This window comes from Canis aureus, chromosome X (assembly GCF_053574225.1).
Source record: "Canis aureus isolate CA01 chromosome X, VMU_Caureus_v.1.0, whole genome shotgun sequence".
Lineage (NCBI taxonomy): Eukaryota > Metazoa > Chordata > Mammalia > Carnivora > Canidae > Canis > Canis aureus.
The window spans coordinates 67,013,474-67,085,562 of NC_135649.1; the positions used below are offsets into that span (position 1 = coordinate 67,013,474).

General features: G+C 40.4%; 1 protein-coding gene and 2 pseudogenes across 1 annotated transcript; all 3 read right to left on the minus strand.

Annotated features, from left to right (window-relative positions):
* Positions 1-321: 321 nt before the first annotated feature.
* Positions 322-28,342, minus strand: LOC144308881 (mucosa-associated lymphoid tissue lymphoma translocation protein 1 pseudogene; annotated as a pseudogene).
* LOC144307579 (mucosa-associated lymphoid tissue lymphoma translocation protein 1 homolog pseudogene) lies at positions 28,325-29,545 on the minus strand (annotated as a pseudogene).
* A 3,139-nt stretch (positions 29,546-32,684) lies between these two features.
* Positions 32,685-44,560, minus strand: CDX4 (caudal type homeobox 4). Its single transcript, XM_077889880.1, is given in 5 exon segments — positions 32,685-32,757; positions 32,969-33,102; positions 34,236-34,381; positions 43,809-44,315; positions 44,440-44,560. Coding segments are annotated over 5 exon segments (981 nt in total).
* Between the last annotated feature and the right edge of the window lie 27,529 nt (positions 44,561-72,089).

Genomic DNA, 72,089 nt, shown 5'->3' on the forward strand with positions numbered 1-72,089 from the left:
GAAGGGTTAGTTGCTAGGGGTTATACCTGGGCTAAGAGTTATCAGTACCTTATAAGATGTGATATGGAAGAAGGTGAGGACTGCTTAGGCTCTTGCAGGCAAACCCAAATACCTTTTCCAAATAGACAACCCCACAAGGGATTATTCATGATTATCCACACCTCAGCTTCGCATTATCCAAGAAATTGGTTTAATCCTTTTTGATCGGCCCAACTGTCAGTCAGGGTTAATGGCCAGGGCTCATGAGCAATCACTAGCCAAACTGCTCTGAGTTCAGCCCACTGGCTACTGCGGTTTTTTCCTGTTTCCATCCAGATGGTGTCAGTGTTGGGTTGAATAGTGACTCCAGCTCCTGTGGAAGATGCCCTGACTAGACCTATCTGTATGCCAGGCATCAGCAGAAATATCCCCAACTCCTCTATACAGGATGCAGGGGCCCCCACAGGAATGTGTGAGGTTATTTGGAGAATCTATATAGTCTACAGGGCCTAGTACCTCCTGCATTTCTAGAGACAGTGGGCTGGTGAACATGGTGCTCTTTTGCTGCAGAAAAGCACACCACTTAGTCAAAGTGAGAGTTTGAGCCATGGCAGAGGTGGGTTGATGGTACATTCTCAACCCACCCCATGATAGGAAGTGAAGTTCTTACTATGATATACTGTTCCTCTATGAGAGGTTCTACCTGAAGGTGTTCTAGATACACTGATGTTGCTCTATGGGGGTGCCTGGGTGGTGTAGTTAGTTAAGCATTTGACTCTTGTTTCAGCTCAGGCTGTGATCTCTGGGTTGGAATCTCAGGGATCGTGAGATTGAGCCCCGGGTCAGGCTCTGTGTTCAGTCCAGAGTTTGCTTGGGATTCTCACTCCCTCTCTGTCTGCCCCTCCCTGCCTCAAATAAATAAATAAATCTTCTGGTTTTTTGTTTTTGTTTTGATTTTAAAAACAAAACTTTTATAAAGAGAAATAATTTTAATTTCTCTTCTTATTTATTTTTTAAAATTCAATTCAATTTGCCAACATATAACATAACACCCAGTACTCATCACATCACATGCCTTCTTTAATGTCCATCATTCAGTTACCCCATCCCCCCACCCGCCTCCCTTTCAGCAACCCTGTTTATTTCCTAGAGTCAAGAGATTGTCATGGTTTGTTTTCCTCTCTAATTTTTCCCCTTTCTGTTTCCCCTCCTTCCCTTATGGTCCCTTTCACTATTTCCTATATTCCACGTATGAGTGAAACCATATGATGATTGTCCTTCTTAGATTGACTTACTTCACTCAACATAATACCTTCCAGGTCCATCCATGTTGAAGCAAACGGTGGGTATTTGTCTCTTCTCTGGCTGAGTAATACTCCATTGTATGTACATAACATCTCTTCTTTGTCCATTCATTTGTCAAAGGACATCAGGACTCCTCCCACAGTTTGGCTATTGTGGACATTGCTGCTATGAACATTGAGGTGCAGGTATCCCAGTGTTTCACTACATCAGTATCTTTGGGGTAGATACCCAGTAGTGCAATTGCTGGATCATAATTTAGCTCTATTTTTAGAGCTTGAGCAACCTCCACACTGCTTTCCAGAGTGGCTGTACTAGTTTGCATTCCCACCAACAGTGCAAGAGGATTCCCCTTTCTCCACATCCTCTCCAACATTTGTAGTTTCCTGCCTTGTTAATTTTCCCCATTCTCACTGGTGTGAGGTGGTATCTCATTGTAGTTTTGATTTCTATTTCCCTGATGGCCAGTGATGCAGAGCGTTTTCTCATGTGCTTGTTGTCAATGTGTATGTCTTCCTCTGTGAGATTTCTGTTCATGTCTTTTGCCCATTTCATGATTGGATTGTTTCTTTGGTGTTGAGTTTAATAAGTTCTTTATAGATCTTGGATACTAACCCTTTATCTGATAGGTCATTTGCAAATATCTTCTCCCATTCTGTAGGTTGTCTTTCAGTTTTGTTGACTGTTTCTTTTGCTGTGTAGAAGCTTCTTATCTTGATGAAGTCCCAATAGTTTATTTTTGCTTTTGTTTCCCTTGCCTTCATAGATGTATCTTGCAAGAAGTTACTGTGGCAAAGTTCAAGAAGGTTGTTGCCTGTGCTCTCCTCTAGGATTTTGATGGATTCTTGTCTCACATTTAGATCTTTCATCCATTTTGAGTTTATCTTTGTGTATGGTGTAAGAGAATGGTCTAGTTTCATTCTTCTGCATGTAGCTGTCCAATTTTCCCAGCACCATTTATTGAAGAGGCTGTCTGTTTTCCAGTGGATATTCTTCCCTGCTTTGTCGCATATTAGTTGCCCATAGAGTTGAGGGCCCATTTATGGGCTCTGTATTCTGTTCCATTGATCTATGTGTCTGTTTTTGTGCCAGTACCACACTGTCTTGATGATCACAGCTTTGTAATACAGTTTGAAATCGGCCATTGTGATGCCCCTGGCTCTGATTTTCTTTTTCAATCTTCCCCTGGCTATTTGGGGTCTTTTCTGATTCCACACAAACCTTAAGATGACTTGTTCCAACTCTCTGAAGAAAGTCCATGGTATTTTGATAGGGACTCCAATAAATGTGTACATTGCCCTAGGTAGCATTGACATTTTCACAATATTAATTCTTCTAATCCATGAGCATGGAATATTTTTCCATCTCTTTGTGTCTTCCTCAATTTCTTTCAGAAGTGTTCTATAGTTTTTAGGGTATTGATCCTTTACCTCTTTGGTTAGCTTTGTTCCAAGGTACCTTATGCTTTTGGGTGAAATTGTAAATGGATTAACTCCTTCATTTCTCTTTCTTTAGTCTCATTGTTAGTGTATAGAAATGCCACTGATTTCTGGGCATGGATTTTGTATCCTGCCACACTGCCAAATAGCTGTTTGAGTTCTAGCAATTTTGGGATAGAGTCTTTTGGTTTTCTACATACAGTATCATGTTATCTGCAAAGAGGGAGAGTTTGACTTCTTCTTTGCCAATTTGAATGCCTTTTATTTGTTTTGGTTGCCTGGTTGCTGAGGCTAGGACCCTATACTATGTTGAATAGCAGTGGTGAGAGTGGACATTCCTGTCGTGTTCTTGATCTTAGGGAAAAGGCTCCCAGTGTTTCCCTACTGAGAATGATATGGCTGTGGGCTTTTTGTAGATGGCTTTTAAGATGCTGAGGAATGTTCCCTCTATCCCTACACTCCAAAGAGTTTTGATCAGGAATGGATGCTGTATTTTGTCAAATGGTTCCTCTGCATGTATTGAGAGGATCATATGGTTCTTGGTTTTTCTCTTGCTGATCTGATCTATCACGTTGATTGCTTTATGAGAGTTGAATCAGTCTTGCATCCCGGGGAAACATCCAACTTGGTCATGGTGTATAATCTTCTGAATGTACTGATGAATCCTATTGGCTAGTATCTTGTTGAGAATTTTTGCATCTGTGTTCATCAGTGATATTGGTCTATAATTCTTTTTGGTGGTGTCTTTGGTTTTGGAATTAAGGTGATTCTGGCCTCATAGAACTAGTTTGGAAGTATTCCATCTCTTTCTATCTTTCTGAACAGCTTTAGTAGAATAGGAATTGTTTCTTCTTTAAATGTTTGATAGAATCTCCCTGGGAAGCCATCTGGCCCTGGACTATTGTGTCTTGGGAGGTTTTGGATGACTGCTTCAATTTCCTCCCTGGTTATTGGCCTGTTCATGTGTTTTATTTCTTCCTGTTCCAGTTTTGGTGTATGTGGTTTTCCAGAAATGCATCCATTTCTACTAGATTGCCTAATATATTGGCATATAGGTGCCCATAATATGTTTTTAAAATCATTTGTAGTTCCTTGGTATTGATTGTGATCTCTCCTTGTTCATATGTGATTTTATTAATTAGAGTCTTTTTTCTTTGTTTTTAATAAGGCTGGCTAATGGTTTATCTATCTTATTAATTCTTTCATAGAAGCAACTCCTAGTTTTGTTTATCTGTTCTACCATTCTTCTGGTCTGTATTTCATTGAGTTCTGCTCAAATCTTTTTTAACTCTCTTCTTCTGCTTGGTGTAGGCTTTATTTTCTGTTCTTTCTCCCATTCCTTTAGGTGCCAGGTTAGTTTGTGTATTTGATTTTTTTTTCCAATTTTTTGAGGTATGCTTGTATTGCGATATATTTCCCTCCAGGACTGCTTTTGCTGTATCCCAAAGATTTTGAATGGTTATATCTTCATTCTCATTAGTTTCCATGAATCTTTTAAATTCTTCTCTAATATCCTGGTTGACCCTTTCATCTTTCAACAGGAAGGTCTTTAACTTCCACTTGTTTGAATTTTTTCCAAATTTCTTCTTGTGATTGAGTTCAAGTGTCAAATCATTATGGTCTGAAAATATGCAGGGGACAATCCCAATCTTTTGGTATCCTTTAAGACCTGATTTGTGACCCAGTATGTGGTCTATTCTGGAGAAAGTTCCAATCACACTTGAGAAGAATGTGTATTCAGTTGCGTTCGGATGTAAAGTTCTGTGAATATCTGTGAAATCCATCTGGCCCAGTGTATCCTTTAAAGCTCTTGTTTCTTTGGAGATGTTGTGCTTAAAAAATCATTATTTGCCGATCGTGCCATGTTAAAGTCTCCTCCTATTAGTGTATTATTATCTAACTATATCTTTACTTTGGTTATTAATTGATTGATATACTTGGCAGCTCCCACATTCGGGGCATAAATATTCATGATTGTTAGGTCCTCTTGTCAGATAGACCCTTTAAAGTGTGATATAGTGTCCCTCTTCATCTCTTACTACAGTCTTTGGGATAAACTTTGATTTATCTGATATGAGGGTTGCTACCCCTGTTTTCTTTTGAGGACCATTTGAATGATAAATTGTTCTCTAACCTTCATTTTTCAGGCTGTAGGTGTTCTTAGGTCTGAAATGAGTCTCTTCTAGACAGCAAAGAGATGGGTCTTGCTTTTTTATCCAGTCTGAAATCCTGTGTCTTGTGATAGGATCATTAAGCCCATTCATGTTCAGAGTTACTATTGTAAGATACGAATTTAGTGTCATCATGATACCTATTCAGTCCCTGTTTTTATGGATTATTTCTTTGGGCTTTCTCTCTCTCTCTCTTTTTTTTTTAAGATTTTATATATTTATCCCTCAGAGACAGAGGGAGAGAGGGAGGCAGAGACACAGGCAGAGGGAGAAGCAGGCTCCATGCAGGGAGCCCGATGTGGGACTCGATCCCAGGACTCCAGGATCAGGCCCTGGGCCGAAGGCAGCACTAAACCACTGAGCCACCCGGTGGCTTCAATTTCTTTCATAAGTGTTCTATAATTTGCAGTATGTAGAATTTTTACTGTTTGGTTATGTTCATTCCTAGGTATCTTATGGTTTTTAGTGCAATTGTAAATGGGATCTATTCCTTGATTTCTCTTTTTGCTGCCTCATTATTGGTGTATAGAAATGCAACAGATTTATTTATTTATTTATTTATTTATTTATTTATTTATTTATTCTTTAACAGATTTCTGTACATTGATTTTGTATTCTGTAATTTTACCGAGTTTGTGTATCAGTTATAGCAATTTTTTGGTGGAGTCTTTTCGGATTTCTACATAGGGTATCACATCATCTGCAAATAGTGAACATCCTCATATATTTTGACGATGTACTGTTTTGTATGTATAATTATTGTATCTTCTTGATGAACTGACCCTTTTTTCAAGATATAATGTCCTTTGTCTCATAATAATTTCTGACTTGTAATCTATTCTGCCTGATACGGAAAAACCACCCAGCAGTTTATTTATCAGTTGCATGGAATATATTTTTCCATTTTTTTTCACTTTTAACTTGTATGTGATTTTAGATTTAAGGAGAGACACTTGTAGATAGCACATAGTTTGATAATGTTATTTGATCTCTTCTTCCAATTCTACCTTTGATTGGAAATGGATGCGTTTATATTTAAAACAATCACTGATAAGGAAAAACTTACTTCTGACATTTTGATGTTTATTTTCCATGTGTGTTGTTATGTATGATATATATTATATATGATATCTATCTACAATGATGTTTTATCATTCTAACCTTCCTGGATGGAGAGACACTGTCAATCCCTGGGCTACCTAATTCAAAGAGATAGGAAAGGACCCAGCAGGGAACATGCCTTTAATATGCAATCTAGAGCCATACCTCCTCTATTTGGCCCACGCACTTCAGGAGGTATTTTACCTCTGCCTAAATCATCCCAGGACTAAGTACCAGGCAACAAATAATACTCCTACAGCTCAAAGTTCAACAAAATTCGAATTAGCGAATCCCAAATTGTTTATACTGCCATATCTTGATTTTCTCATTGAAACTCCAGTAAAGACCATAGCTTAGGTACTCCCCTGTTCCTATCTTTTGTCCCCAACCACCCTGATGTTTCCACATGTAGATGTGCATGGTGTGTTGTGACTCCAGTCTATTACCTGTGAGTATAATGAACTTTTTTCTGTAAGGCTTTCCTGTGTCTCTTGTTGTAGCAGAATCTGATTATCTAATAAAAAATATAAAGCATTTAACTTTTGTTCTTCGTTTCCCCTATTAGTGCCTTCTTTTGTGTTTAATTGGATATCTGTAGTCTACCATTTTGATTCTCTTCTCATTGTTTTAGTAAATATTTTAAATATATTTTCTTAGTGGTTACCATGAGGATTACAATTAATATCCTAAATTTCTAACTATAAAAATTTAATTATTACCAACCTAGTTTTAGTAGCGTACAAAAACTGCTCCTATACAATTGTGCCTTCCCTTTATATTGTTATTGTCACAAGTTACATCTTTATACATTGTGTAACCATTAACACAGATTTATAATTGCTTTTATGCTTTTTTATATCATTCAGGGAATTTAAAAGAATTATAAATGAAAAATACAATGTTGCCTTTTATATTTGCCTATGATATTACCTATATTAGAATTCTTTTTTTACTTTACCTGGCTTTAAGTTACTATTCAATGTCCTTCAGTTTCAGCTTCAAAGACTCATTTTAGTATTTTTTTTTGTAGGGCAGCTCTACTGCACTCTCTCAGTTTGCTTATCTGTAAATGTCTTAATTTCACACTCATTTTTAAAGGATAGTTTTGCTGGACATATTTGCGTGTGTGTGTGTTCGTGTGTGTGTGTCTTGAAAAGTGTTATCTCACTCCTTTTAGGCCTCAGTGGTTTCTTTTTTATTCTAGGTATTTTTTTAAATTTAAATTTAATTAGTTTCAGAGATAGAGGTGATTCATCAATCTTATATAAAACCCAGTTCTCGGGCAGCCCCAGTGGCGCAGCGGTTTAGTGCCGCCTGCAGCCCAGGGCGTGATCCTGGAGACCCTGGATCGAGTCCCACGTCAGGCTCTGTATGATGCCTGCTTCTCCCTCTGCCTGTGTCTCTGCCTCTCTCTCTCTGTCTCTATGAATAAATAAATAAAATATTAAAAAAATACCCGGTTCTCATTACATCACATGTCCTCCTTAATGTCCATCACCACTCCTCTCCCCTCTAGCAACCCTCAGTTTGTTTCCTATGATTAAGAGTCTCTTGGTTTGTCTGATTTCATCTTGTTTTATTTTTTCCTCTCTTCCCCTATGATCTTCTGTTTTGTTTCTTAAATTCCACATATGAGTGAGATCGTATGATAATTGTCTTACTCTGGTTGACTTATTTCACTTAGCATAATACCCTCTACTTCCAACAGACAGATGGATAAAGAAGATGTGGTATATATATATATATACCATGTGGTATATATATACCATATATAGATATAAATAATACTCAGCCATCAAAAACTGAAATCTTGCCATTTGAAATGATGTGAATGGAACTAGAAGGCCTCAATTTTTTCTAATGAGAAACCTATTATTAATCTTATTGAGAACACTGTGTATATGAAAATCATTTTTCTCTTACTGCTTTCAAGATTCTCTTTGTCACCATCTTTCAGTAGTTTCATAATAATGTTTCAATGTACCTCTTTGATTTTATCCTCCTTAAAGTTCATTTAAATAAAAACTTGTAAAAAACCTTAAAAGTTCATTGAACCTCATGGATGTGTATATTCATGTATTTAATCAAAATTGAAAAGTTTTCTGGTGTTATTTCTTCAAGTATTTTTTTATTTCTCTTTCTCTTACTCTATTTTGGGGAGTCTCATAATATGTATGTTGGTAAATTTAATGATGTTTTACAGGACTCCTGGACTCTGTTAATTTTTTTTCTTTCTTTTATTTTTCTGCTCTTCAGATTGGATAATTTTGATTGACTGCTATTCAAGTTTACTGATTGTTGCTTTTGCTTGCTCAAATGTCCTATCAAAACTCTCTAGTGGATTTTTCATTTTAGTTATTTTATTTCTCAGTTCGTAGAATGTCTGGTTGGTTCCTTTAAAATTCTCTGTTCTCGGGCAGCCTGGGTGGCTCAGTGGTTTAGTGCCGCCTTCAGCCTGGGGTGTGATCCTGGAGACCTAGGATCGAGTCCCACATCGGGCTCCCTGCGTGCAGCCTGCTTTTCCCTCTGCCTCCATCTCTCTCTGTGTCTCTTGTGAATAAATAAATAAAATTAAAAAAATTTCTCTGTTCTCTATTAATATTCTCAATTCATTTACATATCGTTATCCTTTCTCTCCTTTGGCCACATCTCTTTGGCCACATTTACAATGGTTGATTTTAAGTTTTTGTTTAGTCTATCCAATGTCTGTGCCTTATTAAGGACAGTATTTGTTAATTTTTTTCTATGAATAAGACATAAATTTTTATTTCTCTGCATGATGTATAATTTTTTGTTGTAATCTGAAAATTTTGAATATTATACTTGGTAAATATGAAAATCAGATTCTTTTTTAAAAATATTTATTTATTTGAGAGAGTGTGCATGAGCAGGAGGAGGAGCAGAGGGTGAGGGAAAGGGAGAAGAAGATGCAGACTTCCTGTAGAACATGGAACCCAACCCTGAGATCATGACCTGAGCCAAAATCAAGAGCAGGAAACTTAACTGACTGAGCCACCCAGCCTCCCCTGAAAATCAGATTCTTACCGCTTTTCAGGATTTGTGTTGTTTACAGTACCTATAGCTGTTTGTTTGTTTAGTACTTTTCTATACTATTTTTGTAAAATCTATATTACTTGTCATATGTGGTCTTATAAGTCTCTTCCTGTAGCTTGTGTTCAGCTAGTGTTTTGCCAGAGATTTCCTTGAAGAGGAGGAGAAAAGGAGGAGGAGGAGGAGGAGGAGGAGAAAAGTACAAAATCAAAGTAAAAATGGAAAAGATGAAAAAGAAAAAGGAAGAAACCTTTCCTAGTTTTTAGAAATTAGCTCTGTGTTAGAGTACTCCGTTAATGCTAGGGGCTAAAGTTACAAAATGTAGTTCAGTGCTTGAAAACAGGAGCTGGGTGATACCTGCTTATTTGTGAAGAGAGCCTGTGACAACTCTGCTTTAGCCTTCACTTTATGTTTGCATTGAGCCTAGGGCTTGTCAGAAGTGAAAGCTTAGGTTCTTATAGGTCTTTTCTTTTCTTTTCTTTCTTTTCTTTTTGTTGTTGTCTTTCCAAATTTTTCTTGTGGTTGACTTGAAGTTTCATAACATTGTGGTTAGGAAGTATGCATGGTATTTTCTCAATCTTTTTGTACTTCTTTTAAAATAATAAATTTATTTTTTATTGGTGTTCAGTTTGCCAACATACAGAATAACATCCAGTGCTTATAGGTCTTTTCTATGTAAGAATCTTCCCCTGGGCATTTTCATCACCTTGTAAATTTCTCAGGATACCTAAGAAACTTTGAATGCCCTAATTGTCCCAATACACTCTCATCCTAGCTTTTTCTTCTAGGCTTTGGCAATCTATTGTGTGCCTCAACCATAATCTTTTCACCAGGCAGTTCTTGGTTGTTTGTTTGCCTTACAAAGTTCTTGAGAAATGAGCATCACTTTTCTGCCCTGAGTACTGAGTTAGGCAAAATAAACACAATTGTCTTGCATCAATCTTTCAGGAAAACTCCAGACAACATAGGACAAAGATGATTTCCTGGAAATTAGGTCTATTATGCTCCCTCCAGAACCAGGGACCAGGGTACCACACTGGTAAAATGGGCTTCCATTTTCAAGACTGCCACAAAATAATACAATAGTAGTAAAAGACCTCAATATCCTACTTTCAATAATGGCTAGAACAAACAGACAGAAAAACAATAATGAAATAGCAGATTTGAGTAACTCTACAGACCAAGTGGATCAAATGGACATATAGAGAATACTCCATCTAACAGGAGCAAAACATTCTTCTCAAGCACACACATTAACATTCTCCAGGAAGGATCGCATCTTAGGCCACAAAACAGGTTCAACAAATTTAAGAAGACTGAAATCATACCAAGAGTCTTTTCTGACAACAATGAAATAAAAGTAGAAGTAAATAAGAGAAAGAAAATTAGAAAATTCACAAATCTGTGGAAAATAAACAACACACTCCTGAACAATAAATGGGTCACAGAAAAAAAAGGAAAAAGAAAAGTTATAATATATTTGCATACAAAGTAAAATGAGAATGTAACATCACAAAAGTAATGGGATTCAAAGAACAAACAGAGACCAAAATTAGAAAATGGAAAAAATGAAAACTAGAAGAGTAATAAATGAGGTAGAGAATAGAAAAACAAAAAAAAAATCAAAGCAACTAAGAGTTTTTATGTTGAAAATGTAGACAATGGGATGCCTAGCTGGATCAGTCAGTAGATCATGTGATCTACATTTTGATCTCAGGGTTGTAAGTTGAAGCCCTATGTTGGGCATAGAACTCACACACACACAAAAAGTAAGAAGGGAAGGGAAGGGAAGGGAAGGGAAGGGAAGGGAAGGGAAGGGAAGGGAAGGGAAGGGAAGGGAAGGGAAGGAAGGAAGAAAGAAAGAAAGAAAGAAAGAAAGAAAGAAAGAAAGAAAGAAAGAAAGAGAAGAAGAAAGAAAGAAGAAAGAAAGAAAGAAAGAAAGAAAGAAAGAAAGAAAGAAAGAAAGAAAGAAAAAGAAAAAACAGAAGAAAAGAAAATACAGACAAAATTTATTAAAATTTAGTTACTCTACCCATGGAAAAGAGAATATTTAAATACATAAAATTAGAAGTAAAATATGATATGTCATAAGGGTTGCCACAGAAATAAAAAGGATCATAAGAGACTCACTAAGAGGCTCACTAATTTGATAACCTAGAAGAGTTGTATAAATTCCTAGAAAAGTGTAAGGTACCAAGAGTGAGTCATAAATAAATATAAAATATGAACAGACAAATAACAAATAAGTAGACTGAATCAGTAATCAAAAACTTCCAACATAGAAAAGCCTGAAATTGGATGCCTTTGCTGATAAATTCTACCAAATGCTTAAAACAATAATGCCGATCTTTCTTAAACTCTTCCAAGTTTGAGGAAGAGGAAGGAACACTTTCAAATTCATGTTACAAGGCTATCGTTATCCTGATAACCCAGTCAGAAAAGTACACTCTAAAGAAATCTACAGACTAATATCCCTGATGAACACATATACAAAAGTCCTCAACAAAATATTGAAAGACCAAATTCATCAGCACATTAAATGGTCATACACTATGACCAAATGGGATTTATCCAGGGATGCAAGGATCGTTCAACATAGCCAAATCAATCAATGTGATACACCACATTAACAAAATAAGGATAAAATCACATGATCATCTCAATAAATGCAGGAAAAGCATTTGACAAAATTTAATACCCTTTCATAAGAAAAATGCTCAACAAACTAAATATAGAAGGAATGTCCTTCAACATTAAAAAGTCCATATATGGGGATCCCTGGGTGGCGCAGCAGTTTAGAGCCTGCTTTTGGCCCAGGGCGTGATTCTGAAGACCCGGGATGGAATACCACGTCGGGCTCCGGTGCATGGAGCCTGCTTCTCCCTCTGCCGGTGTCTCTGCCTCTCTCTCTCTCTCTCTCTCTCTGTGTGTGTGTGACTATCATAAATAAATAAAAATTAAAAAATATATATATATATATAAAAGTCCATATATGAAAGCCTACAGCTAACATCACAATCAAATGGTGATAAATTGTAGGCTTTTGCCCTAAGATCAGGAAAAAGAAAAGGAGAGGAGGGGCAAGATGGTGGAAGAGTAGGGTCTCCAAATCACCTTTCCCCACCAAATTACCTAGATAACCTTCAAATCATCCTGAAAATCTACGAATTTGGCCTGAGATTTAAAGAGAGAACAGCTGGAATGCTACAGAGAGAAGAGTTCGCGCTTCTATCAAGGTAGGAAGACGGCGGAAAAAAGAAATAAAGAAACAAAAAGCACCTAAGGGGGAGGGGCCACACGAGGAGCCCGGCTAAGGCCGGGGCGAGTGCCCCCAGGACAGGAAAGCACAGTCCCAGAGAAGCAGTAGCTTCACCAATCTTCCCGGGAGGGAAAGGCGCTCACAGGGAGTTAGAGCAGGACCCCAGGAGGGCGGGGATGCCCTCAGGCTCCCTGGGACACTAACAGAGCAACTGCGCCCCGCCCCGGGGAGAGTGCGCCGAGCTCCTTAAAGGGCTGCAGCCTGCGCACCACTGGACCACGGCACAGCTCGGAGCAGCTCAGAGGCGGCTCCCGCAGAGGAAGAGGCTCCATGCGGAGGGGGGCTGCGCCGCTCCCGGAACAGCTCGGAGGGGCTCCAGTGGCGGCTACCGGGAGAGGCGGCTGCACGGCCGGGAGCGCGAATCCAACAGCGCAGGCCCAGGAATACTGGGCGCCGGGACACAGCACAGGATCCGGCCTCCCCCCGGACAGGCAGAGGCCGGGAGGGCACAGGACCGCAAGGACGCTCCTGCCCCGAGCTGAGCAGATCAGCGGCCCCGACCCCGGAGCCTCCAGGCCCCTGCAGAGGGAGAGCTCCGTAGTTACTGCGGGAGCTGAATCCAGGGCTCCAGGGCTGGCCACCGCCAGTGTGGTTGTTCCTCCTGGGGCCTCACGGGGAAAATAACCCCCACTGAGCCCTGCACCAGGCAGGGGGCAGAGCAGCTCCCCCAAGCGCTAACACCTGAAAATCAGCACAACAGACCCCTCCCCCAGAAGACAAACTAGACGGACAAGTTCCAGGGAAAGTCAAGGGACTTAAAGTATACAGAATCAGAAGATACTCCCCCGTGTTTTTTTTTTGTTTTGTTTTTCTGTTTTCTTTGCTTTTTGATTTCTGTTTGCTTACCCCACCCTTTTTTCCTTTCTTTTTCTTTCTCTTTTTCTTCTTTTTTCTTTTTTTCTTCCTTTTTTCTTTTTCTCTTTTCTTTCCTTCTTTCTCTCCTCTCTTTTTCTCCTTTCCCCAATACAACTTGTTTTTGGCCACTCTGCACCGAGCAAAATGACTAGAAGGAAAACCTCACCTCAAAAGAAAGAATCAGAAACAGTCCTCTCTCCCACAGAGTTACAAAATCTGGATTACAATTCAATGTCAGAAAGCCAATTCAGAAGCACTATTATACAGCTACTAGTGGCTCTAGAAAAAAGCATAAAGGACTCAAGAGACTTCATGACTGCAGAATTTAGAGCTAATCAGGCAGAAATTAAAAATCAATTGAATGAGATGCAATCCAAACTAGAAGTCCTAACGATGAGGGTTAACGAGGTGGAAGAAGGAGTGGGTGACATACAAGACAAGTTGATGGCAAAGAGGGAAACTGAGGAAAAAAGAGACAGACAATTAAAAGACCATGAAGAGGGGGGGGAGGAGCAAGATGGCGGAAGAGTAGGGTCTCCAAATCACCTGTCTCCACCAAATTACCTAGAAAACCTTCCAATCATCCTGAAAATCTATGAATTCGGCCTGAGAATTAAAGAGAGACCAGCTGGAATGCAACAGTGAGAAGAGTTCGCGCTTCTATCAAGGTAGGAAGACGGGGAAAAAGAAGTAAAGAAACAAAGGCCTCCAAGGGGGAGAGGCCCCGCGAGGAGCCGGGCTGAGGCCGGGGCGAGGGTCCCCAGGACAGGAGAGCCCCGTCCCGGAGGAGCAGGAGCTGCACCGACTTTCCCGGGCGGAAAGGGGCTCGCAGGGAGGTGGAGCAGGACCCAGGAGGGCGGGGATGCCCTCGGGTTCCCTGGGACACTAACAGAGCAACTGCGCGCCCAGGAGAGTGCGCCGAGCTCCCTAAGGGCTGCAGCGCGCACGGCGGGACCCGGAGCAGCTCGGAGGGGCTCGGGCGGCGGCTCCGCGGAGGGGGCTGCACGGCCCCGGGAGCAGCTCGGAGGGGCTCGGGCAGAGGAAGAGGCTCCGTGCGGAGGGGGCTGCGCGGTTCCAGGAGCAGCTCGGAGGGGCTCGGGCGGCAGCTCCGCGGAGGGGGTTGCGCGGCCCGGGAGCGCAAATCCACCAGGGCAGGCTCCGGAGCACAGGGCGCCGGGACACAGCCCAGGATCCGGCCTCCCCCGGGACAGGCAGAGGCCGGGAGGGCCCAGGACAGCAAGGAAGCTCCTGCCCCGAGCTGAGCAGATCAGCGGCCCCGCCCCGGGGCCTCCAGGCCCTGCAGAGTTCCTGCCGGAGCTCAATCCAGGTTTCCAGAGCTGCCCCGCCACTGGGGCTGTTCCTCCTGCGGCCTCACGGGGTAAACAACCCCCACTGAGCCCTGCACCAGGCAGGGGCACAGCAGCTCCCCCAACTGCTAACACCTGAAAATCAGCACAGCTGGCCCCTCCCCCAGAAGACCAGCTAGACGGACAACTTCCAGGAGAAGCCAAGGGACTTAAAGTACACAGAATCAGAAGATACTCCCCGGTGGTTCTTCTTTTTTTTTTTTGTTTTGTTTTGTTTTGTTTTGGTTTGGTTTGGTTTTGCTTTTTGATTTGTTTCCTTCCCCCACCCCCTTTTTTTCTCCTTTCTTTTTCTTTCTCTTTTTCTTCTCTCTTTTTTTTCTTTTCGTTTTTTTTCTTCCCTTTTTTTCCTCTTTCTCTTTTCTTTCCTTCTTTCTCTCCTCTCTTTTTCTCTTTTTCCCAATACAACTTGCTTTTGGTCACTCTGCACTGAGCAAAATGACTAGAAGGAAAACCTCACCTCAAAAGAAAGAATCAGAAACAGTCCTCTCTCCCACAGACTTACAAAATCTGGATTACAATTCAATGTCAGAAAGCTAATTCAGAAGCACTATTATACAGCTACTGGTGGCTCTAGAAAAAACTATAAAGGACTCAAGAGACTTCATGACTGCAGAATTTAGAGCTAATCAGGCAGAAATTAAAAATCAATTGAATGAGATGCAATCCAAACTAGAAGTCCTAACGACGAGGGTTAACGAGGTGGAAGAACGAGTGAGTGACATAGAAGACAAGTTGATAGCAAAGAGGGAAACTGAGGAAAAAAGAGACAATTAAAAGACCATGAGGATAGATTAAGGGAAATAAACGACAGCCTGAGAAAGAAAAACCTACGTTTAATTGGGGTTCCCGAGGGCGCCGAAAGGGACAGAGGGCCAGAATATGTATTTGAACAAATTCTAGCTGAAAACTTTCCTAATCTGGGAAGGGAAACAGGCATTCAGATCCAGGAAATAGAGAGATCCCCCCCTAAAATCAATAAAAACCGTTCAACACCTCGACATTTAATAGTGAAGCTTGCAAATTCCAAAGATAAAGAGATGATCCTTAAAGCAGCAAGAGACAAGAAATCCCTGACTTTTATGGGGAGGAGTATTAGGGTAACAGCAGACCTCTCCACAGAGACCTGGCAGGCCAGAAAGGGCTGGCAGGATATATTCAGGGTCCTAAATGAAAAGAACATGCAACCAAGAATACTTTATCCAGCAAGGCTCTCATTCAAAATGGAAGGAGAGATAAAGAGCTTCCAAGACAGGCAGCAACTAAAAGAATATGTGACCTCCAAACCAGCTCTGCAAGAAATTTTAAGGGGGACTCTTAAAATTCCGCTTTAACATGAAGTTCAGTGGAACAGTCCACAAAAACAAGGACTGAATAGATAACATGATGACACTAAACTCATATCTCTCAATAGTAACTCTGAATGTGAACGGGCTTAATGACCCCATCAAAAGGCGCAGGGTTTCAGACTGGATAAAAAAGCAGGACCCATCTATTTGCTGTCTACAAGAGACTCATTTTAGACAGAAGGACACCTACAGCCTGAAAATAAAAGGTTGGAGAACCATTTACCATTCGAATGGTCCTCAAAAGAAAGCAGGGGTAGCCATCCTTATATCAGATAAACTAAATTTACCCCAAAGACTGTAGTGAGAGATGAAGAGGGACACTATATCATACTTAAAGGATCTATCCAGCAAGAGGACTTAACAATCCTCAATATATATGCCCCGAATGTGGGAGCTGCCAAATATATAAATCAATTATTAACCAAAGTGAAGAAATACTTAGATAATAATACACTTATACTTGGTGACTTCAATCTAGCTCTTTCTATACTCGATAGGTCTTCTAAGCACAACATCTCCAAAGAAACGAGAGCTTTAAATGATACACTGGACCAGATGGATTTCACAGATATCTACAGAACTTTACATCCAAACTCAACTGAATACACATTCTTCTCAAGCGCACATGGAACTTTCTCCAGAATAGACCACATATTGGGTCACAAATCGGGTCTGAACCGATACCAAGAGATTGGGATTGTCCCCTGCATATTCTCATACCATAATGCCTTGAAATTAGAACTAAATCACAACAAGAAGTTTGGAAGGACCTCAAACACGTGGAGGTTAAGGACCATCCTGCTAAAAGATAAAAGGGTCAACCAGGAAATTAAGGAAGAATTAAAAAGATTCATGGAAACTAATGAGAATGAAGATACAACCGTTCAAAATCTTTGGGATGCAGCAAAAGCAGTCCTAAGGGGGAAATACATCGCAATACAAGCATCCATTCAAAAACTGGAAAGAACTCAAATACAAAAGCTAACCTTACACATAAAGGAGCTAGAGAAAAAACAGCAAATAGATCCTACACCCAAGAGAAGAAGGGAGTTAATAAAGATTCGAGCAGAACTCAACGAAATCGAGACCAGAAGAACTGTGGAACAGATCAACAAAACCAGGAGTTGGTTCTTTTAAAGAATTAACAAGATAGATAAACCATTAGCCAGCCTTATTAAAAAGAAGAGAGAGAAGACTCAAATTAATAAAATCATGAATGAGAAAGGAGAGATCCCTACCAACACCAAGGAAATACAAACGATTTTAAAAACATATTATGAACAGCTATACGCCAATAAATTAGGCAATCTAGAAGAAATGGACGCATTCCTGGAAAGCCACAAACTACCAAAACTGGAACAGGAAGAAATAGAAAACCTGAACAGGCCAATAACCAGGGAGGAAATTGAAGCAGTCATCAAAAACCTTCCAAGACACAAGAGTCCAGGGCCAGATGGCTTCCCAGGGGAATTCTATCAAACATTTAAAGAAGAAATCATACCTATTCTCCTAAAGCTGTTTGGAAAGATAGAAAGAGATGGAGTACTTCCAAATTCGTTCTATGAGGCCAGCATCACCTTAATTCCAAAACCAGATAAAGACCCCACCAAAAAGGAGAATTACAGACCAATATCCCTGATGAACATGGATGCAAAAATTCTCAACAAGATACTGGCCAATAGGATCCAACAGTACATTAAAAAAATTATTCACCATGACCAAGTAGGATTTATCCCTGGGACACAAGTCTGGTTCAACACCCGTAAAACAATCAATGTGATTCATCATATCAGCAAGAGAAAAACCAAGAACCATATGATCCTCTCATTGGATGCAGAGAAAGCATTTGACAAAATACAGCATCCATTCCTGATCAAAACTCTTCAGAGTGTAGGGATAGAGGGAACATTCCTCGACATCTTAAAAGCCATCTATGAAAAGCCCACAGCAAATATCATTCTCAATGGGGAAGCACTGGGAGCCTTTCCCCTAAGATCAGGAACAAGACAGGGATGTCCACTCTCACCACTGCTGTTCAACATAGTACTGGAAGTCCTAGCCTCAGCAATCAGACAACAAAAAGACATTAAAGGCATTCAAATTGGCAAAGAAGAAGTCAAACTCTCCCTCTTCGCCGATGACATGATACTCTACATAGAAAACCCAAAAGTCTCCACCCCAAGATTGCTAGAACTCATACAGCAATTCTGTAGCGTGGCAGGATACAAAATCAATGCCCAGAAGTCAGTGGCATTTCTATACACTAACAATGAGACTGAAGAAAGAGAAATTAAGGAGTCAATCCCATTGACAATTGCACCCAAAAGCATAAGATACCTAGGAATAAACCTAACCAAAGATGTAAAGGATCTATACCCTCAAAACTATAGAACACTTCTGAAAGAAATGGAGGAAGACACAAAGAGATGGAAAAATATTCCATGCTCATGGATTGGCAGAATTAATGTTGTGAAAATGTCAATGTTACCCAGGGCAATATACACGTTTAATGCAATCCCTATCAAAATACCATGGACTTTCTTCAGAGAGTTAGAACAAATTATTTTAAGATTTGTGTGGAATCAGAAAAGACCCCGAATAGCCAGGGGAATTTTAAAAAAGAAAACCATATCTGGGGGCATCACAATGCCAGATTTCAGGTTGTACTACAAAGCTGTGGTCATCAAGACAGTGTGGTACTGGCACAAAAACAGACACATATATCAGTGGAACAGAATAGAGAATCCAGAAGTGGACCCTGAACTTTATGGGCAACTAATATTCGATAAAGGAGGAAAGACTATCCACTGGAAGAAAGACAGTCTCTTCAATAAATGGTGGTGGGAAAATTGGACATCCACATGCAGAAGAATGAAACTAGACCACTCTCTTTCACCATACACAAAGATAAACTCAAAATGGATGAAAGATCTAAATGTGAGACAAGATTCCATCAAAATCCTAGAGAAGAACACAGGCAACACCCTTTTTGAACTCGGCCATAGTAACTTCTTGCAAGATACATCCACGAAGGCAAAAGAAACAAAAGCAAAAATGAACTATTGGGACTTCATCAAGATAAGAAGCTTTTGCACAGCAAAGGATACAGTCAACAAAACTCAAAGACAACCTACAGAATGGGAGAAGAGATTTGGAAATGACCTATCAGATAAAGGGCTAGTTTCCAAGATCTATAAAGAACTTCTTAAACTCAACACCAAAGAAACAAACAATCCAATCATGAAATGGGCAAAAGACATGAACAGAAATCTCACAGAGGAAGACATAGACATGGCCAACATGCACATGAGAAAATGCTCTGCATCACTTGCCATCAGGGAAATACAAATCAAAACCACAATGAGATACCACCTCACACCAGTGAGAATGGGGAAAATTAACAAGGCAGGAAACAACAAATGTTGGAGAGGATGTGGAGAAAAGGGAACCCTCATACACTGTTGGTGGGAATGTGAACTGGTGCAGCCACTCTGGAAAACTGTGTGGAGGTTCCTCAAACAGTTAAAAATATACCTGCCCTACGACCCAGCAATTGCACTGCTGGGGATTTACCCCAAAGATACAGATGCAGTGAAACGCCGGGACACCTGCACCCCGATGTTTATAGCAGCAATGGCCACGATAGCCAAACTGTGGAAGGAACCTCGGTGTCCAACGAAAGATGAATGGATAAAGAAGATGTGGTTTATGTATACAATGGAATATTACTCAGCTATTAGAAATGACAAATACCCACCATTTGCTTCAACGTGGATGGAACTGGAGGGTATTATGCTGAGTGAAGTAAGCCAGTCAGAGAAGGACAAACATTATATGTTCTCATTCATTTGGGGAATATAAATAATAGTGAAAGGGAATATAAGGGAAGGGGGAAGAAATGTGTGGGAAATATCAGAAAGGGAGACAGAACGTAAAGACTGCTAACTCTGGGAAACGAACTAGGGGTGTTGGAAGGGGAGGAGGGCGGGGGGTGGGAGTGAATGGGTGACGGGCACTGGGGGTTATTCTGTATGTTAGTAAATTGAACACCAATAAAAAAAATAAATAAAAAATAAAAGACCATGAAGACAGATTAAGGGAAATAAGGGACAGCCTGAGGAAGAAAAACCTACGTTTAATTGGGGTTCCCGAGGGTGCCGAAAGGGACAGAGGGCCAGAATATGTATTTGAACAAATCCTAGCTGAAAACTTTCCTAATCTGGGAAGGGAAATAGGCATTCACATCCAGGAAATAGAGAGAAGCCCCCCTAAAATCAAAAACCGTTCACCACCTCGACATTTAATAGTGAAGCTTGCAAATTCCAAAGATAAAGAGAAGATCCTTAAAGCAGCAAGAGACAAGGGATCCCTGACTATGGGGGAGGAGTATTAGGGTAATAGCAGACCTCTCCACAGACACCTGGCAGGCCAAAAAGGGCTGGCAGGATATATTCAGGGTCCTAAATGAGAAAAACATGCAACCAAGAATACTTTATGCAGCAAGGCTCTCATTCAAAATGGAAGGAGAGATAAAGAGCTTCCAAGACAGGCAGGAACTGAAAGAATATGTGACCTCCAAACCAACTCTGCAAGAAATTTTCAGGGGGACTCTTAAAATTCCCCTTCAAGAAGAAATTCAGTGCAACAATCGACAAAAACAAGGACTGAATAGACATCATGATGACACTAAACTCATATCTGTCAATAGTAACTCTGAACGTGAACGGGCTTAATGATCCCATCAAAAGGCGCAGGGTTTCAGAATGGATAAAAAAGCAGGACCCATCTATTTGCTGTCTACAAGAGACTCATTTTAGACAGAAGGACACCTACAGCCTGAAAATAAAAGGTTGGAGAACCATTTACCATTCAAATGGTCCTCAAAAGAAAGCAGAGGTAGCCATCTTCATATCAGATAAACTAAAATTTACCCCGAAAACTGTAGTGAGAGATGAAGAGGGACACTATATCATACTTAAAGGATCTATCCAACAAGAGGACTGAACAATCCTCAATATATATGCCCCGAATGTGGGAGCTGCCGAATTTTTAAACCAATTAATAACCAAAGTGAAGAAATACTTAGATAATAATACACTTATACTTGGTGACTTCAATCTAGCTCTTTCTACCCTCGATAAGTCTTCTAAGCACAACATCTCCAAAGAAACGAGAGCTTTAAATGATACACTGGACCAGATGGATTTTACAGGTATCTACAGAACTTTACATTCAAACCCAACTGAATACACATTCTTCTCAAGTGCACATGGAACTTTCTCCAGAATAGACCACATACTGCGTCACAAATCAGTTCTGAATCTATACCAAGAGATTGGGATTGTCCCCTGCATATTCTCATACCATAATGCCTTGAAATTAGAACTAAATCACAACAAGAAGTTTGGAAGGACTTCAAACACGTGGAGGTTAAGGAGCATCCTCCAAAAAGATGAAATTATGGAAGGATTAAAAAGATTCATGGAAACTAATGAGAATGAAGATAAAACCATTCAAAATCTTTGGGATACAGCAAAAGCCGTCCTAAGGGGGAAATACATCGCAATACAAGCATCCATTCAAAAACTGGAAAGAACTCAAATACAAAAGCTAACCTTACACCTAAAGGAGCTAGAGAAAAAAACAGCAAATAGATCCTACACCCAACAGAAGAAGAGAGTTAATAAAGATTCGAGCAGCACTCAAGGAAATAGAGACCAGAAGAACTATGGAACAGATCAACGAAACCATGAGTTGCTTCTTTGAAAGAATAAATAAGATAGATAAACCACTAGCCAGCCTTATTAAAAAGAAGAGAGAAAAGACTCAAATTAACAAAATCATGAATGAGAAAGGAGAGATCACTACCAACACCAAGGAAATACAAACGATTTTAAAAACATATTATGAACAGCTATACGCCAATAAGTTAGGCAATCTAGAAGAAATGGACGCATTCCTGGAAAGCCACAAACTACCAAAACTGGAACAGGAAGAAATTGAAAACCTGAACAGGCCAATAACCAGGGAGAAAATTCAAGCAGTCATCAAAAACCTCAAGACACAAAAGTCCAGGGCCAGATGGCTTCCCAGGGGAATTCTATCAAACGTTTCAAGAAGAAACCATAAGTATTCTACTAATGCTGTTCGGAAAGATGGAAAGAGATGGAGTACTTCAAAATTCACTCTATGAGGCCAGCATCACCTTAATTCCAAAACCAGACAAAGACCCCACCAAAAAGGAGAATTATAGACAAATATCCCTGTTGAACATGGATGCAAAAACACTCAACAAGATACTAGCCAGCAGGATCCAACAATACATTAAGAAATTTATTCACCATGACCAAGTAGGATTTATTCCCGGGACACAAGGCTGGTTCAACACTCGTAAAATAATCAATGTGATTCATCATATCACCAAAGAAAAACCAGGCATCATATGATCATCTCATTAGATGCAGAGAAACCATTTGACAAAATACTTCCATCTATTCCTGATCAAAACTCTTCAGAGTGTAGGGATAGAGGGAACATTCCTCAACATCTTAAAAGCCATCTACAAAAAAACCACAGCAAATATCATTCTCAAAGGGGAAGCACTGGGAGGCTTTCCCCTAAGATCAGGAACAAGACAGGGATGTCCACTCTCACCACTGCTATTCAACATAGTACTAGAAGTCCTAGCCTCAGCGTCAGACAACAAAAAGATATAAAATGCATTCAAATTGGCAAAGAAGTCAAATTCTCCCTCTAGCCGATGACATGATAATCTACATAGAAAAACAAAAAGACTCCTTCCCAAGATTGCTAGAACTCATACAGCAAGTGGGCAGTGTGGCAGGATACAAAATCAATGCCCAGAAATCAGTGGCATTTCTATACACTATCAATGAGACTGAAGAAAGAGAAATTAAGGAGTCAATCCCATTTACAATTGCACCGAAAAGCATAAGATACCTAGGAATAAATCTAACCAAAGAGGTAAAGGATCTATTCCCTAAAAGCTATAGAACACTTCTGAAAGAAATTGAGGAAGACACAAAGAGATGGAAAAATATTCCGTGGTCTCGGATTGGCAGAATTAATATTGTGAAAATATCAATGTTACCCAGGGCAATTTACACGTTTAATGCAACCCTATCAAAATACCATGGACTTTCTTCAGAGACTTGGAACAAATTATTTTAAGATTTGTGTGGAATCAGAAAAGACCCCGTATAGCCAGGGGAATTTTAAAATAGAAAACCATAACTGAGGGCATCACAGTGCCAGATTTCATGTTGTACTACAAAGCTGCGGTCATCAAGACAGTGTGGTACTGGCACAAAAACAGACACATAGATCAATGTAACAGAACAGAGAATCCAGAAGTGGACCCTCAACTTTATGGTCAACTAATATTCGACAAAGCAGGAAAGACTATCCACTGGAAAAAACCAAGTCTCATCAATAAATGGTGCCGGGAAAATTGGACATCCACATGCAGAAGAGTGATACTTGACCACCCTCTTTCACCATATAGAAAGATAAACTCAAAATGGATGAAAATTCTAAATGTGAGACAAGATTCCATCAAAATCCTAGAGGAGAACACAGGCAACACACTTTTTGAACTCGGCCATAGTAACTTCTTGCAAGATACATCCATGAAGGCAAAAGAAACAAAAGCAAAAATGAACTATTGGGACTTCGACAAGATAAGAAGCTTTTGCACAGCAAAGGATACAGTCAACAAAACTAAAAGGCAACCTACAGAATGGGAGAAGAGATTTGCAAATGACCTATCAGATAAAGGGCTAGTTTCCAAGATCTATAAAGAACTTCTTAAACTCAACACCAAAGAAACAAACAATCCAATCATGAAATGGGCAAAAGACATGAACAGAAATCTCACAGAGGAAGACATAGACATGGCCAACATGCACATGAGAAATGCTCCGCATCACTTGCCATCAGGGAAATACAAATCAAAACCACATGAGATACCACCTCACACCAGTGAGAATGGGGAAAATTAACAAGGCAGGAAACCACAAATGTTGGAGAGGATGTGTGGAAAGGGAACCCTCTTGCACTTTTGGTGCGAATGTGAAATGGTGCAGCCACTCTGGAAAACTGTGTGGGGGTTCCTCAAAGGGTTAAAAATAGATCTGTCCTACGACCCAGCAATTGCACTGCTGGGGATTTACTCCAAAGATACAGATGCAATGAAACGCCGGGACACCAGCACTCCGATGTTTCTAGCAGCAATGTCCACAATAGCCAAACTGTGGAAGGAGCCTCGGTGTCCATCAAAAGATGAATGGATAAAGAAGATGTGGTTTATATATACAATGGAATATTACTCAGGATTAGAAATGACAAATACCCGCCATTTGCTTCGACGTGGATGGAACTGGAGGGTATTATGCTGAGTGAAATAAGTCAATCGGAGAAGGACAAGCATTATATGGTCACATTCATTTGGGGAATATAAATAATATTGAAACGGAATAGAGGGGAAGGGAGAAGAAGAGGGTAGGAAATATCAGAAAGGGAGACAGAACATGAGAGACTCCGAACCCTGGGAAATGAACTAGGGGTAGTGGAAGGGGAGGAGGGCGAGGTGTGGGGCTGACTGTGTGGCGGGCACTGAGGGGGGCACTTGATGGGATGATGACTTGGTGTTATTCTTTATGTGGCAAATTGAACACCATACAAAATAAATTTATTATTAAAAAAACGATTTTAGAAACATATTATGAACAGCTATACGCCAATAAATTAGGCAATCTAGAAGAAATGGACGCATTTCAGGAAAACCACAAACTACCAAAACTGGAACTGGAAGAAATAGAAAACCTGAACAGGCCTATAACCAGGGAGGAAATTGAAGCAGTCATCAAAAACCTCCCAAGACACAAAAGTCCAGGGCCAGATGGCTTCCCAGGGTAATTCTATCAAACGTTTAAAGAAGAAATCATACCTATTCTACTAAAGCTGTTTGGAAAGATGGAAAGAGATGGAGTACTTCCAAATCGTTCTTTGAGGCCATAATCACCTTTTTTCCAAAACCAGACAAAGACCCCACCAGAAAGGAGAATTATAGACCAATATCCCTGATGAACATGGATGCAAAAACACTCAACAAGATACTAGCCAACAGGATCCAACAGTACATTAAGAAGATTATTCATCATGACCAAGTACGATTTATCCCCGGGATGCAAGGCTGGTTCAACACTCGTAAAACAATCAGTGTGATTCATCATTTCAGCAAGAGAAAAAACAAGAACCATATGATGTTTTCAATAGATGCAGAGAAAGCATTTGACAAAATACAGCATCCATTCCTGATCAAAACTCTTCAGAGTGTGGAGATAGAGGGAACATTCCTCAACATCTTAAAAGCCATCTATGAAAAGCCCACAGCAAATATCATTCTCAATGGGGAAGCACTGGGAGCCTTTCCCCTAAGATAAGGAACAAGACAGGGATGTCCACTCTCACCACTGCTATTCAACATAGTACTAGAAGTCCTAGCCTCAGCAATCAGACAACAAAAAGATATAAAATGCATTCAAATTGGCAAAGAAGTCAAATTCTCCCTCTTCGCCGATGACATGATAATCTACATAAAAAACCAAAAGACCCCCCCCCCAAGATTGCTAGAACTCATACAGCAATTTGGTAGCATGGCAGGATACAAAATCAATGCCCAGAAATCGGTGGCATTTCTATACACTATCAATGAGACTGAAGAAAGAGAAATTAAGGAGTCAATCCCATTTACAATTGCACCGAAAAGCATAAGATACCTAGGAATAAATCTAACCAAAGAGGTAAAGGATCTATACCCTAAAAGCTATAGAACACTTCTGAAAGAAATTGAGGAAGACACAAAGAGATGGAAAAATATTCCGTGGTCTCGGATTGGCAGAATTAATATTGTGAAAATGTCAATGTTACCCAGGGCAATTTATACGTTTAATGCAACCCTATCAAAATACCATGGACTTTCTTCAGAGAGTTGGAAGAAATCATCTTAAGATTTCTGTGGAATCAGAAAAGACCCCGAATAGCCAGGGGAATATTGAGAAAGAAAATCATAGCCGGGGGCATCACAATGCCAGATTTCATGTTGTACTACAAAGCTGCGGTCATCAAGACAGTGTGGTCCTGGCACAAAAATAGACACATAGATCAATGTAACAGAACAGAGAATCCAGAAGTGGACCCTCAACTTTATGGTCAACTAATATTCGACAAAGCAGGAACGACTATCCACTGGAAAAAAAGCCAGTCTCATCAATAAATGGTGCCGGGAAAATTGGACATCCACATGCAGAAGAGTGATACTTGACCACCCTCTTTCACCATATAGAAAGATAAACTCAAAATGGATGAAAGTTCTAAATGTGAGACAAGATTCCATCAAAATCCTAGAGGAGAACACAGGCAACACACTTTTTGAACTCGGCCACAGTAACTTCTTGCAAGATACATCCATGAAGGCAAAAGAAACAAAAGCAAAAATGAAGTATTGGGACTTCATCAAGATAAGAAGCTTTTGCACAGCAAAGGATACAGTCAACAAATCTAAAAGATACCCTGTAGAATGGGAGAAGATATTTGCAAATGACGTATCAGATAAAAGACTAGTATCCAAGATTTATAAAGAACTTATTAAACTGAACACCAAAGAAACAAACAATCCAATCATGAAATGGGCAAAAGACATGAAGAGAAATGTCACAGAGGAAGACATACACATTGCCAACAAGCACATGAGAAAATGCTCTGCATCACTTGCCATCAGGGAAATATAAATCAAAACCACAATGAGATACCACCTCACACCAGTGAGAATGGGGAAAGTTAACAAGGCAGGAAACTACTAATGTTGGAAAGGATGTGGAGAAAGGGAAACTCTCTTGCACTGTTGGTGGGAATGTGAACTGGTGCAGCCACTCTGGAAAACTGTGTGGAGGTTCCTCAAAGGGTTAAAAATAGATCTGTCCTACGACCCAGCTATTGCACTGCTGGGGATTTACCCCAAAGATGCAGATGCAATGAAACACGGGGACACCTGCACCTCGATGTTTATAGCAGCAATGTCCACAATAGCCAAACTGTGGAAGGAGCCTTGGTGTCCATCAAAAGATGAATGGATAAAGAAGATGTGGTTTATGTATATAATGGAATATTACTCAGCCTTTAGAAAGGACAAATACCCACCATTTGCTTCACGTGGATGGAACTAGAGGGTATTATGCAGAGTGAAATGTCAATCGGAGAAGGCCAAACATTATATGGTCTCATTCATTTGGGGAATATAAGAAATAGTGAAAGGGAATAAAAGGGAAAGGAGAAAAAAATAAGTGGGAAATATCAGAAAGGGAGACAGATCATGAATGGTCCTAACTCTGGGAAACGAACTAGGGGTTGTGGAAGGGGAGGAGGGCGTGGTGTGGGGGTGACTGTGTGGCAGGCACTGAGGTGGATACTTGACATGATGAGTACTGGGTTTTATTCTGTATGTTGACAAATTGAACACCAATAAAAATAAATTTGTTTTAAAAAGTAAATAAAAAGAAATAAAAATTTTCTGAAAATTCCATTTGCCAACCCAGAATGCTGGATTTCAAAAGCTTCTGCTCCTTTACATGTGGCATATCGAAAGGCAATGTTGGCAGTGACTTTTAGTGCATCCACGATTGGGATGGTATCATCATAGTCGTTTCTTTTCTTTTTTTTTAAATGTTTTATTTATTTATGATAGTCACGCAGAGAGAAAGAGAGAGAGGCAGAGATATAGGCAGAGGGAGAAGCAGGCTCCATGCACTGGGAGCCCGACGTGGGACTTGATCCCGGGTCTCCAGGATCGCGCCCTGGGCCATAGGCAGGCGCTAAACCGCTGCTCCACCCAGGGATCCCAGTCGTTTCTTTTCTTACACATGTCCAACAAGAACACGTTGAGTCCAGTTTCTTTCTCTTGCATCAGTTTCAGTATATTTTGTACACACAGACAGTTTTCAGACCTATATGGATTTGGGGCATCAACAAGGCCCATAAAGCTGTTAGGAAAGTTTTCATAACCATGCCCTGCATAATATAATAATCCATATACTCCTTTGTCTAAAAGTAGTTAAAATTCATCCACAGCATTTCACATCTCGTATTCAGTAAGATCCAACTGTGAAACAAGTTTGAAATCTAGTAGTCCTAACAAGTTGGTCAATTCACATACATCCACCAAAGGAGCTTTAGGCTTGGGGTGCTCCCAGTAATTCATATTTCGTATCAAAAGAACAACTTTGTCCTTTGCCAAAGGCTGATTAGCTGTTTGCTCTTTTTTGTTGGGTTGTCCAAGATTATCTAATTCATCTTCAGTGCACTCCACTGCCTCATCTGCTATTCCTTTTTTTAAATTTTTTTATTTATTTATGATAGTCACACACTCAGAGAGAGAGAGAGAGGCAGAAACACAGGCAGAGGGAGAAGCAGGCTCCATGCACCCGGAGCCCGACGTGGGATTCGATCCCGGGTCTCCAGGATCGCGCCCTGGGCCAAAGGCAGGTGCTAAACCGCTGCGCCACCCAGGGATCCCTCATCTGCTATTCCTATGATGATTTCCACCTTCTAGCTATCCTGTCTCGATCACTATATACATGACACCAATAGGTTCCCCGATGTTCCAGATCCACATAAGGCACCATGTATAGCTTTCCTGTCTCATGTATTAATGGTGACTCATTTTTGAACCACTGGTAGTGAGGAATAGGGCTTCCAACAGCAACACACTGTAAGACCAATGTACTGCCAGGCATTATTAGCCTTTGGGACCTTGGTTCAACAGAGATTTGCAACTTGGATTCAGAGATGCCATCTGAACTTCCTGGAAGCTTCCTGTTACTTCTGTGACATCACAAACATCCAGCTGTGACCAACCACTTGCTGAATTCAAAGGTGAAATTATTATTAACTCGACACACATAAAAGCCTGCATCTTTTTACATGTACTGTGTTAAAAATGAGTGCTGATGCATTTTCGTTCAGAATCTCTTTATTCATTTTAAACCACTGATACTGTACGAAGGGATGTCTAGTTGCCCGGCAACACAGTTTCACAAACTGTCTAGCCAAGACTGCCTTTGATTCTGGGTTGACAGTGATCTTTATTCCTGGGGGGCCAAGAAGCAGAACCTCCGTGTGCTCCAAAGCCTGCAGAAAGTCACTCAGTTCTGTGACTGTACAACCTTTCTCACCCATCAGCTTCAGTAAACATAAGCTTGGACTTCAGGCTCCAAGACCTTAAGAGAACACTGCTCCAAGTCCAGACAACTGAGCCAGAGGCGCCCCCGACTCCCCGCCACCTTGGCCAGCTTCCTCCAGCCCCAGCCCTCAGGCGCTCTGTCCAGGCTCACCCTGAGCCTCCGCAGCAGCGGCTCCGGAAGGCGGTTGAGGATCTCACCAGCTGGAGCGGAGAGCCGCGGCCCCGAGGGCGCGGCCGGAGGCATCTGCGAGGCCGGGGGCGGCGGGGCCTGCAGCAGCTCCCCGCACAGCGACCCCGCGAGCGCCGCGGCTCCCGCCGGCCGCATCGCGGGCCTCGTCTCCCGCGCACCTTCCGCTCGCCCCCTCGCTCTCCCAGGCGCCGCGGAGGCAGGGGTGGAAGGACAAACCCGCACTCCAAGGAGGAAGCGCTGCTGCCCGCCCCGCGGAGACAGGTTTTTTAGGAAAATAATTTCTTTATTGAAACCTACTTTAAAGATTTCATTTATTTACTTAAGAGAGAGAGGGAGAGAGAGAGAGAGAGAGAGAGAGAATGAGCGGGAGGGTTGAGGCATAAGGAGAGGGAGAAGCAGACTCCCTGTCCTGTAGGGAGCTCAATGTGGGGCTCCATGCGGATCTCAATCCCAGGACCCTGAAATCATGACCTGAGCTAAAGGCAGATGTTTAACTGACTGAACCATCCAGGTGCCCCTGTTGAAACCTACTTTAAATTCAACTTTTGAACTTTGCTGTCTAACCTTTTCTGTGCGTACCTCCCAGCACACACCACCATAATATAACCATAAAAGCAAGGGGTGTGTATTTTTCTTGGATCTCAGAGAAAGAATCAACATGTCTTCTTAGGGGAAATGGCTGCAAAATGCTATTAAGGACAAAAACTCTGTATTGTGGTTCTGTTAGCAAGTTCTAGAAAATTAGAATCTATAAAAATGGAAAACCATTCTTCTCTGTTGAACATAAGTTTATAGCAGGAAATAACAACCTATAGAGAAATCCAACTGCTATAGCCAAAGGTATTCTTATTTTTTGGTGAGGCAGTGTTAGGGTTGAGGAATCTAAGTAACTATGTATACTCAGAACTTAGCTTCCTCATCCTTAAAATCCCCACCCTTCTCCTCACTAGATTGGAAGAACTCATTTTAATCCTGATTTTCTTTGTTCAGCCCTCCAGATGGCCTGCTTGCCAATTAGCATGCTATGTATTTCACCTCATAGTTATTGGGAGCAATTAGGTGGAATAGAAAGCATGCTGTCCTGGGAGTCAAGAAATCCTAGCACAGTGTAAGCACTAAATAAATAATCATTCAATTTAGTAGATCTGTGTTCTAATCCTAGATTTTGCCATTAACTTACTGAAAATTGGTAACTTTTCGAAGAGAAAGAGAGCTTAAATTGACCTATCTTTATTACCTTTCCCCAATATCTATACCTGGGCTAAGGAAAAAAAGTGGTTAACCAAAGATATTTAAGCCCCTCTAGTCTCTACTTTCTTAAACTACAAAGTGGGAAATAACAACTTTTACCTATCTCATAAGGGATAAGGATATTAGGTCAGATAATATGAAATGTGAAAGTACATTCAAAAATATTATTACACACATGTAAGGCATTATTAAGGTTACTGGTAGAAGCCCTCAATTCACTGATGGGGAGAGTAGGTGAGCTGAAAAACAAAGGGTAAAGTTTGCATTTCTAGGTAGTAATTATCTGCTGGTGTGTACATCGAGGAGCTGTATGCAGCTTCAGTGACATAATCTGATACCAAATGAATAGGAAGGGGCTTTGAGTTTGATTCCATCACTAGAGACCGTAAAAGTCATTTTTATGTAACTCAGAGTTCTAATCAATATCCATGATTGCCTTGCTGCGTATGTTTGGAAAATGAATTGTTGCTTATATCTCCATTTCCCTACCAGCAAAATAGGGGCAATTTTACTCCTCATAAAAATTGTGAGAAGATGTATTATGGAAAGGCAGAATATAACTCCAAGAGCCTGGATCAAGATATGAGATAGAAAGATCCTTTCCTTAAATCTTTTGAAGACTGAATGATGTATCCCCAAGAACAGCCATAGAAAAGAAGCCCTCTTTATGAGATTTTCATAAGGAGAAGGCAAGATAAATTTCTTATTCCTAACCCAAACACATGTAGTTATGCTCAAGAATCTAATTTCTTAAGAATTTTGAAGCTGTATCTTGAAAGGAAAAGTAAAGTTGTGATTTGATTATTTTCCTCCTTTAGCAAAACTTTCTTTTAAACCATCTCGATTTAAAATGATTCAGAGTCCAGTCTTTGGCCACGTTGACATGCAAACAGTATACTGGACCAGCACCAAAAATGCCAGACAAATCTACTCACTGCAGCCTAAGTTGTATGTTTGGAACCTGTAAACTGTATCTCCTTGGGCCACACTGCATTGACATGACATAATGTAACTAAAATTAATCAGATTTATAGTGATGGCAAGGACAGGCTATAGACCTGCATTCTGTCCTTGTGCTTTTGTTAACTATGACTGGCAGTGAACTATAGCACTGAATAGAGTGAAAAGACAGAAAGGGGATTAGAATTTGTTCTGTGTGTTGGAGAGTTGCTTTTTTAATGACTCTACCAAGCTGTGCTGTATTGTTCTATTCTGACTTCATTGTTTTGGCAAGATTTGAAATTGACACTATAGGTTGGAAGTTCTGAGATGAGGTAATTGATGCCAGTAAATGACTGATTGATGAACAAGAATAGTCTATTTTTCATTGTATACATAAACCACATCTTCTTTATCCATTCATCTTTCGTTGGACACCGAGGCTCCTTCCACAGTTTGGCTATCGTGGCCATTGCTGCTATAAACATCGGGGTGCAGGTGTCCCGGCGTTTCATTGCATTTGTATCTTTGGGGTAAATCCCCAACAGTGCAATTGCTGGGTCGTAGGGCAGGTCTATTTTTAACTGTTTTTATTTTTATTAATCAGTGGTAATGGATTCAGATTTTTAAACATTTGTCTTGTTATGAAAATGCCGTTAGCTTTTGAATTAATTACTTGCAAAGATAGCTACAGCTGGATAAATTTCTGCTTAACTCTTCCCCCCCAGATAGCATAAAAGAATACACCCAGCATCAAATAACAAACACAAGTACATATACACAAATGTGCCTTCTGCCTGAACTGTTTTTTACAATTTGTTCATAAGTAAGTTTCCGAAATTGTGAATAGAGTTGCAAAGGCCTGTGATTGTAGCTTTCAATTGTATAGTTTACCATCAAGTTCCTAAGTGACCACCATATAGCATAGCACATGACAAGAGTTTTCTGAGGATGATTTCTAACAGTAAGTGACCTCTTCAACCATTGCACATCCATTTGTTCTGAGTACTGCCTTAGGAGAAATTACATCCTGTCCTTACTCTCCTGCTGATATCTTAGAGACCAAGAAGACAATGCTAAGGGATAGGGGGTTTTCCATTTCTCTTTGCCTTTCTTTCATTCAGAGACTATGACCGGCTGTATCTCAATAGGCTGAAATCTATGAACAGCAGATGAGGTGGTAAAAAAAAGTGTTAGGGATCCCTGGGTGGCGCAGCGGTTTGGCGCCTGCCTTTGGCCCAGGGCGTGATCCTGGAGACCCGGGATCAAATCCCACGTCGGGCTCCCGGTGCATGGAGCCTGCTTCTCCCTCTGCCTGTGTCTCTGCCTCTCTCTCTCTCTCTCTCTCTCTGTGTGTGTGTGTGACTATCATAAATAAATTTAAAAATTAAAAAAAAAAAGTGTTAGGTAATTCCCCAGGGCTGATGGAGCCAGAATCACTTTGTACTGAGCTTCCACTGTTCTCAAACTGGGAGATTTTCTTTTTGATTGTCTTTCTCTCTTTGGCTCTGCGATTCTGAAACCAGATTTTCACCTGAAACAAAAAATACTTTAGATTTAATGTGGCATCATATTGAATTCATGTTTCATAGTCATTGCTGATATTGTACAGGGATTTTAGCATTTACAAAGCCCTATCACATGTGTCACTTCATTCGAGCCTCCCAATGACCTTGTGAAGTATACCTATTTAACAGGTTAAAAAAAAAAGCTGAGATTGAGAGAAAGAGTGTCTTGCATAAGATGAAACTTTGGGATCAAATCCAGGCCTATTGATTCTAAATGCTGTGCTCTTTATATTATACCTCACCCACCACACCTCTTTTGCCCAGGTAGAAATAAATAATAGAATGGCAGATGCTGAGGTGTGGTGATAAAAAGGTGATTTAAATAACAAAGTAACTTCCTAATAGGTTTAATGAAACAGAACTGAGTGAACAGGGGTGATGAAATACTATATTTCTTGCTGTGATACCAATGTGCCTTCATACCTGTATGAAATGCAAGTTGCTTGGGATAGGCAACACACTAATGGACTTCCCAACTCTAGCATTCTAGAATTCTAGGATTACTTCTAGATTTAAGTGAAAAAACATCAGGTAGTTGTGTAATGTCAAAGTTTGGATAAATGGAAACCATTGATCTTTGTCATGCTCTAATCTTCACTGAGTACCTATAGTATGCTAAATTTGATGCAGGCATCATAGAAGTTTATGGACCATAGAAAGTTACATATCCTACCCTGAATAATAGAAAAACTTGGTTCAGGTAGTAGCATTGGTGTTCAGTTACTATTGTAGTTTGACTAATATGAACCAGATAATTGCCATGATCGTCAAATCGCCACTTCATACATTGGTATAACTATTTGGGGAATCAAACAAGGTTTTGACTTGACTAATTAATTCTATGGAAGTTTTAATTTTCCTCCTCCTATGTCCCACCCCTTTGCTTTTCCCTCTGCATATTGCACCCACATTCAACTATTAATTAACTCACTGACCAATGAGACCAAACTAGGAGGTCCAATAGGATGAATGTGGGCTTTAAGAGAGCTTGGAAAATGTCTTAGTTTTCTGTTTTGCTTCTACTCTTGCTTACAGACTTCCCTAAAACCTCAGCTTATTGAAATAACTTTAAGACATGTTGGATATACTTTCAGTGTACCTGTCTTTCAGAAAGGCCCAGGTTGACTGCCAGTTCTGATTTTCTCTGAATGGTGATGTATCTGTTGCAGTGGAATTCCTTCTCTAGCTCCAATCTTTGATGATCGGTGTAAACCACACGATACTTTTCTTTTGTCCTGGTTTTCCCTATTAGGGGAGAAAGCAATATATTTAATCATATTTTACTTCTTTGGAGATTATTTTGGTTGAAGGAATTATAACTACTGTTCCCATCCTTATTTATTACTTTCAAATATGAAACAAGTACATTTTTTGAACCAATATGTCATATGTCCACTTCTCCATTAAATTTTTTGTCATCTGTGACTATTTTACACACACACACACACACACACACACACACAAAACACACCACCATTGACCTACATACGCCAAAGCATTTTATTTTTTTAAAGCAAACACTAAATCCATGATTTTCATTCCCTTTCCTTTCATTCATTTCCATTTCAACTCACATATAGGAGTAGTATTGGCAGTAATAGCAACATATAGCATACATACACTTTCCTATATATATCTTATGCAGTTCATTCATACCATTTCCTATTGAACTTCTCACCTACACTTTTAAATTATGCAGAATATGTCTTATCCCCATTTTTCCTTTAAGAAACCTAAGGCTCAGTGTAGGTAAGTAAGTTGTTTTGTGCTAGTGAGCTGAAGTATGGGGACCCAAACACATACCTCTGACTCACAGTCCAGTATGATTTCCAGTTTAAATATGCTAGGAAACATAAGAATGGCCCAAGTGTGGCAAACTATTCTGTGATCCTGACATTATTAGTTACATACATTCTAGTTATGTATATATTCTTTTTTTTAAGATTTTATTTATTTATTCATGAGAGACACACAAAGAGAGAGAGAGAGGCAGAGACACAGGCAGAGGGAGAAGCAGGATCCGTGCAGAGAGCCTTATCTGATGTGGGACTCGATCCAGGGACTCCAGGATCACATCCTGGGCTGAAGGCAGGCACTAAACCGCTGCGCCACCCAGGGATCCCCTATGTATACATTCTATAGAGAATTTTGTTTGGATAGTAAGTGACAACTAAGTGACAATTTAGATTCTGTTTTAGGATAGCCCCTATTATCCAATAGAAAAAAATATTTTGTGAGGGTCTTAAATCAACTTTTATTCCCAAGTGGCTAATGAATGGGGGGAATGGGGACATATTGACTAGGCAGAATAAAATGAGTATTCTAGTATTCTTTGAAAGGATATATAAACATTTGCTTTGTGTTACAACATTTAACTAATTTCTCATGCCCTTCCTCAAATACAGTTTTATTCCTCTTTTAAATTTTCCAAAGGTGATTAGGAAGCTTCCCTTTCTTTTCAATTTTTCTAACTCCCTCCAGGAGGATCTTCCTCTTTTTCTCTATGGCATTTGGCAAACTGCTTCTGATCTTCCCTGATTGTTTTTGATGTGAGGTTTTGGGGAGTGATCTGTAGGACAAAGGTTTCTTTAAAGTGGTTCTCTAAACCCTATTGAGGTGTTAAGATGCAGCACAGGCCCAACAAAGGAGCTACATAGCATCAGATCCCATCCTGAACCCTCTTTACATTTAGGAACACCAACCAATTGGTTTGGAATTTACAAGCCCTAAACAAATGTGAGACACTCTTTCATCTTCAGGAAAGAAAAAAGACAAAAATGCAGAAACAAATTCTGGATGAGAGATATGTTTTAGTATTAAACTTAATACTAAGTTTAGTATGGCAGAATGACTCATGGACAAATGAACTAGACAAAACTTTACTCCTTGAAAATTGAAAATGATGAGCCCCAGTCCTTTAACTTAGCTGGAAGACCAAAACTGTAAGCTGGTTTTGAATCCAGGAAACCAAAGGTCTGACATTTGGTTAGTTACAAAGGTAGAATGTAGATTTGAGATCAGAATGAAAACTTTGAGTTTTAATTTATTTCCAGAACCTCATTATCTTAGGATCAAAAAATATTTTTGGAGAGATGCCTCCTCCAACCCTTTGTAATCCCTAAGTAGCTGAGCATTTACATTCTAACTGGAGGCAGAAGTTAAAATTCAACTTGTGTGTGTCTGTGTTTTCTGCTCTTTGATAGTAAATATAACCAGACTTCAAAAACTCTGGAAGGTTGTAGTCCTTCCCCACCCCCATTGGTCATAAATTGCCCTCTTGCAGTTTCTTCTAAGGACAATAAAGTCAAGACCAGGCCTCTTTATTTGCAATGAAAATCCTCACCCTATCCGGCAATATAACCCCTGAAGAAAGGAGGGATGAGGAAGAACCAGACTGCATATCAAAGCCATGTGAAATGGTAAAAGGAGTCTGTTGCCTCAATCTGACAGATAAGGCCTCAACCCTCAAGAAGATGTAGCTCAGGGGAAATATTAATGGCATAGTTTGCAGAGAGAAATGAATTTCTCCACTGGAACACCTGCTCCCCGATGTTTATAGCAGCAATGTCCACAATAGCCAAACTGTGGAAGGAGCCTCGGTGTCCATCGAAAGATGAATGGATAAAGAAGATGTGGTATATGTATACAATGGAATATTACTCAGTCATTAGAAATGGCAAATACCCACCATTTGCTTCCACGTGGTTAGAACTGGAGGGTATTATGCTGAGTGAAATAAGTCAATTGGAAAAGGACAAACATTATATGGTCTCATTCATTTGGGGAATATAAAAATTAGTGAAAGGGAATAAGGGAAAGGAGAGAAAAGGAGTGAAAATATCAGTGAGGGTGACAAAACATGAGAGACACCTAACTCTGGGAAACAAGGGGTAGTGGAAAGGAAGGTGGGTGGGGGGTTGGGGTGACTGGGTGATGGGCACTGGGGGGTACTTGGTGGGATGAGCACTGGGTGTTATGCTAAATGTTGGCAAATTGAACTCCAATTAAAAAATTTAAAAGGGATCCCTGGGTGGCGTAGCGGTTTGGCGCCTGCCTTTGGCCCAGGGCGCGATCCTGGAGACCTGGGATCGAATCCCACATCAGGCTCCCGGTGCATGGAGCCTGCTTCTCCCTCTGCCTGTGTCTCTGCCTCTCTCTCTCTCTCTCTCTCTCTGTGACTATCATAAATAAATAAATTAATTAAAAAAAATTTAAAAAAAAAGAAATGAATTTCTCTTGTGTCCTTTCTCCTGAACTCTCTTCTTTCTTCTGCCTCATTGCCTCTGCCCCTTAAATGATGAAACTGAATTGAATGGGATTTGGATATGTTCTAGTATAGCATAATGTCCATATTCCCGTACCAAACCAAAGCAAAGAGGTTGAAAACCAGGTTCCTTCTATAGGAAGTACAGTGCAATTGATCCCATCTTAGTTACTTTCCATCTTAAGATAATCCTGTGCTGCTTTTAGTTAAAAATTGTATCCAAATTCATTTTAAAAAATTGTCCATGAAATGGTCAAAACCAAGGAGCATAATGATAAGCTTCAAGAATTGTTAAGCAGCAACAAGAAAAGAATTATTAAGCAACGTATTTTCTGAAGTGCCTTAATTGAGTAAAAAGTAAGAAGTATAACTTCCTCAGTGTTTTGTCCAGTGGATTAATCAGAATTATTCAAGGTTTGTTTCTTCCCTTACCCTCTTTTCCACTCCTAACAAAAAAGCCTTTCTCCAACCCTGCTTAGATTATCACCTTGCGGAGGAGGGGCAAGATGGCGGAAGAGTAGGGTCCCCAAATCACCTGTCCCCACCAAATTACCTAGATAACCTTCAAATCATCCTGAAAAATCTACGAATTCAGCCTGAGATTTAAAGAGAGAACAGCTAGAATGCTACAGTGAGAAGAGTTCACGCTTCTATCAAGGTATGAAGTGGGGGGGGGGGGAGAAATAAAGAAACAAAAGGCATCCAAGGGGGAGGGGCCCCACGAGGAGCCAGGTTAAGGCCGGGGCAAGTGCCCCCAGGACAGGAAAGCACCGTCCCAGAGAAGCAGGAGCTTCACCAATCTTTCTGGGAGGAAAGGCGCTTGCAGGGAGTTAGAGCAGGACACCAGGAGGGCGGGGATGCCCTCAGGCTCCCTGGGACACTAACAGAGCACCTGCGCCCTGGGAGAGTGTGCAGAGCTCCCTAAAGGGCTGCAGCGCGTGCACGGTTGGACCCGGGAGCAGCTCGGAGGGGCTCTGGTGTCAGCTCCACGGAGAGGCGGCTGCGCGGCCGGGAGCCCGAATCCAACAGCGCAGGCCCGGGAGCACAGGGCGTCGGGACACAGCCCAGGATCCGGCCTCCCCCCAGGACAGGCAGAGACCGGGAGGGCACAGGACAGCAAGGACACTCCTGCCTGGAGCTGAGCAGATCAGCGGCCCCGTCCCCGGAGCCTCCAGGCCCCTGCAGAGGGAGAGCTCCGGAGTTCCTGCAGGGGCTGAATCCAGGTTTCCAGAGCTGCCGCAGCCACTGGGGTTGTTCCTCCAGGGGCCTCACGGGGTAAACAACCCCCACTGAGCCCTGCACCAGGCAGGAGGCAGAGCAGCTCCCTCAAGTGCTAACACCTGAAAATCAGCACAACAGGCCCCTCCCCCAGAAGACCAGCTAGACGGACAAGATCCAGGGGAAGTCAAGGGACTTAAAGTATACAGAATCAGAAGATACACCCCCGTGGTTTTTTTTCTTTTTTCTTTTTGATTTCTGATTGCTTCCCCCACCCTTTTTCCCCCTTTCTTTCATTTTCTTTTTCTTCTTCTTCTCTTTTTTCCTTTTTCTCTTCCTTTTTTCTTTTTACTTTTTCTCTTTTCTTTCCTTCTTTCTCTCTCTTTTTCTCCTTTTCCCAATACAACTTGTTTTTGGCCATTCTGCACTGAGCAAAATGACTAGAAGGAAAACCTCACCTCAAAAGAAAGAATCAGAAACAGTCCTCTCTCCCACAGAGTTACAAAATCTGGATTACAATCCAATGTCAGAAAGCCAATTCAGAAGCACTATTATACAGCTACTGGTGGCTCTAGAAAAAAGCATAAAGGATTCAAGAGACTTCATGACTGCAGAATTTAGATCCAATCAGGCAGAAATTAAAAATCAATTGAATGAGATGCAATCCAAACTAGAAGTCCTAATGACGAGGGTTAACGAGGTGGAAGAACCAGTGAGTGACATAGAAGACAAGTTGATGGCAAAGAGGGAAACTGAGGAAAAAAGAGACAATTAAAAGACCATGAGGATAGATTAAGGGAAATAAGGGACAGCCTGAGGAAGAAAAACCTACGTTTAATTGGGGTTTCCGAGGGCGCTGAAAGGGCCAGAGGGCCAGAATATGTATTTGAACAAATCCTAGCTGAAAACTTTCCTAATCTGGGAAGGGAAACAGGCATTCAGATCCAGGAAATAGAGAGATCCCCCCCTAAAATCAGTAAAAACCGTTCAACACCTCGACATTTAATAGTGAAGCTTGCAAATTCCAAAGATAAAGAGAAGATCCTTAAAGCAGCAAGAGACAAGAAATCCCTGACTTTTATGGGGAGGAATATTAGGGTAACAGCAGACCTCTCCACAGAGACCTGGCAGGCCAGAAAGGGCTGGCAGGATATATTCAGGGTCCTAAATGAGAAGAACATGCAACCAAGAATACTTTATCCAGCAAGGCTCTCATTCAAAATGGAAGGAGAGATAAAGAGCTTCCAAGACAGGCAGGAACTGAAAGAATATGTGACCTCCAAACCAGCTCTGCAAGAAATTTTAAGAGGGACTCTTAAAATTCCCCTTTCAGAAGAAGTTCAGTGGAACAATCCACAAAAATGGACTGAATAGATATCATGATGACACTAAACTCATGTTTATAGCAGCAATGTCCACAATAGCCAAACTGTGGAAGGAGCCTCGGTGTCCATCGAAAGATGAATGGATAAAGAAGATGTGGTTTATGTATACAATGGAATATTACTCAGCCATTAGAAACGACAAACACCCACCATTTGCTTCAATGTGGATGGAACTGGATGGTATTATGCTGAGTGAAATGAGTCAATCGGAGAAGGTCAAACATTATATGTTCTCATTCATTCATTCGGGGAATATAAATAATAGTGAAAGGGAATATAAGGGAAGGGAGAAGAAATGTGTGGGAAATATCAGAAAGGGAGACAGAACATAAAGACTCCTATCTCTGGGAAATGATCTAGGGGTGATGGAAGGGGAGGAGGCCGGGGGGTGGGGGTGAATGGGTGACGGGCACTGAGGGGGACACTTGATGGGATGAGCACTGGGTGTTATTCTGTATGTTGGTAAATTGAACACCAATAAAAAATTAATTTATATAAAAAAAGATTATCACCTTGCCAAAACTCATTCAAGACTACAACTCTGGGTAATAGAAAAGACGAAAAAATAATTCCTAGCTGTAATGCACTGACAATGTTTAAAATATGAAAACACTTAACTTTTCACAGAACCTTTCTATGGGTTCCTCTTCATATAATCTTTAAAATGAGTTGTGTATTGGAACAGACCACTTAGAGAACAAAGTGTAAATAAAATTATCTTTTTTTAAAGAATCAAATCACCTAGGGGACAGTCATTTATTCTGTCAGTCCCCTTTCCTTAGAAAATCAAATGTGATAGTAGTCACTATGGAGAGTTTTATTTGATTACCTTAATCAGAGAGGGGTTACTTCCATTTTGTAGTTCATCTAATTGTCTTCTCAGCCATAAGCCAAATGTTGTTCCAAAATACTACAGAGTGAAGTAGACAATTTAGCAGGATCTGATTCATTCATTCATTTAACAAATACTTGTTTAACACTATATACGAAGATAAAAATGGGTGCATTTTGGTTCAGAGTGATCCTGTGAGATGATCAGCTTAATTTTTTACATGTAATTCATAACCTGAGATCCATAGAAGGGCTTCAGTGGATCCATGCATCTCTCAAAATTAGTTTAAAAATGTGCGTGTGTCAATGTGTGGACATGTGTGTGTATACACACATGCATTTGGGTCCAAGTGTGTTTACTTTTGTGCATTTTTTCTGGGGAGAAGGTCCATACTTCGTGTTATATTCTTAAATCGCTGCTAAATCTGCACCTTGGGCTACAAGCATATAGCAAAAGGATAATTTTAATTGATAAGACATTATTAAAGTGAAACAAAGATTGACTCTAATAAAGCCTCATCTACAAGATAAATTGCCAGGAGTCAGAGGGGTTCCAAAATAATCCAATTTTAGATTACTTAATAGAATTTTGAGAGAAAATCTTGTGACGGTGACATTGTATAGCCAGGTTTAAAGGTTTGTGATAAAGGTACCGCAAATTAAGGAGTCCCTTTCTAAACTTCTCCTGGCACCAGCATTACCCGAGAAGGAGACCTGAGCTCATAAAAACAAATACAAATAGAAGACTTTTAAGCAGAGAAACTTGTCACATTTTCCCTCATAAACAAAAATTCAAGACTCGGGATCCCTGGGTGGCGCAGCGGTTTGGCGCCTGCCTTTGGCCCAGGGCGTGATCCTGGAGACCCGGGATCGAATCCCACATCGGGCTCCCGGTGCATGGAGCCTGCTTCTCCCTCTGCCTGTGTCTCTGCCTCTCTCTCTCTCTCTGTAACTATCATAAATAAATAAAAATTAAAAAAAAAAAAAAAAAAGAACCAAATGCTGATGTTAAAAAAAAAAAAAAAAAATTCAAGACTCAAGATCATTTCTTTTGTCCTCCCCTGCCCCCATTGTTCTCTCTTCCAAACACAGTAATGACTTTCCTCTTCTAATGTGTTTGAAAACATAATCTTGGACTGGGAGCAGCTACTTTTTGACTTTTGTATCTTTTGCTAATCTTAGGGTTTAGTAAATGGATGTTAATTACAACCCTAAAATTAGATGTAATAACAGCCCCAGGATTGCCCCACCTTAACCTCAGGCTTTATTCTATTTAGCCAGCTGACTCACCCATATTTTTAAAAATTCAGATTTACTTCCAAACACTTTAAAACCAAGTGTTTAAGCTCTACTCTTATATTTTTTGAAAAGATTTTGTTTATTTATTCATGAGAGACACACAGAGGCAGAGACATAGGCAGAGGGAAAAGCAGGCTCCCCGCAGCCCGGGACCTCGGGATCAGAGCCCTGAGCTGAAAGCAGATGCTCAACCACTGGGCCACCCAGGTGTCCCTTAAACTCTACTCTTAATTTCTGATTGCTACCCTGGTAATGTCCCAATCAAACAGAACTGCCTCTTCCTGGCTAAGAATCCTTCTAATGATAAAAGTTGGTCCCTTCCCACTCTCTTGCCCTTGCTTTTTGAAGGGGAGTAAAAGTGCAGAACTGTGAACGAATGTATAATCATTATGGACAAATGCTGTTTCCTTCCCAGAGGGATAAAAGTGATAGAGTCAATTTTACCAATTTTCTCTAATGACGGGGAGTCATAGGTTGGAATAACAAAAACGTGATAAAAGAACAACTACAAAAAAAAAAAAAAAAAGAACAACTACAGGGCAGCCCTGGTGACTCAGGGGTTTAGCTCTGCCTTCAGCCCGCCTGATCCTGGAGACCCGGAATGGAGTCCGGCATCGGGCTCCCTGCATGGAGCCTGCTTCTCCCTCTGCCTGTGTCTCTGCCTCTCTCCCTGTGTCTCTCATGAATAAATAAATAAAATCTTTTTTTTAAAAAAAAAAAAAGAACAACTACACCTGAAAACCTACATCTTGCTGCCTTCTCCCCATGCAAGGTTAAAGCAAAGTGCCCATTTCCCCTGCCCTGGGCTCCCAGCAGCTGCCCACTGGCTTGCTGGTACCAGCGTGGGTCAGCATTAGTCTAGAATCTCTGTGCCTTCCTAAATTCCATCATAGACCTGTCCCCACCCCTTTGTCTCCAGAAGCCTTCCTGGATAGTGATGAAGTCTTTAAGCACCTATTAGTGCTGAGGCTGCTATTCCTGTGTGCCCAGGGATGTTAGAATGGAGTTTATTATGTCCCAGCAGTGTGCTGTTGCCTTCTCACCTAACTCAATGATTCCATTGGCAGAAAGGACATTAGAAGAAGGTTTGAGTCCACCTTGCCTCTGCCAGCTTGGGTGAAGGAAGCTGCAGCTTTCTTGAGAGGCCAGGATGACAAGGCCACTTTGCCATTGGGGCTTTTGTGGCTAAGCTGGAGGGTCCATTGCCAGCCAAGCACTATGAAACCTAAGTTGAGCATCATCAGTTTTTGAGGGGAGCACACCTGCCCAGATGGGGAAGGATTTTAAAGGGAAAGGGCAAGCAGCAGTGACAGGACTGGGATCGTGGCTACCCTCTTGCTTCGTTCACCCATTGATCTTTCCTGTACATATGTTTTCCCAACTGGGCACAATGTGTCCATTTTCCCCCAGCTTGCTCCCTTGACTCATCAGAAAACAATGAAAAACACTCCTAGGGTCAGTTTGATTCCAAGCACTGCACTCTTCTGGGTTTGAGCAGAGGCTTATGCAAGGGAGGTCACTAATGGGAGGGGATTCGGGCACTTAGCCATGCAGTAATCCTCAGCTACTAAACTGTCCCTGGAGAGCCTGAGAAGTAGGAGAGCAGACAGGCCAACAGAAGTAGAAGCCAAGCAAAGGAAGGAAAAGTTTGAGGGTATTGGGACCCATTACTCACCGGTCACCTGCAAGGTCTTTCACATCCATGCAGAGGGGCTGTGGCGGCTTCTGTTGGGAGAACTGGCATCTGCAGCTTCGGCGTCTATGGGGAACAGCAACCGGCTGGATGGGGGTGGCAGGCTTCCACTGGTGCTTCCCCCGCCCGCAGGGCCCAAGTTGCTGTATTCCTGAGAGCCAAAAGCGGAAGGGTTCGAGATCATGTCGTTCATGGGCACCGTGCCCACTGTACTGGATGGTCCGGGGTACACATTCCAGTCTTCTCGAGAGGGGCTATAGGGTGAACCCCAGACCCCCAGCGATGGCCCATGAGGATCCACGCTGGGTATATGGGGATACCCCATGTCGTGCGCATAGGCAGGCACCGCTGTGAAGTTGGAGGCTGGCAGGAGACTCCCACTGCTACCAGTGCCGGCAGTCCCCGCGGTGCTGCTTCTGGCCGTGCTCCTGAGAGTACCCAGGTACATGCCTGCTTCTTTTTCCAAAAGGCAGCTTCTGTACTTGATGGCTTGGGTATGAGGAAAGAGCTCCCTAAGCCATTCTAAAGTTCTTGTAAGGCCTCAACCCGACTTTGAGAAGCAGCAGGGAATCAATAGGTAAAGCGGTAGCTGTGCTGCACGGCCCCCCTGTACGTCTCAGACTACGGCATCCGCGTTTCCTGCCGGTCAGGTTTCCAGGTGACTGGTAGCCCGGTGTAGTTGGGCCACCAATGGCTAGGCTGACGTCAAGGGGCTTCAGGCTTTTACATAGCATTTGCATTCAAATGAAGGGCCATTTCGCTTTCACTGGGACTTGATGTCTCTGTGCTCCCTCTCCCAGAGCTCCCAGGCCTTTCTATCCCATCTTTTTCACTTTTGTCCGTCTGGTCCCCATAGCATTAGTTTGTGCTTTTGGAAGCAAGAGTTCCTCCAAGGGTTTCTGACCAGTTCCCTCCAAATTGAGATGAAGACAGGCAGAAACAGGGACAAGGCCTGCTCTTTGGGATTCAGTCCTTATCCTGGGGCCTCCTCTTTCTGCTGAACTTCCCTGGCTTAGCCCAACCTACATCTGTGGTATCCCCTCTTGCCACATATCCCTGCTGGGGTATTCCACTGGAACTGGCCCAGGATACCACTGAAAAGAGCTTTCCCTTCTCTTCCTTGCTCCCTCCCCCAGGAGGAGGGCTTTGTTTCTAAGAACAGATTCATTTCACAGGTATATATCGTGTATCTACTGAATGCTAGGCACTGTTGTAGGCACTGGGGACACAACAGTGAACAAGAGTCAAACATTTTTACTCTGCCTTCCTAAGGTTACATACATTCCAGTGGATGACAGGCTGGATTAATCGGATGTTTTACAAATATTCACAAATTAAAGAAAGATGAAGAGAGTAGGTTATGAAAAAAAGAAAGGGAGGAGGACGATGTGGGTTAATGGGCTAATTTTAATGTCAGTTCACTAGTCTCAGGGGTCTTTCTATCAGGTATTATGACTTCTGCCTCAAAACCAGAGTCCCAAGGGGTCAAATTCCTGCAGTCTCAAATCTAGGGCAGCCACAGATTCCAACTTTCTTTCACACTTGAGGAAATTGCCTTTGTAAAGTTCCAATTATTGAAAAAGACATGGGCTTGCCAGTAGATGCCAATGAACACAAGATCTTGGTTCAAGAAAACAGTCAGCTTTCTGACCACAAAACCAATCTGTATCCCAGTGTTCTTCCCCCATCCCCCTCTTCCCCACCCCCTCCCAAACCTACCACAACATTTAATCTAGACTATGTGCCTACTCAGTGAATGTGCTCCTCTATAAAGTTCAATCCAAACTGGCACCCCTATTAACTGATCTCTCTTTGGCTTTGGGAATATCACTTAACCTCTGGGAATTTCAGGGATTTTTCCAATGCAAAATAGAGATCCTAACACTCTCTACATTACAAAGCAGGATTCACTGAGATAATATATGCAGATTGCTTAATTTAGTAGATGGTATACAGTAGGTAACCACTGTATCCATTAATTCACTCAACAAATGTTTATTGAATGCTAGGTGCTGTTCTATGCATGGAGGCATCAATAGTGAACAGAAAAAAATCCTGAGTTTACTAAGCTTATATTATAGTGAGGAGAGACAGTAATAAGTAATTACATTTTATGGTATATCAATACTGTGAAGCAAAATAAAGCAGGAAGGAAGGTACAGAATGCTGAGGGTGGATGGGTGTTGTCATTTTAAATGTAGTGGTCTGGGAAGACCTCATCTTGAAATGACATTTAAATAAAATATAGAATAGGTACTGGTATGAGCTATAAGGAGAAGATCCAGACAGGGAACATGTGAAAAGAGAATGAGAGAATGTCTGTCTTCTCTTGGGGTTACAGTAAACAAAACAAAACTGTGTGGCTAAAGAATAGATGGGGTCTGAAAGCCAAGGAAGAGGACGTCATTATAAAGATTCTAATTTTTGTTCTAAATGAGGTAGGGAGACATTGTAGGGTTTTGAGCAGAGGATTGGCATGATTTAAGTTTTGAAGGGATCAGTCTAGCAGTTGGATTAAGAATAGACTGTAAGTGGGCTGATTAATTAAAAGACTATTGCAATAATCCAGGTGAATGACACTGGGGATGGAGGAAAGTAGTTAGATTCTAGATATATTTTGAAGCCTGCTTTGGAGAAGAAGGAAGAGAAGTAACAGAAGTAATTGGTCAGCAAAGACTAATTATGGCCTGGCACTGAGGAAAAGGGACTTAGGGGCAGGGAAAGTAACATACCTGTAAGGCACTTTAAAAAATATTTTATTTATTTATTTGAGAGAGAGAGAGAGAGAGAGAGAGAGCACACAGAGGGAAAAGGAAAAGCAAACTCCCCACTGAGCAGAGAGCCCAATGTAGGGCTCAATTCCAGGACCCTGAGATCATGACTTGAGCCAAAGGCAGACCTTAACCAACTGAGCCACCCAGGTTCCCTCTTGTAAGGCACTTTTTACATGTGATCTCACTTAATTTTCACAACAGCTCCATGAGTTATTTATTAGTATTTCCATTTTAGAGATGAAGAAACAGGCTCAGAGATGTACCACGACTATTTAAATGAACTACTGGTGTGTAGTATAGTTAGGTTCCCATCCTAGGTCACCCTAACTGCAAAATTTATGTTTTTAAATTGGAATCAGACTAAATGTACAACCTCAGAGCTTAGGCCTAGGGTTTGGCTTCTATTTTTTTTCTCTGTTCAGGCTCCTAAGTCTGGTGTTCAATACTCTTTATATCATAGGCCCAACTACCCTTTCATTATTCTCTTTCACCTATTCTATACTGAGGCAAACTGATAGACCTGACATTTGAAAAACTGTATCAGGATGGAAGCACATGGAGGACCTTTAAAAGTTAACTAACCCAATATTATCATTTTACTTATGAGAAAACTGAGGGTTTGTGAGGGGAACATGTTCTTTAAGGAAGCGAATGACAGAATTGAGGGTCAAACTCAGGTGTATTGCCTCCCAGATCAATAATCTTTCTCTTAAAAAGTGTCTTTGCTTATGCAATTCCCTCCATGTAGACTGTTTTTCTTTATAAAAAAAATGTTCAGTTAAAAATAGAGCTACCCTATGACCCAGCAATTGCACTACTGGGTATTTACCACAAAGATACAGATGCAGTGAAACGTCGGGACACCTGCACCTCAATGTTTATAGCAGCAATGTCCATAATAGCTAAACTGTGGAAGGAGCCTCAGTGTCCATCAAAAGATGAATGGATAAAGAAGATGTGGTACAATGGAATATTACTCAGCCATTAGAAACGACAAATACCCTTCAATGTGGATGGAACTGGAGGGTATTATGTTGAGTGAAGTAAGTCAATCGGAGGACAATCATCACATAGTTTCACTCATACAGGGAATATAAGAAATAGTGAAAGGGATTATAGGGGAAAGGACGGAAAATGAATGGGAAAGATTAGAGAGGGTGACAAAACATGAGAGACTCCTAACTCTGGGAAACAAACAAGGGGTAATGGAAGGGGAGGTGGGAGGAGGGGAATGGGGTGACTGAGTGATGGGTACTGAGGAGGGCACTTGATGGAATGAGCACTGGATGTTATACTATATGTTGGCAAATAGAACTTCAATTTAAAAAATATCTTTAAAAACCCCAAAAGATCAATAAGAAAATAACAAATATTTCAATTGTGACAGGAAAAAAAAATGTTCGAATTCTCTCTATTCTTCAAGGTTCAGCTCAAAAGCCGCCCCCCCTTTACAGCTTTATGAGATGATGCTCCTCTCAGAAGGCACTCTTCCAATGAAATCTTGCCATTTGCGATTACATGTAATGAGCTAGAGAGTATTATGTTAAGTGAAATAAGTCAGAGAAAGACAAATGCCATATGATTTCACTCTTATGTGGAATTTAAGAAATGAAACAAATGAGCAGAGGAGGAAAAAGAGAGGCAAACCAACAGACTCTTAACTATAGAGAACAAACTGATGATTGTCATAAGGGAAGTGGTTGGGGATGGGTTAAATAGGTGATGAGGATTAAGGAGTGCACTTGCTGTGATGAGCACGGGGTGTTTATGGAAGTGTTGAATCATTATATTGAACACCTGAAACTAATATTACACTGTATGTTACCTAACTGGAATTTAATTAATGAAAACTTTTAAAACATTTCTTAAAAAGAAAGCACTCTTCCAGAATTCCATTATCAACTTACCTCCTTCATTAACTAATACATTCTTTTCCACCTTCGAATTATCTGGGGTTCTATCTGAATCTTTTGGAATTGGAGCACCTTGAAGGAGTATAAGGAAGCATGTTTGAGCCCAGCAGAGTGCAGCGTCATGGAGATGGTAGGGTCTTGGGAAATATTTGTATGCTGAATCAATAAATGACCTTGGAACTATAGACTGGAAATTATCATTTTGACCCAGCTCCAGGGATGTCTAGGAGACAATCCAGTAAGAACATTGTCAAGTACTTGGCAGAACTTGGCTTCAGGATTACTTCATTTTGTGATTTGTTTGTTTCCGGGATAGTGGGAGTGGATCGGGGAAGTTTGGGAGTTAATGGGGAGGCAGATAGGTAGGGATGCTCAGTCTAGTTTATTTGATTGGAGATTTTTATTTCTTTCTTTACCTGAAGATTAACTAGAGCGGCCACCTCACTGAAGAAAACAGAATGGCCAGCAGCAGGAGTCAATCCCCAGTCTGAAGATCAGGGCTCAGGCCATGCATGGGTTATTGAGTACTTTTAAGGAGTGATCTCTTAGTTTTTCTGAGACTTAGAGAGGCACTGGTTAAACAGAGCCTCTATTAGACACTCCCTTCCACTGCCTAACCCTGGAATGACCCCTGCAGACCAGGCTAATTATAAGGCTCACGGGAGATGATGAATGTGAAATTGTTTTGTGAACAGTGCAGTACACCTGGGGTGGACTATGGGGATCTGGATAAGCCTTTTCTTTTATTTTTTTTATTGGAGTTCAATTTGCCAACATATAGCATAACACCCAGGGCTCATCCCGCCAAGTGCCCCCCTCAGTGCCTGTCACCCAGTCACCCCAACCCCCCCACCTCCCTTTCCATTACCCCTTGTTCATTGCCCACAGTTAGGTGTCTCTCATGTTTTGTCACCCTCACTGATATTTTCACTCACTTTCTCTCCTTTCCCCTTTATTCCCTTTTACTAATTTTTATATTCCCCAAATGAATGAGACCATATAATGTTTGTCCTTCTCCAATTGACTTCTTTCATTCAGCATAATACCCTCCAGCTCTATCCACGTCGAAGCAAATGGTGGGTATTCGTCATTTCTAATGGCTAAGTAATATTCCATTGTATACATATACCACATCTCCTTGATCCATTCATCTTTTGATGGACACTGAGGCTCCTCCCACAGTTTGGCTATTGTGGACATTGCTGCTATAAACATTGGGGTGCAGGTGTCCTGCATTTCACTGCATCTGTATCTTTTGGGTAAATCCCCAGCAGTGCAATGGCTGGGTCGTAGGGTAGCTCTATTTTTAACTCTTTGAGGAACCTCCACACAGTTTTCCAGAGTGGCTGCACCAGTTCACATTCGCACCAACAGTGCGAGAGGGTTCCCCTTTCTCCACATCCTCTCCAACATTTGTTGTTTCCTGTCTTGTTAATTTTCCCCATTCTCACTGGTGTGAGGTGGGATCTCATTGTGGTTTTGATTTGTAATTCCCTGATGGCCAGTGATGTGGAGCATTTTCTCATGTGCTTGTTGGCATGTGTATGTCTTCTCTGGTGAAATTTCTGTTCATGTCTTTTGCCCATTTCATGACTGGATTGTTGATTTCTTTGCTGTTGAGTTTACTAAGTTCTTTATAGGTCTTGGATACTAGCCCTTTATCTGATAGATCATTTGCAAATATCTTCTCCCATTCTGTAGGTTGTCTTTGAGTTTTGTTGACTGTTTCTTTTGCTGTGCAGAAGCTTTTTATCATGATGAAGTCCCAATAATTCATTTTTGCTTTTATTTCCTTTGCCTTCATGGATGTATCTTGCAAGAAGTTGCTGTGGCCAAGTTCATAAAGGGTGTTGCCTGTGTTCTCTAGGATTTTGATGGATTCTTGTCTCACATTTAGATCTTTCATCCATTTTGATCTTTGTGTATGGTGTAAGAGAATGGTCTAGTTTCATTCTTCTGCATGTAATTCTTTTCTTTAGTAAGCCTAATGCTTGGGAGGTTCTCACAGGAAAAATAGGACTGATAATAGAAATCACTTTATACAGATGTTGGGAAAATTCATTGCTCCAATCATGTGCTTGACAAATAGCCATTATTATTATTTTTAAAGATTTTATTTATTCATGAGAGACACACAGAGAGAGGCAGAGACACAGGCAGAGGGAGAAGCAGGCTCCATGCAGGGATCCCGACGCGGGACTCAATCCCGAGTCTCAATCCCGGGTCTCCAGGACCACGCCCTGGGCTGAAGGCGGTGCTAAACCACTGAACCACCCAGGCTGCCCCGACGAATAGCCATTATTATTATTATCATCCACAGAGTGGCTAGGACTTCCACAAGACATGAACCTACTGTGCCTCTCTAGCCCACATCCACGCATGGAAGGCGCTGCGATGGGGGGAGATGATCCAGAACAGTTTAAACATTTATGCCTATTAAAATAAATAAATATTTATGCTTATTGCCTCTCTAGTCAAACTTTGCTCTCTGGGCTTTAAAAATAGCTGCCCTCCACTCACCCAACCCCATCTCCCTCGCTTAGTTCTTTGGAGCCTTAGTGATGCCAGTGCTCAAATCTTGGGCAGGGAAGAGGCCTTGTGTTCTTTCCATCCATATTTATCATTGTGATAGGCTTTTGTACTTTCAGGGCCAAACAATTTGGAGAATGAGCACCACTAGGTTTGAGGCCTGTCCCAAAGCATCACAGTGGGGGGCAGGACCAATATGTGTTTTGGCCAAAGATTAAGGTTTTTTCATGGGAACATGAGTTTAGAGGTAGGGTTAGGTCAAGGTTCTGTACCGACCCTACCCTCATGGCCAGCTGCCGGGTTCTGGGTTTGGAAAACAAGAGGAATAAGGAAGGTCCAGGGCTCTGAGATGGAAGCCAGAAGACTGAGACAGGGAGAAAAAGGCTTCATGGGCATCCAAGGGCATCCTTGATCTTGGGAAGATGGGAGAGAGAAGGAGTATGTAAAGAGGCAAGTAGGACCCAGTACTAATACCAAGATTCCAAAGTTAGGAAGTATGGGTCAGGGAGGGCTTTTATAGAAGAAAGAGGGAGGAGGAAGGCAGAGAGGCCAACCAATAATGAGGAGACTGCAAACCCAACACTGTAGAATTAAAGGGAATTCAGACTGAGTATGAGAGGATGGGGGAGGGGGGCCAATTCTCTGAAAGAAAAAAGAGAAATTAAAAAAAAAAAGAAAAAAGAGAAATAAAAGTCCTGGCTATCTACTTTGGGACAGATAACCAGAAACTCAGCTCACAGATCCAAGCTAGAACCAGTGCTGGTTCCTTTCTGGGGTGAATTCTCATTAGGCTCACTCTAATCAAAAGGGTTAGATGCCATCAGTCCTGTTTTAAAGTGGTGAGGAAATGGAGGAAGAATGGAGGCTGGGTGAGATTTAGTAACTGGCCCAAGGTTAAATATCCAGTAAGAAGCAGTCACTAAATCATTATCTAGTCTGACCACAATGTTCACGCAGGGCTTGGATATCAGGACTTGGAAAATAATGGCCCAGTTGTTATGCCAATATTTACTGAACACAGAATAAAAGGAAAAATTGGCATAAACATGATGGGAGAAATTTAAATTTTAGCTCTGAAAAATAACATGCCCACTCTGAGGGCCAGGAAGCACTGAGGTGGGTAAACAAGTTGATGAAATATGAAATGGCCTTTTTTAGAAGTCTAAGTGGAACTCTATGAGAGATTGTTTCAGAACAGTTCGGTTTTTTTTTTTTTAATTTTATTTATTTATGATAGTCACAGAGAGAGAGAGAGAGAGAGAGGCAGAGACACAGGCAGAGGGAGAAGCAGGCTCCATGCACCGGGAGCCTGACGTGGGATTCGATCCTGGGTCTCCAGGATCGCGCCCTGGGCCAAAGGCAGGCGCCAAACCGCTGCGCCACCCAGGGATCCCAACAGTTCGGTTTTGAAGTCAAAACAGAGTCATATTAATGACTGACATTTGATTTTATAATGAGCATTTTCACTCTAAAAGGTTTGCTTTTACTTTGATCTTGCTTTGGTCCAGTTTCTTTGTTCTCTCCCACTCAAAATCCCTCTTAACATGATTTCATCTTACTATTTTTGCTTGTTTCCTCATTGGAAAATTTCTTCACTGCATTTTCATTTTCTCCTAAATACCCAAACTTCGTTATCCTTCACATAACCAATTATATATATATATATATATATATATATATATATATATATATATATATAAACAATTATGTATATATATCTGATAAAATTTATGTTTTAGAGCAGTTTTAGGTTCATAGCAAAATTGAAAGTATAGACAGTTCTTGTATACACCTCTGTTCCCCCACATACCCACAACTTTCACCACTATTGATAACTATTACTTCAGTGGTACATTTATTATAATCAATAAACCTATTTTGATGCATCATTATAGTCCATAGTTTATATTAGGGTTCACTCTTAGTGGTGTCCATTTTATGGGTTTTGAATATATAATGACATGTATCTACCATTGTAGTATCATGGAATACTTTCACTGCCCTAAATATTTTCAGCTATCCCTCTCTACCCTAATCCCTGACAATTACTGGTATGTTTATTGTTTCCATAGTTTTGAGTTTTCCAAAATGTCATATAGTTGGAATCAAACAGTCTGTAGCCTTTTTGGATTTCCTTCTTTCATTTAATATGCATTTAATGTTCCTCAATGTCTTTTCATGGCTTGGTAGCTCATTTTGTTTTAGCACTGAATAATATTTCACTGTCTAGATGTACCATAGTTTATTTATCCATTTACCTAGTGGAGGACATCTTGGTTGCTTCCAGTTTTTTACAATTATGAATAAAGTTGCTATAAACATCTGTGTGCAGCTTTTGCATGGATAGAAGTTTTTGATTCATTTGGGTAAATACCTAAGAGTGTGACTGCTGGATCATATGATAAAGTATACTTAATTTCAAAAGAAACTGCCAAACTGTCCTCCAAAGTGGCTGTACAATTTTGTATTCCCACCAGCCATGAACGAGAATTCCTATTGCAAGAGGAGTTAAGATGGCAGAACAGTAGGGGGCCCTAAGTTTATCTGGTCCCTCGAGAGTGTATGAAGATAGTTTTCAAAACATTCTGAACACCTGAGAAATCAATCAGAGATCTGAGAAAAGAAATGCTGCAAGTCTACAAGTAGAAAAGCTACCGCCATTTGGAAGGTAGAAGGTTCAGAGACTTGAATGTGGGATGATACAACTAAGGTACAGTGGAGGGAAGGGAACCTGTTTAAGGAGGCTACTGCAAAGTATTATAAGCAGCAGACTGCAAAATCAGAACGTCTCCATTTATTTAGTTCTTTGATATATTTCATCAGCATTCTATAGTTGTTCTCAAAGAGATATTGTATTACATTAGATTTATACCTCAGTATTTAATTTTTTTGGATGATAATGTAAATGGTAATGCATTTTTAAATTTCAAATGCCAGTTGTTTACGGCTGACATATACAATGGTGTTTTACTTTTGTATATTAATCTTGTACCCTACAATCTTGCTATAATTGCTTGTTAGATCCAGGAGTTTTTAAAATTATAATTCTTTTAAAAAAATTATAGAATTATAATTGTTTCAACTTTTTTACATAGATTATTTCATCTGCAAAAAATCTTTTATTTCTTTGTTCCCAACTTTTATACCTTTTATTTCCTTTTCAGGTCTTACAGCATTAGCTAAGTACTATGTTGAAAACCAGTGGTGAAAAGGGAAATCCATACCTTGTTCTTGATTTAGTGGGGAAGTTTCTAGTTTCTCACCATTCAGTATGATGTCAGTTGTAGGTTTTTGTAGATTTTTTTGATCAATTTGAAGATGTTCCCTCTATTCCTAGTTTTCCAAGAGTTTTTTTTATCATGAATTTGTGCTAGATTTTATCAAATTCCTTTTCTGCATCTGTCGATATAATCATGTGATTTTCCTCTTTTAGCCTATTGATGTAATGAATTACAACAATTAGTTTTCTAATATTGAACCAGCCTTGCATACCTGGAAAAAATCCCACTTAGTCATGATTTATAATTCATTTATACATAATTATATTCAATTTGCTAATATGTAATTGAAGATCTTTGCATCTATGTTCATGAGAGATATTGGTCTGCAGTTGTTTATAATGTCTTTGGTGTTGGTTTTAGAGTAATGTTGGCCTCATAGAATGAATTAGGAAGTAATTCTCCTGATTTTATCTTCTGAAACAAATAGAAGAGAATTGGTATAATTTCTTTCTTAAAACTTTGGTAGAATTCATCAGTGAACAAACTTGGACTTCTTATTTTGGAAGATTATTAATTATTGATTTAATTAATTTAATAGAAATAGGCCTATTTGGATGGTCTATTTCTTCCTGTGTGAGTTTTGGCAGATTGTATCTTTCAAAGAATTGGTCAATTTATTCTTTTCAAATTTGAGGGCATTGAGTTGTTCTTAATATTTCTTTATTATCCCTTAATGTCCATGGGAACTTTAGTTATGTCCTTTCTTTTGTTGTTGATATGAGGAATTTATGTTCTCTCTCTTTATTCTTTAGTTACCCTAGCCTGAGCCTTATCAATATTTATTTATTTATTTATTTATTTATTTAGATTTTATCTATTTATTTTTACTTTAAAAACATTTTATTTCTCTTTCACACTTTATTTTTTTTTAAACTGGAATTCAATTTTTCTCATTGGAGTTCAATTTGCCAACATTTAGCATAACACCCCGTGCTCATCCCGCCAAGTGCCCCCTCAGTGTCCATCACCCAGTGACCCCAGCCCTACCCACCTCCCTTTCCACTACCCCTTATTCATTTCCCACATTTAGGTGTCTCTCATATTTTGTCACCCTCACTGATATTTTCACTCATATTATCTCCTTTCCCTTTATTCCCTTTCACTAATTTTTTTTTTTAAAGACAGAATACCAAATAACATGGAGAACAGATGTTGACCTTTTTTTTTTAAGATTTTATTTATTTATTCATAGAGACAGAGAGAGAGAGAGAGAGGCAGAGACACAGGCAGAGGGAGAAGCAGGCACCATAGAGAGAGCCTGATGTGGGACTCGATCCAGGGTCTCCAGGATCACGCCCCGGTCTGCAGGCAGCGCTAAACCGCTGCGCCACCAGGGCCACCCTCCTTCACTAATTTTTATATTCCCCAAATGAATGAGACCATATAATGTTTGTCCTTTTCCGATTGACTTATTTCACTCAGCATAATACCCACCAATTCCATCCAAGTCGAAGCAAAGGGTGGGTATTTGTCATTTCTAATGGCTGAGTAATATTCCATTGTATACGTATACCACTTCTTCTTGATCCATTCATCTTTTGATGGACACCGAGGCTCCTTCCACAGTTTGGTTATTGTAGACATTGCTGCTAGAAACATCGGGGTGGGGATCCCTGGGTGGCGCAGCGGTTTGGCGCCTGCCTTTGGCCCAGGGCATGATCCTGGAGACCCGGGATCGGGTCCCGCGTCGGGTTCCCGGTGCATGGAGCCTGCTTCTCCCTCTGCCTGTGTCTCTGCGCCTCTCTCTCTCTGTGACTATCATAAATAAATTAAAAAAAAAAAAAAAAAAGAAACATCGGGGTGCAGGTATCCTGCCATTTCACTGCATCTGTATCTTTGGGGTAAATACCCGGCAGTGCAATTGCTGGGTCATAGGGCAGATATATTTTTAACTCTTTGAGGAACCTCCACACAGTGTTCCAGAGTGGCTGCACCAGTTCACATTCCCACCAACAGTGCAAGAGGGTGCCCCTTTCTCCACAACCTCTCCAACATTTGTTGTTTCCTGTCTTGTTAATTTTCCCCATTCTCACTGGTGTGAGGTGGGATCTCACTGTGGTTTTGATTTCTATTTCCCTGATGGCCAGTGATGTGAAACATTTTCTCATGTGCTTCTTGGCCATGGGTATGTCTTCTTTGGTGAAATTAATATTCATGTCTTTTGCCCATTTCATGATTGGATTGTTTGTTTCTTTGCTGTTGAGTTTAATAAGTTCTTTATAGATCTTGGAAACTAGCTCTTTATCTGATATGTCATTTGCAAGTATCTTCTCCCATTCTGTAGGTTGTCTTTTAGTTTTGTTGACTGATTCTTTTGATGTACAGAAGCTTCTTATCTTGATGAAGTCCCAATAATTCATTTTTGCTTTTGTTTCTCTTGCCTTCATGGATGTATCTTGCAAGAAGTGGCTGTGGCCAAGTTCAAAAGGGTGTTGCCTGTGTTCTCCTCTAGGATTTTGATGGAATCTTGTCTCACATTTAGATCTTTCATCCATTTTGAGTTGATCTCTGTGGATGGTGTAAGAGAATGGTCTAGTTTCATTCTTCTGCATGTGGATGTCCAATTTTCCCAACACCATTTATTGATGAGACTGTCTTTTTTCCAGTGGATAGTCTTTCCTGCTTTGTCGAATATTAGTTGACCATAAAGTTGAAGGTCCACTTCTGGATTCTCTATTCTGTTCCATTGATCTATGTGTCTGTTTTTGTGTCAGTACCATACTGTCTTGATGACCACAGCTTTGTAGTACAACCTGAAATCTGGCATTGTGATGCCCCCAGATATGGTTTTCTTTCTCAATATTACCCTGGCTATTCGGGGTCCTTTCTGATTCCACACAAATCTTAAGATGATTTGTTCCAACTCTCTGAAGAAAGTCTATGGTATTTTGATAGGGATTGCATTGAATGTGTAAATTGCCCTGGGTAACATTGACATTTTCACAACATTAATTCTTCCAAGGCATGAGCATGGAATATTTTTCCATCTCTTTGTGTCTTCCTCAATTTCTTTCAGAAGTGTTCTTTAGTTTTTAGGGTATAGATCCTTTACCTCTTTGGTTAGCTTTATTCCTAGGTATCTTATGCTTTTGGGTGCAATTGTAAATGGGATTGACTCCTTAAGTTCTCTTTCTTCAATCTCATTGTTATTGTATAGGAATGCCACTGATTTCTGGGCATTGATTTTGTATCCTGCCACACTGCCCACCTGCTGTATGAGTTCTAGCAATCTTGGGGGGGGGGAGTATTTTGGGTTTTCTATGTACAGTATCATGTCATCTGTGAAGAGGGAGAGTTTGACTTCTTCCTTGCCAATTTGAATGCATTTTATGTCTTTTTGTTGTCTGATTCCTGAGTCTAGGATTCTAGAACTATGTTGAATAGCAGTGGTGAGAGTGGACATCCCTGTTGTGTTGTGTTCCCAGTGTTTCCCCATTGAGAATGATATTGGCTGTGGGCTTTTGGTAGATGATTTTTAAGATGTTGAGGAATGTTGCCTCTATCCTCACACTCTGAAGAGTTTTGATCAGGAATGGATGCTGTATTTTGTCAAATGTTTTCTCTGCATCTATTGAGAGGATCATAAGGTTCTTGTCTTTTCTCTTGTTGATATGATCAACTACATTGATTCCATTACGAGTATTGAACCAGCCATGCATCCGGGGATAAATCCCACTTGGTCATGGTGAATAATCTTCTTAATGTGCTGTTAGATCCCATTGGCTAGTATCTTTTTGAGAATTTTGCATCTGTGTTCATCAGGGATATTGGTTTATAATTCTCCTTTGCGGTGTGGTCTTTGTCTGGTTTTGGAATTAAGGTGATGGTGGCCTCATAAACGAGTTTGGAAGTACTCCATCTCTTTCTATCTTTCCGAACAGCTTTAGTAGAATAGGTATGGTTTCTTCTTTAAACGTTTGATACAATTCCCCTGGGAAGCCATCTGGCCCTGGACTTTTGTGTCTTGGGAGGTTTTTGATGACTGCTTGAATTTCCTCCCTGGTTATCGGCCTGTTCAGGTTTTCTATTTCTTCCAGTTCCAGTTTTGATAGTTTGTGGTTTTCTTGAAATGCATCCATATCTTCTAGATTGCCTAATTTATTGGCATATAGCTGCTCATATTAAGTTTTTAAAATCCTTTGTATTTCATTGGTATTGGTATTGCTGGTGATCTCTCCTTTCTCATTCATGATTTTATTAATTTGGGTCTTTTCTCTCTTCTTTTTAATAAGGCTGGCTAATGGTTTATCTATCTTATTAATTCTTTCAAAGAACCAACTCCTGGTTTTGTTGATCTGTTCCACACTTCTTCTGGTCTCTATTTCCTTGAGTTCTGCTCGAATCTTTATTAATTGTCTTCTTTTGCTGGGTGAAGGTTTCATTTGCTGTTCCTTCTCCAGCTCCTTTAGGTGCAAGGTTAGCTTTTGTATTTGAGTTTTTTTCAGTTTTTGGGTGGATGCTTGTATTGTGATGTTTCCCCCTCAGCACTGCTTTAACTGTATCCCAAAGATTTTGAACGGTTGTATCTTCGTTCTCATTAGTTTCCATGAATCTTTTTAATTCTTCTCTAATTTCCTGGTTGACCCTTTAATCTTTTAGCAAGGGTGGTCCTTAACCTCCACGTGTTTGAAACCCTTCCAACTTCTTCTTGTGGTTTAGTAGATTTTATTTATTTATTCAAGTTAGTTAGCCAGAGAGATATAAAGAGAGAGTGTGCACAAATGGGGGGAGGACCAGAGGGAGTGGGAGAAATGGATTCTCCACTGAGTAGGAAGCCCATCAAGGGGCTCAGTTTCACAACTCTGAGATCATCACCTGAGTCAAAATCAAGTCAGGCACTTAACCGACTGTAGTGCCCCTCCACTTGTTTCTTTATTCAGTTATCCATCAGTGGACAATTGAGTTGTACCCATGTCTTAGCTATTGCAAATAATGTTGCCATGAGCATGGGGGTACAGATATCTTTTCAATATTGTGATTTTAGGGCAGCCCGGGTGGCTCAGCGGTTTAGCACTGCCTTCAGCCCAGGGCCTGATCCTGAAGACACTGGATCAAGTCCCATGTTGGGCTCTCTGCATGGAGCCCTCTGCTTTGTCTCTGCCTCTCTCTCTCTGTGTCTCTCATGAGTAAATAAATAAAATCTTTAAAAAATATTGTGATTTCATTTCCTTCATATATAAACCCAAATGTGGAATTGCTGGATCATATGGTAGTTTTATTTTTAAATTTGGAGGGCCCACTATGCTGTTTTATGTAATGACTACCAATTTGCATTCCCACCCGCAGTGCACAAGGTTTCCCTCTTCTCCACATCCTTGCCAACACTTATCTCTTGCCTTTTTGATAATAGTCATCCTGTCAGGTGTGAAATATTATCTCATTATCTCATTTTGAAGTATTATCTCATTGTGATGCAATGCATCAATTGATTTGCATTTCCCTGATAATTAATGATGTTGGACACCTTTTCATGTACCTGTTGGCCATTTGTGTATCTTCTTTGGAAAAATGTCTCTTTGGTTCCTCTGCTCATTATTAAATCACATTTTTCACTTATTGAGTTCTATGAGTTTTCATATTTTTTTATAAACTCCCTTATCCTATGTATGGTTTAAAATATTTTCTTCTATTTTAGGTTGCATTTTTATTTTGATTTTTTTCTCTTGCTGTGCAGAAGCTTTTTAGTTTGATGTGTCCCACTTGAGTTTTGCTTTAATCACCTGTGTTTTTGTTGTCATATCCAGTAAATCATTGCCTGATTTAATGTCCAGAATTTTTTTACTTTACTACTGGGTATTTACCCTCAAAATACAAAAACACTAATTCAAAAGGATGCATGCTCACTTGCCATCAGGGAAATAGAAATCAAAACCACAATGAGATACCACCTCACACCAGTGAGAATGGGGAAAATTAACAAGACAGGAAACAACAAATGTTGGAGAGGATATGGAGAAAGGGGAACCCTCTTGCACTGTTGGTGGGAATGTGAACTGGTGCAGCCACTCTGGAAAACTGTGTGGAGGTTCCTCAAAGAGATCTGCCCTACGACCCAGTCATTGCACTGCTGGGGATTTACCCCAAAGATATAGATGCAGGGAAATGTCAGGACACCTGCACCCTAATGTTTATAGCAGCAATGTCCACAATAGCCAAACTGTGGAAGGAGCCTTGGTGTCCATTGAAAGATGAATGGATAAAGAAGATGTGGTATATGTATACAATGGAATATTACTCAGCCATGAGAAATGACAAATACCTACCATTTGATTTGACGTGGATGGACCTGGAGGGTATTATGCTGATGGGAAGTAAGTCAATTGGAGAAGGACAAACATTATATGGTCTCATTTATTTGGGGAATATAAAAAATAGTGAAAGGGAATAAAGGAGAAAATGAGTGGGAAATATCAGTGATGGTGACAGAACATGAAAGACACCTAACTCTGGGAAATGAACAATGGGTAGTGGAAAGGGAGGTGGGCAGGGAGATGGGGTGACTGGGTGACAGGCACTGAGGGGGGCACTTGATGGGATGAGCACTGGGTGTTATGCTATATGTTGGCATATAGAACTCCAATAAAAAATATATTAAAAAAAAAGAAAAAAAACCAAAGGGTAGCTTGCACCACTATGGTTATTGTAGCATTATTTACAATAGCTGAACTATGGAAGCAGCCCAAACGTCCATTTATAGTGAATGGATAAAGATGATGTGATATATATTTTAGAATATTATGCACCTATTAAAAAGAATGAAATCTTGCCATTTGCAAAGACATGGAGATATAGTTGTAATGGTTAATGAAATAAATCAGAAAAAGACAAATGCCATATGATATCATTCATATATGGAATTTTAAAAACAAAACAAAGTAGTAAAGAAAAAAAGAGAGACAAACCTAGAAAAAGACTAAACTATTGAGAACAATCAGGTGGTTATAAGAGGGGAGCTGTTTGGAGACATGTTTGAAATAAGGGATGTGAGGATTATAGTACGCTTACCATGATGAAAAAAATTTTTTCCTTGACCTTTTCTAGGAATTTTATGGTTTCAGGTCTTACATTGATATCTGTTTTTAAAAGATTTTATTATTTATTTATTCATGAGAGAGAGAGAAAGAGAGAGAGAGAGAGAGAGAGAGGGAGGCGATAGCCAAGTTATGGCAACAGCCCATGTGTCCATAGACTGATGAATGGATAAAGATGATGTGATGTATACACACACACACACACACACACACACAATACCAGTGGAATATTACTCAGCCATAAAAAGAATGAAATCTTGCCATTTGCAAGGACATGGATGGAGCTAGAGAGTATTATGTTAAGTGAAATATGTCAGAGAAAGACAAATATCACATGACTTCACTCATATGTGGAATTTAAGAAACAAAACAAATGAGCAAATGGAAAAGAGAGAGAGAGAGAGAGAGGCAAACCAAGAAACAGACTCATAACTATAGAGAACAAACTGATGGTTACCAAAGTTAGGTGAGGAATGGGTGAAATATATATTAGGGATTAGGGACTGCACTTGTTGTGATGAACACCAGGTATTTTATGGAAGTGTTGAAATCACACTATATGGTACACCTGAGATTAATATTACACTGTATGGTAACTAACTAGAATTTAAATAAAAACTTTAAAAAATTGGGGATCCCTGGGTGGCGCAGCGGTTTGGCGCCTGCCTTTGGCCCAGGGCGCGATTCTGGAGACCCAGGATCGAATCCCACATCGGGCTCCCGGTGCATGGAGCCTGCTTCTCCCTCTGCCTATGTCTCTGCCTCTCTCTCTCTCTCTCTGTGTGACTATCATAAATAAATAAAAATTAAAAAAAAAAAAAAAAACTTTAAAAAATTGACACCTTCAAAAAGAAATAAACAAGGAATACAAGAAAAACTGAGAAAAAACTTAAGTAAATGGAAGTAAATAATTTACCTGATAGAGTTCAAAATAATGGTCACAAAGGTGCTCAGACTCTGGTTCTTGGTGAGACATCGCCATCTGGTGTCATGTCTCCATTTGCACACAAAATACCTTTCACAATCTTCCAGAGAAACTGCATCATGCATGTATTAATAAACTTGTTTGATAGAAATCTTTCACAATGTATACATAAGTCATATCATCACATTGTACACATTAAATATAATTACATTTTTTCAAATATCTTTCTCCTACTTCCAAGAAGAGAAAGACCTGAGTCTACAACCTGTTGATTTGCCCTGCAGAAAATACTTTGCAGGACTTTGAAGCAGAGGCTGGTTGTACTGAGTAGCTATATATACCCATGATGGAGGGGAAACTAATTTCTTCCTGTAGTTTTAACCCCAGAAATAAACATTTCTTTCTCTTTATGCTTCACGTGCCTTGTTTCTCATCTACTCTCAACTATCACCACAATTTCTTAGTCTGTTGGAACTGGAATCCTCCATTTCTCACTTGGTAGGAAGAAGGCACCTGCTTTTCTGCTTAGATTGGACTCTTATGTGAAAGCTTTTGTTTCCTTTCATGTATTAAAGCAGTATTGTAAAAGCAAGCAGTGTACATGTTTGGAGCCCATTGAGAATTGGATAATTTAGTGTGCAATTGGCTTTAAAAATAGGCTAAGGGAATTTCAGAAAGGTAGACTTGGAAATGCTCAGGCTGAATAGAGATTTGTTTGCATGGCATATTTCTTTTAGATAATCAGGGAGGAACAATAGTGTCATTCAAGTCAGCAAAATCAATGTAAATGCTTCCTTGATAATGAATTCTTGCTTGAAAACCTAGATTTCTATAGAAGTTTATTAGTCTGACAATATCAGGGAGCTAGCATAAGAATGCTTTCAGTGTTTTACTAGAATAGTGCTTTAACTTATTATCAAAGTATATGGTGAAAGTTAGTGAATTTTTTTTTTTGGAATTCATATATTAGTGCCTAGTAACTTGAGTTCTTCGCTATGCATTTCTTCTATAGGAGTGGCTCTTAAACTTCAGCATGCATCAGTATCCCTGAAAGGCTTATTAAAACAGATTGGCCTTCACAGCAACTTCTTGCAAGATACATCCATGAAGGCAAGGGAAACAAAAGCAAAAATGAACTATTGGGACTTCATCAAGATAAAAAGCTTCTGCACAGCAAAAGAAACAGTCCACAAAACTAAAAGACAACCTACAGAATGGGAGAAGATATTTGCAAATGACCTATCAGATAAAGGACTAGTATCCAAGATCTATAAAGAACTTATGAACTCAACAGCAAAGAAACAAACAATCCAATCATGAAATGGGCAAAAGACATGAACAGAAATCTCACAGAGGAAGACATACACATGGCCAACAAACACATGAGAAAATGCTCCACATTACTTGCCATCAGGGAAATACAAATCCAAATCACAATGAGATACCACCTCACACCAGTGAGAATGGGGAACATTAACAAGACAGGAAACAACAAATGTTGGAGAGGATGTGGAGAAAGGGGAACCCTCTCGCACTGTTGGTGGGAATGTGAACTGGCGCAGCCACTCTGGAAAACTGTGTGGAGGTTCCTCAAAAAGTTCAAAATAGATCTTCCCTACGACCCATCCATTGCACTGCTGGGGATTTACCCCAAAGATACAGATGCAGTGAAATGGCAGGACACTTGCACCCTGATGTTTCTAGCAGCAATGTCCACAATAGCCAAACTGTGGAAGGAGCCTCGGTGTCCATCAAAAGATGAATGGATAAAGAAAATGTGGTATATATACAATAGAATATTACTCAGCCATTAGAAAGGATGAATACCCACCATTTGCTTCATCGTGGATGGAACTGGAGGGTATTATGCTGAATGAAGTAAGTCAATTGGAGAAGGGCAATCATATGCTTTCACTCATATGGAGAATATAAAAAATAGTGAAAGGGATTATAAGGGAAAGGAGAGAAAATGAGTGGGCAATATCAATGAGGGTGACAGAACATGAGAGACTTCTAACTCTGGGAAATGAACGAGGGGTATTGGAAGGGGAGGTGGGCAAGAGGATGGGGTGATGGGCACTGAGGGGGGCACTTGACGGGATGAGCACTGGGTATTATATGTTGGCAAATCAAACTCCAATGAAAAATATACAAAAAATAAATAAAAAAATAAAACAGATTGGCCTTAACCCCAAAGTTTCTAACTGGGAAGATCTGGAGGTAGAGATAAATAACTGTAACTGATAAATTCTCTAATGATACTTAAATTGTTGCTACTAGGACCGCACCTGAAATAGTTTGGAGTTTAGGATTGCTTTGTCAATAATGTTCTTTGGAAGAGCAAAGATGGTGGGATAGTAGGAATATCTAAGGCTTGCCTGGTCTCTCAAACTCAGTGAGATAAATGTCAAATCATTCTGAATACCCAAGAAATTGATCTGAGGATTGACAAAACAAACTGCACAACTAGGGGGAGACATGAGTCCACATCGTGAAAGGTAGGAGGTGCAGACACATGATTTGGGGGAGGAAAGAATTTTGGGTGGTGTGGAGAGGAGGGAGCCCTGATCACAGAGAGGGAGGGGAGAGAGAAAGAAAGAGAGAAGCAAACAGGGGATTCCAAAGGAAAACACTTGCCTAAAGCTATTGACTAGGAGAATGAGAGAGACTGTTTTTTGTGAGTTTTTACAATCATGGGACTCAAAAGCTGAAGTTTTAGAGGTCCATGGCATGGCAAGTGAGGAGCCTGGTGGGCACTGCGGTTTGTTATGTGGAGGAGGACAGATAGCCCAGGAGCGGACGACACAATATGAGGATTCCCTTGGACACACTAAGAGAGATGATTCCCCATTCTTGTAGCAAATCTGAGAGAGGTGGCATTGCCTCTCCAGGGACAAAGGAGACAGTGGGCATTATTTCTCTCCCTGCCTCTCAGCATAAACTAGCTCCAGTAAGCAGCACAGCACCAACAGTGGTGGAATAAACTGCTCACATCAAGCCCTGGCCCCCCTCCACCATGCTCTTCAGGTGATGATTTTTCTTGGGCAAATGTGCCTGAGAACAAGCACAGTGGTGCACTCCCCCAGAAGCACCCTCCATATTCCTGCATGGACCACTTCTACTGACCATAGAGTTCTGCAAAGCTTCTGCTCTAGTGGAAATAGCATGAAGTCTCTTTTAACAAGCAGACCAGACCACACCTAGTTAAAACTTGTCATACTCTGGATAAAGTCAAAATGCTCCTCACTGCAGGCAAGGAGAAACTGCAGAAGACTGACCTGAGGGAAGAGAAGCTAAAACACATCAGCAGAGTGGACACAGCATTCACCCAGAGACAATTCATGAAACACTAGGCCCTGGATAGTATATGACCTCTTCTTATAAAGCCATTACTCTGAAGAGTAGGAAACATAACAGGTTTTCCTAAAACAGAGAAGACAGAAACATAGACAAAATGTCAAGATGGAGTAATTCATCCCAAAAGAAATAACAAGAAAAGGTCACAACCAAAGATCTAATCAAAACAGATATAAGTAATATGCTTGACTCAGAATTTAAACCAACAATCATAAGAGTACTAGCTGGGCTTGGGCTTCAGAAAACCATAGAAGACAACAGTGAATCCTTACTGCAGAGATAAAAGACGTAAAAATTAGGCCAAAAGAAAAAATGCTATAACCAAGATGTGAAACCAACTGGATGTAGTGACCACAAAGATGGAAGAAGCAGAGGAATGAATATGTGATATAGAAAATAAAATTATGAAAAATAATGAAGTTGAAAAGAATAGGGAAAGAAAAATATTGGATCCTAAATGTAGACTTACGGAACTCAGTGTCTACATTAAGTATAGTAACAATTGTTTCATAGGAGTACCAGAAGATGAGAGGGAAAAGGGGGCAGAAGGTTTATTTGGGCAAATTATAGCTGAAAACTTGCCTAATCGGGGGAAAGATGCAGACATCCAAATCTGAGAGGCATAGATGAGTCCCATCAGAATCAACAAAAACAGGCCAACACCAAGACATACGGTAGTACAATTTGCAAAATATAGAAACAAAGAAAAAAATCCTAAATGCACCAAGATAAAAGAAATCCCTACTTAGCAAGGGAAGATAAGTAAAGTTACCAGCAGGTCTATCCACAGAAACCTGACAGGCCAGAAGAGAGTGCAATGATATATTCCATATGCGGAATAGGAAAAACATGCAGCCAAGAATACTCTATCCAGCAAAGCTGTAATTCAGAAAAGAAGGAGAGATAAAGAGTTTCCCAGACAAACAAATGCTAAAGGAGTTCATGACGAATAAACCAGCCCTGCCAGAAATATTTTTTAAAATTTCTTTTATTGGAATTCAATTTCCCAACATATAGCATAACACCCAGTGCTCATCCCATCAAGTGTCCCCCTCAGTGCCCATCACGCAGTCACCCCAAACCCCCGCTCACCTCCCTTTACACCACCCTTGTTCGCTTCCCAGAATTAGGAGTCTCTCATATTCTGTCTCCCTCTCTGATATTTCCCACTCATTTTCTCTCCTTTCCTCTTTATTCCATTTCACTATTTTTTATAATCCCCAAATGAATGAGACCATATAATGTTTGTCCTTCTCTGAGTGACTTATTTCACTCAGCAAAATACCCTCCAGTTCCATCTACATTGAAGCAAATTGTGGGTATTTGTCGTTTCTAATGGCTGAGTAATAGTCCATTGTATACATATACCACATCTTCTTTATCTATTCGTCTTTCGATGGACACAGGGGCTCTTTCCACAGTTTGGCTATTGTGGATGTTGCTTCTATAAACATCAGGGTGCAGGTGTCCTGGCGTTTCACTGCATCTGTATCTTTGGGGTAAATCCCCAGCAGTGCAATGGCTGGGTCGTTCTATTTTGAACTCTTTGAGGAACCTCCACACAGTTTTCCAGAGTGGCTGCACCAGTTCACATTCCCACCAACAGTGCAAGAGGGTTCCATTTTCTCCGCATCCTTTCCAACATTTGTGGTTTCCTGCCTTGTTAATTTTCCCCATTCTCACTGCTGTGAGATGGTATCTCATTGTGGTTTTGATTTGTATTTCCCTGATGGCAAGTGATGCAGAGCATTTTCTCATGTGCATGTTGGCCATGTCTATGTCTTCCTCTGTGAGATTTCTGTTCATGTCTTCTGCCCATTTCATGATTGGATTGTTTGTTTCTTTGCTGTTGAGTTTAAGAAGTTCTTTATACATCTTGGAAACTAGCCCTTTATCTGATAGGTCATTTGCAAATATCTTCTCCCGTTCTGTAGGTTGTCTTTTATTTTGTTGACTGTATCCTTTGCTGTGCAAAAGCTTCTTATCTTGATGAAGTCCCAATAGTTCATTTTTGCTTTTGTTTCTTTTGCCTTCGTGGATGTATCTTTCAAGAAGTTACTGTGGCCGAGTTCAAAAAGGGTGTTGCCTGTGTTCTCCTCTAGGATTTTGATGGAATCTTGTCTCACATTTAGATCTTTCATCCATTTTGAGTTTATCTTTGTGTATGGTGAAAGAGAGTGGTCTAGTTTCATTCTTCTGCATATGGATGTCCAATTTTCCCAGCACCATTTATTGAAGAGACGGTCTTTCTTCCAATGGATAGTCTTTCCTCCTTTATCGAATATTAGTTGACCGTAAAGTTCAGGGTCCACTTCTGGGTTCTCTATTCTATTCCATTGATCTATGTGTCTGTTTTTGTGCCAGTACCACACTGTCTTGATGACCACAGCTTTGTAGTATAACCTGAAATCTGGCATTGTGATGCCCCCAGATATGGTTTTCTTTTTTAAAATTCCCCTGGCTATTCAGGGTCTTTTCTGATTCCACACAAATCTTAAAATAATTTGTTATAACTCTCTGAAGAAAGTCCATGGTATTTTGATAGGGATTGCATTAAACGTGTAAATTCCCCTGGGTAACATTGACATATTCACAATATTAATTCTGCCAATCCATGAGCATGGAATATTTTTCCATCTCTTTGTGTCTTCCTCCATTTCTTTCAAAAGTGTTCTTTAGTTTTTAGGGTATAGATCCTTTACCTCTTTGGTTAGCTTTATTCCTAGGTATCTTATGCTTTTGGGTGCAATTGTAAATGGGATTGACTCCTTAATTTCTCTTTCTTCAGTCTCATTGTTAGTGTATAGAAATGCCACTGATTTCTGGCCATTGATTTTGTATCCTGCCACGCTACCAAATTGCTACATGAGTCCTAGCAATCTTGGGGTGGAGGCTTTTGGGTTTTGTACGTAGAGTATCATGTCATCGGCGAAGAGGGAGAGTTTGCCTTCTTCTTTGCCAATTTGAATGCCTTTTATTTCTTTTTGTTGCCTGATTCCTGAGGCTAGGACTTCTAGTACTATGTTGAATAGCAGTGGTGAGAGTGCCTGTCTTGTTCCTGATCTTAGGGGAAAGGCTTCCAGTGCCTCCCCATTGAGAATGATACTTACTGTGGGCTTTTCATAGATAGCTTTTAAGATATTGAGGAATGTTCCCTCTATCCCTACACTCTGAAGAGTTTTGATCAGGAATGGATGCTGTATTTTGTCAAATGCTTTCTTTGCATCTATTGAGAGGATCATATGGTTCTTGTTTTTTCTCTTGCTGATCTGATCTTTCACATTGATTGCTTTACGAGTGTTGAACCAGCCTTGCATCCCGAGGATAAATCCTAATTGGTCATGGTGAATAATTTTCTTAATGTACTATTGGACCCCATTGACTAGTATCTTGTTGAGAATTTCTGCATCTGTGTTCATCAGGGATATTGGTCTATAATTCTCCATTTTGGTGGGGTCTTTGTCTGCTTTTGGCATTAAGGTGATGCTGGCCTCATAGAACGAGTTTGGAAGTATTCCATCTCTTTCTATCTTTCCAAATAGCTTTAGTAGAATAGGTATGATTTCTTCTTTAAATGTTTGATAGAATTCCCCAGGGAAGCCATCTGGCCCTGGACTTTTGTGTCTTGGGAGGTTTTTGATGACTGTTTCAATTTCCTCCCTGGTATTGGCTTGTTCAGGTTTTCTATTTTTTCCAGTTCCCGTTTTGGTAGTTTGTGGTTTTCCAGAAATGTGTCCATATCTTCTAGATTGTGTAATTTATTGGCGTATAGCTGTTCATAATATGTTGTTAAATCGTTTGTATTTCCTTGGTGTTGGTAGTGATCTCTCCTTTCTCATTCATGATTTTATTAATTTGAGTCTTCTCTCTCTTCTTTTTAATAAGACTGGCTAATGGTTTATCTATCTTATTAATTCTTTCAAAGAACCAACTCCTGGTTTTGTTGATCTGTTCCACACTTCTTCTGGTCTTGATTTCATTGAGTTCTACTCGAATCTTTATTAACTCTCTTCTACTGCTGGGTGTAGGATCTATTTGCTATTTTTTTCTCTATCTCCTTTAGGTGTAAGGTTAGCTTTTGTATTTGAGTTCTTTCCAGTTTTTGAATGGATGCTTGTATTGTGATGTATTTCCCCCTTAGGACTGGTTTTGCTGTATCCCAAAGATTTTGAACAGTTGTATCTTCATTCTCATTAGTTTCCATGAATCTTTTTAATTCTTCCTTAATTTCCTGTTTGACCCTTTCATCTTTTAGTAGGATGGTCCTTAACCTCCACGTGTTTGAAGTCCTTCCAAACTTCTTGTTGTGATTTAGTTCTAAATTCAAGGCATTATGTTCTGAGAATATGCAGGGGATGATTCCAATATTTTGGTATTGGTTCAGACCTGAGTTGTGATGCAGTATGTGGTCTATTCTGGAGAAAGTTCCATGTGCACTTGAGAAGAATGTATATTAAGTTGAGTTTGGATGTAAAGTTCTGTAGATATCTGTGAAATCCATCTGGTCCAGTGTATCATTTAAAGCTCTCGTTTCTTTGGAGATGTTGTGCTTAGAAGACCTATCGAGTGCAGAAAGCGCTAGATTGAAGTCACCAAGTATAAGTGTGTCTTAACTTTGGTTATTAATTGATTGATATATTTGGCAGCTCCCACATTCGGGGCATATATATTGATGATTTTTAAGTCCTCTTGTTGGATAGGTCCTTCAAGTATGATATAGTGTCTCTCTTCATATCTCACTATTGTCTTTGGGATAAATTTTAGTTTATCTGATATAAGGATGGCTACCCCTGCTTTCTTTTGAGGAACATTTGAATGGTAAAAGGCTCTCCAACCTTTCATTTTCAGGCTGTCCTTAGGTCTAAAATGAGTCTGGTGTAGACAGGAAATAGATGGGTCTTGCTTTTTTATCTAGTCTGAAACCCTGGGTCTCTTGATGGGGTCATTAAGTCCATTCACATTCAGAGTTACTATTGAAAGATATCAATTTAGTGTCACCATAATACCTATTCTGTCCCTGTTTTTCTGGATTGTTTCCTTGGACTTCCTCTTTCTTTTACAGAGTCCCCCTTAATATTTCTTGCAGAGCAGGTTTGGAGGTCACATATTCTTTCAGTTTCTGCCTACTTGGAAGCTCTTTCTCTCTCCTATTCTGAATGAGAACCTTGCTTTATAAGGTGTTCTTGGATGCAGGTTTTTCTCATTTAGGACCGTGAATATATTCTGCCCTTTCTTGCCTGCCAGGTCTCTGTGGAGAAGTCTGCTGTTAACCTAATACTTCTCCCCATAAAGTTTAGGGATCTTTTGTCTTTTGCTGCATTAAGGATCTTCTCTATCTTTGGAATTTGCAAGTTTCACTATTAAATGTCAAGGTGTTCAACGGTTTTTATTGATTTTACGGGGAATCTATCTCCTGGATCTGAATGCTTGTTTCCTTTCCCAAGTTAGGGAAGTTCTCAGCTATTATTTATTCAAATACACTTTCTGGGGGATCCCTGGGTGGCTCAGTGGTTTAGCCCCTGCCTTTGGCCCAGGGCGCGATCCTGGAGTCCCGGGATCGAGTCTCACGTCAGGCTCCCGGCATGGAGCCTGCTTCTCCCTCTGCCTGTGTCTGTCTGTCTGTCTCTCTATTATAAATAAATAAATAAATAAATAAATAAATAAATAAATAAATCTTTAAAAAAATACACTTTCTGGTCCTGTGTCTCTTTCGCCCTCCTCTGGAACCCCAATTAAACATAGATTTTTCCTTCCGAGGCTGTTATTTATTCCCCTTATCCTTCCCTCATGATCTTTTAATTGTTTTTATCCTTTTTCACTCAGCTTCCTTCCTTGCCATCAACTTGTCTTCTATGTCACTCACTCGTTCTTCTGCCTCGTTAACTCTTGTTGTTAGGAACTCCATTTTGGATTTCATCTCATTTGATTGATTTTTAATTCGGTCTGATTAGATCTAAATTCTGCAGTCATGAAGTCTCTTGAATCTTTTGTGCTTTTTTCCAGACCCACCATTAGCTTTATAATTGTGATTCTGAATTGGCTTGGTGACATTGAATTATAGTCCAAATTTTGTAACTCTGGGAGAGAGGACTGTTTCTGATTCTTTCTTTTGTGGTGAGTTTTTCCTTCTAGTCATTTTGCTCAGTGCAGATTTTCCAGAAAGAAGTTTTACTGGAAAAAAGAGACAGAGTGAGAAAGAAAAAAAGGGGGGGGGGGACAAACAGAATACAAAAAACAAGCGGGAGTATCCTCTGATAATATATATTGTAAATCCAAATATATATATATGTATAAAATCCCTCGACTTCCCCTGGAACTTTCCAGCGCTGCTTGGTCAATAACTTGATTTTCTTTTGTCCTTCCAGCTGGTTTTCTGGGAGAGGGGCCTGCTGTCCTGATTCTCAGTTCTGTGGACGTGGGGGAACTGCCCAGGCCCCTGCCAGGTGCATGGCT